This window comes from Sminthopsis crassicaudata, chromosome 1, assembly GCF_048593235.1.
Source record: "Sminthopsis crassicaudata isolate SCR6 chromosome 1, ASM4859323v1, whole genome shotgun sequence".
Taxonomy (NCBI): Eukaryota; Metazoa; Chordata; class Mammalia; order Dasyuromorphia; family Dasyuridae; genus Sminthopsis; species Sminthopsis crassicaudata.
Window position 1 is genome coordinate 332589867 of NC_133617.1, and position 72089 is coordinate 332661955.

Below are 72089 nucleotides of genomic sequence, written 5' to 3' on the forward strand. Positions count from 1 at the left end.
TTTCACCATAAAAAGTCTATGGTCAGGATTCTTTCTGCTTTTTTACTTTATTTTTTTTAAGTTGAGATCTACTTTTAGGGCAAGGAATATTATCCAAGCTTCCTCTACAAACAGCAATGGCTATTCTGGATCAGTGCTTACTGACTTCTGATAATGGGTGTGCATGACCAGATATCTTGAAATTCTGGCATTTCAGGGATTACTATTTATCTTTCATGTTTGGGTTGGAGGTTTTATAACTCTTTCATCCAAGAGGACAACATACCAAAATGTGTGGGATGCTTCAAAAGAAGTAATAAGGGTAAATTTTATATCTCTAAATGTTTAATTGAATAAAATAGAGAAAAAATGTTGACCATTTCACCTCCTGAGAGTAGTTACAAAACAGTGTTCATTCATACATTGATGTAGGAAATTGGCGAATGTGTAGATAATATCCCAGTCACTAATACAGGTAGACAATGTATGACTTATTAACCAGGAGAAGTAGTAGCATTAGATTTACTGATACACATTCCTAATAGACTATCTGTGATAGATGCCAAATCCTAACTCCCAACAGCAGAATCCAGGAATATTCTAGACTGTTACAGCTGACTGTCCTAGGCTTACTATCTATGTAAATTACATGCCATTAGAAGGATTGGTAGACACAGGTGCAGATAATACAATAATTAGAGGTGCCAGCTGGCACAGTCACTGGCCAAAGGTTAAGGCAGACACCTATATGTTTGGTGTAAGAGGATCAATAGCAGCGGAAGTTAGTGCTACTCCTTTGAGATGGACATTTGAAGGTGAAAGAGGAGTTTTTACTCCTTTTATAGTTGAAAAATCCCCATCAATCTATAGGGAAGAGACATCTTACAATAGTTATGGTTATAAATGGGTATTTCAGTGTTTTAGGCCAGGCTGCTGGTGAAGGCCTGCCTGCACTCTCACCTTCTCCCATTCAATGGAAAACTGATACACCAGTGTAGGTAGAACAGGAGCTCTTAGGTAGTGATAAAATTCAGGCCTTATTAGATATAGTACAGGAGCAACTTGACCTAGTAACACCCTTCCCCTGTATTTGTGCAAAAAACAAATCTGGAAAATGGAGCATGTTGACTGATTTAAGAAGAAAAATAAATGAACAGATGGAAATTATGGGAACTCTTCAGCCTAGACTTCCATCTCCTACTCAATTGCCTAGAGAATGGCCTCTTTGGATTATGCATTATATATATATTTACATATATATATATATATATATATATATATGTTATAGGACTGTTTATATTTTATTTTTTGCTTTACCAACTTCAAGAGCAAAGTGAAAAAGAATCCAGGAAAGGTTTATATCTTGCATGTCCACTCTCATAGTGGACTTCCAGATCCTATTTTTTTTATAGAAATTCAAAGGCAGGTAGCCTTCTAACCATGTTAGCCAATACACCTTTATTTCAGGCAGTCCAAGAATCTTATTCTAAATGTCATCAAGATGCTCGAACTTTACATTTGCAATTTGGGATAACAAAAGCAGAATCTAGGAGCATAGTAAAAGCCAGTACTGCTTGCCTTCCTTTCTATGCTCCTAAGAGCCCTCCATGGAAAAAAACCATCATGAGACCCAGTGAAATTTGGCAAATGGATGTGACTCATTATAAATCTTTTGGTCATCTGTCTTTTATCCATGTATACATCTTTTCAGGATTTACTTTTGCAATGCCAGCAGCAAAAGAGACAGCCCGAATGGTCACTGAATTACTTAAACAAGCTTTTGCAATTATGGGTGTGCAACAAGCAATAAAAATATATAACAAACCTGCATATTCTAAACATTTCGTACACTTTTATGCACAATATCAGATTTTACACACCACTGGCATACCTTTTAATCCTCAAGGACAGACAATAATAGAGAGAGAAATGGAGACATTAAGATGTTCCTCCAAAAACAAAAGAAAAGGGGAAACCATAGGTAACCCTAGAGAACTTTTAAATTTTGCTCTTTAGACTATTAATTTTTTGATTTTTGACTAAGATGCACTGGCACCAGCAGACAGGATTTATAACCCACCAGAAGGACAGTGTGCAGTACAAGCGGCTCCAGTATCGTTAGATAATCACCAGGTAATGTGGAGAGATACAGAAAGTGGTGAATGGAAGGGACCAAATAGGTTACCTGATTGGGGGAGAGGGCTTGCTTGTGTCTCTACAGATGGAGAAGGAATCAGATGGGTTTCAATGAGGTGTACTCTCCTTATGCATCAGAGAGACAGAGCAGATCCTTGAGATGAAGGAGAAGACCTAAGAAACATCCAGTAGTTCCATCACTGACTGTGCCCACCACTGAAAGAGCATGGCAATTATGGCAACTGAAATCAATAATTGTTGATCAGACTGATGCAGGACTTCAAAACCAGTAAGAATCATTGGATTCCCTGACACATGAATAATGGACAATAGATTGGTTTTGGACTATCTCTTGACTGCTCAAGGAGGTATATGTGTGATTGTTATGTATATACTTTCCTTCTAGGACTTATTGACTTGTATATTCATATTGTTTGTTATATCATTATGTTGATTCATGTTATTTGTTTCATCACTACTAGCCTTTGTTATATTACTATGTGCTGTTGTAATACCTCCCATGCTGATGAATTTGTGTATAAATGTTTCAATTTCAGTCTAGAGGAAACCTGCTAACAATATCTGGTTTGACTCCCCATTTCCCCTTGGTGTTTTCATCTCCCTTCCTGAGAATTCAGGAAGGGGGTGATCATTTCCTTTTTGGTGTTCTCACTTCCATTCCTGAGAAGCCAGGGAGGGTGTGATCACCTCCCTTTGTGGGTTCCCTTTCCAGTGAAGTCAGGGAGCACATGATCAACTGTGTTCTAAAAACAAAAGAAAATTGGAGATGTAGAGGGCCAGAACTCTGAAAAGGTATACTTTAATCAAGGAGAGCAGAGTACTTATAGTTAAGCACATACTCAGTGTAATTGATTCTCTAGTTATGCATATACTTAGTGTAATATGGTGATATATTGGCATAGTGTTCTGCAGTGATGTAATCATACTGAGGTATTTAGGGGAGTCTCAGCCATAGAAGGTGCTCTCAGGTACAGAGACAGAGAAGACTTCAGGCTCCAGATTCCAGAATCCAAATTCCATCTTTGACCAGCCACATGGTAGCTCTCCTGTCTCTTTCACTTCTTCACCTAAAGAACATGGCCCATCCTAGGACCCTCCAGAGAGCTAGTCCAGACATTACAATGTTGGATTTTATCAAATGTATTTCTGCATCTATTGAGATAATCATTTGGTTTTTGTTAATTTGCTTATTGATATAATCAATTATGTTAATAATTTTCCTAATATTAAACCAACCCTGAATTTCTATTATAACTCCTGCTTGGTCTTGGTGTATTATCCTGGGGATAACTTTCTGTAATCTCTTTGCTAATTTTTTTATTTAAGATTTTTGCATCAATAATCATTAGGGAAATTGGTCTATAATTTTATTTCTTTGTTTTCATCCTACCTGGTTTAGGTAACAGTACCATGTCTGTGTCATAAAAGGAATTTGGTAAGAGTCCTTCATTCCTTATTTTTTCAAATATTTTATAGAGAATTGGACTTAATTATCCTTTAAATGTTTGGTAGACTTCACATGTAAATCCATCTGGTCCTGGAGATTTTTTCTTAGGGAGTTGATTAATAGCTTTTTCTATTTCTTTTTCTAAAATGGGACTATTTAAGTAATTTATTTTCCTGTCTGTTAATCTGGACAATCTATATTTTGTAGGTATTCCTCCATTTCAGTTAGGTTATAAAATTTATTGGCTCAAATTTGGGCAAAGTAACTCCTAATTACTGCTCTAATTTCCTCTTCATTGGTGGAAATTTCTTCCTTTTTATTTTTGAGACTAACAATTTGATTTTCCTCTTTCCTTTTTCTAATCAAATTTACTGGAGATTTATGTATTTTGTTGGTTTTTTCATAAAAAAACAACTCAGTTTCATTTATTAATTCAATATATATATATATATATATATATATATATATATATATATATATATATATATATATATATATATATATATATATATATTTACTTTCAATTTTATTAACCTCTCCTTTTACTTTTAGAATTTCAAGTTTGCTATTTGATTGGGGTTTTTTAATTTGGTCTTTTTCTAGCTTCTTGCAAACACAATTCATTGATCTTATTTTTCTCTATTTTATTCAAGTAAACATTTAGAGATATAAAATTTACCCTTATTACTTCTTTGGCAGCATCCCACACATTTTGATATGTTGTCCTCTTGGATGAAATTATTAATTGTGTCTATAATTTGCTGTTTCACCCGTTCATTTTTTAGGATGGGATTATTTAATTTCCCATTATTTTTAGTCTATTTACCCCTGGCCTTTTACTGAATGTAATTTTAGTGCATTGTGATCTGAAAAAAGTGCATTTACTATTTCTCCCTTTCTGCATTTGATTTTGAGGTGTTTAGATTCTAATATATATCAATTTTTGTAAAGGTTCCATGAACTTTCAAGAACATTCAATTTTGGGGGTTTTAATTTACTTTACTCATTTAATTAAATAAATTTAAATAATAATAAATAATTTAAATAAATTAATTTAATTTACTCTTTTTCTAGCTTTTTTTTTTAATTGCAAGCCTAATTCATTGATTTTCTCTTTGTCTATTTAATTCAAGTAGGTCTCTAGAGATATAAAATTTCCCCTTATTACCACTTTGGCTGCATCCCACACATTTTGATATGTTGTCTCATTGTTGTGATTCTCTTGAGTGACATTATTGATTGTGTGTATCATTTGCTGTTTCATTCAATCATTCTTTAGGATAAGATTATTTAGTTTTCAATGACTTTTTGGTCTATTTTCCCCTGGATTTTTATAGAATGTAATTTTTATTGTATTGTTATCTGAAAAGGATGCATTTAATATTTCTGCCTTTCTGCATTTGAATTAGAAGTCTTTATGTCCTAATATATGGTCAGATTTTGTATAGGTTCCATGAACTGCCAAGAAGAAAGTGTACTCCTTTCTAGCTCCATTTAGTTTTCTCCAAAGATCTATCATACCTAACATTTCTACTGTTCTATTTATCTCTTTAACTTCTTTCTTATTTATTTTGTGGTTTGATTTATCTAATTCTGAGAGTGCAACATTGAGATCTTCCACTATTATAGTTTTGCTAACTATTTTTATTTGCAGCTCTCTTAAATTCTCCTTCAGTAATTTAGATGTTATGCACTTGGTGCATATATGTTTAGTACTGATATTGCTTCATTATCTACGCTACCCTTTAACAATATATTTTGCCCTTCCTTATCTCTTTTAATTAGATCAATTTTTACTTTTGCTTGATCTGAGATCAGAATGTCTACCCCTGTTTTATTTTTTGTTTTTTTTGTTTTTGTTTTTGTTTTTTAACTTCACCTGAAGCATAGTAGATTCTGCTGGAGCCTTTTATGTTTACTCTTTATGTATTGTCCTGCTTCAAGTGTGTTTGCTATACACAACATATTGTAGGATTCTGGCTTTTAATCCAGTCTGCTATCCTACCCTGGTTTATGGGGGAGTTTGCCCCATTTATATTTATGGTTAAAATGACTAATTCTGTATTTCCTGCCATCTTGTTAATGCCATATTATGCTTTTCTCTTTCCTTTCCCCCTTACTTCCTTCCCTAGTATTAAACTTATGAGCAACACTTCCCTCATGTAGCCCTCACTCCTTAGGATCCCTCACCCTTTACGAATCCCTCCCCTTTTTAAAAACCTTTCCCTTACAATTTCTGTATTCCCTTCTATTTACCCTATTCCTTCCCTTTTGGCTTTCCCCCTCCCACTTTTCAATGAGGTGGGAAAACATGTAAAGCAAATATGTCTAATATTTTCTGTTTGAGGCAATTCTGATGAGAATAAAATTCACACTATCTTCATCACCATCCCTTCTTTCCCTCAGATATAATAGGTTTCCTTTGCCTCTTTGTGAGATGTAGTACCTCCACTTTTCCTTTTTTCTGGTACAATTTCTTTTCCACCTCTAGATCCTTTTTTTATATTATAACAGTAAAACCAAATTATACATATATTCTTTATATATACTTATAACAGAAATACAGGTCTGAAGAGTTATTTTTGCCTTTTTATGCTTCTGTTGAGTCCCATATTTGAAGATAAAACTTTTTGTTTAGCTCTGTTTTTTTTTTCCCCAGAAATAAATGGAATTCACTTATTTCATTGAATGTCCATCTTCTTCCCTGGAAGAAAATGTTCAGTGTGGAAGCATAAGTTATTCTTGGCTGCATACCAAGCCCCTTTGCCTTTCAGAATATCAGATTCCAGATCCTTTGATCCTTTAATGTGGACACTGCTAGATCCTGAGTAATCCTTATTTTGTTTCCTCTGTATTTGAATTTTTTTCTGGCTCTTTGTAGTATTTTTTCCATGGTCTAATAGTTCTGGAATTTAGACACAATATTTCTTTGAGTTTTGATTTGGGGTTCTCTTTCAGTGGGTAATCAATGAATTCTTTCAATGTCTATTTTACCTTCTGTTTCTATAACATCTGGGCAGTTATATTTGATGATTTCTTGTAAAATAGTGTCTAGGCTCTTTTTTTCATCATGATTTTCAGGGAATCCAATAATCCTTAGATTATTTCTCCTAAATTTATTTATATGTCTGTTGTTTTTCCAAGTAGGTATTTAACTTTTTTTTTCTATTTTTTTATTCTTTTCTTTTGGTTTAGCTTTTTTTCTTGGTTTCTCTCTGACTCATTCATTTTCATTTGTTCAAATTCTGATTTTTAATGAATTATTTTCTTTATTTACTTTTTTATTCCTTTCTGTAATTGCCCAATTGAGTTTTTAAATGAGTTATTTTGTTCTATGGATTTTTTTTTCCATTTCACCAATTTTATTTTTTAAGGAATTATTTTCTTTATCCAATTCATTAATCCTATTTTTCAGGGAGTTGTTTTCTTTTTTGACTCTATCTTTTAATGAGTTACTTGTATTAGCCAGACTTTTTTCTTTCCCCATTTTCTTCTAGCTCTCTCTTAAAAGTTTTTAAAATTTCTTCTATGAGAGCCTTATGTGGTGGGGATCAGATCAAATACAACTTTGGATCTAGAGACATACTGTTGTTAGTGTCCTCAGGGTTTCAAATCTGCTCTCTTTCAGTATAGGAGCTATCTATAATTAGAGTCCACTTTACCTTTATATTCATTTAAAAAAAACAAAAAACAAAAAACCTTGCAGTCTGCTTTTGGGACAATGTGGTATTATCCAGCTTCTGCAACAGGCAACAGGAAGTAGCAATAAAGCAATAATGAGACACTAATGGCCACACTGGGAGGGATTAGCAGCTGCACTAGGGTCAGCAGTTACATGATGAGATTATGCTGAGTGCCTCCTGGTGATGGGTGAGTGTGGCCAGGTCCTGAGAGACTGTAGCATTTTGGGGTTATAGTCTTTATCTCCTGTGTTTATAGCTTCTCTGAGGATCTATTAGCTTGCTGCCAGAGCAGAGTACCTGACACTGTGGTAAAGTTGTCCCTGCCAATTTTCAGCCTGTAAAGACCATTCCACACCCCTATTTGGTCTGCTCAGAATGAGCTATTTTCTGTGCTCTCACTGATCATCTGCCTGAGTCTGTACCTGGCCTAGCCCTGTTCCATCTCCACATTTGAGCAAAAACAAACCTTTTCTGGCAAATTTTGAGATTATCTTCTGTTGGTAATGTGTTGTACTCCCAATATTCATGGGTTTTCACAGTCAATATTATTTCTGAGGCTGACTTTTGTAAAAATAGTTTGACGGTAAAGAAGAGCTCAGAAAGATGCATGTGTACTCTCCACCATCTTGCTATGCCAAATATTTAAAGAAAAATTAACTCTAATACTAAATAAACTATTTGAAAAAATAACGAGGATTCCTATCAAATTCCTTTTATGACAAGATATGGTGCTGATAGCTAAACAGGTAGGATGAAAACAGAGAAAGAAAATTATAGACCGATTTCCTTAATGAACATTGATGCAAAAATTGTAAGTAAAATATTAGCAATGAGATTGCAGAAAATATTCCCAAGATAATACATTATGACCAAGCAAGGTTAATTCCATGAATGCAGGCATAGTCCAATATTAGGAAAAGTATTAGCATAATCGACCACATCAATAACAAAACTAACAAAAATCATATGATTATCTCAATAAATGCAGAAAAAGCATTTGATAAAATCCAACACCTATTCCTATTAAAACACTAGAGAGTATAGGAATAAATAGACTTTTCCTTAAAATGATCAGTAACATCAATTTAAAACCCTCAGCCAGCATCATATGTAATAGAGGCAAAGTAAAAACAACTCCAACAAGATCAGGAGTGAAACAAGATTGCCCATTATCACAGTTACTATTAAATATTGTATTAAACATGGTAGCCTTGGCAATAAGGGAAGAAAAAGAGATTAAAGAATCAGAGTAGATAATGAGGAAACCCCAAGTTATGCCTCTTTGCAGATGATAGGATGGTAGACTTAGAGAACTCTAGAGAATCAACTAAAAAGTTGCTAGAAACAATTCACAATTTTAGCAAAATTGCAGGATACAAAATAATTCCACATAAATCCTTAGAATTTTTATATTTCCAATAGCAAGAGATATAAAATAAATTCCATCCAAAATAATTTTCAATAATATAAATATTTGGGAATCTATCTGCAAAGGGAAAGTAAAGAACTATATGAATACTTAACACACTAACACACTAATAAACTGCTATCTACTCAGTTAGAAAAATATCAGGTGCTCATGGGAGAACCAAGCAATTATAATAAAATTGGCAATACTGCCTAAATTAATCTATTTATTTAGTGCCATACCAATCAAACTCCCAAGAAATTATTTTATAGACTTAGAAAAATAATAACAAGTTTCATCTGGAAGAAAAAAAAAGTTCAAGAATTTCAAGGGACTTAATGAAAAAATGTCAATGAAGGCGGTCTATCTGTGGCAGACCTATAACTATTATGAAGCAGTGATCATCAAAACTATTTGGTACTGATCTAGAAATAGAGCAGTCAATCAATGAAATAGGTTAGGATCGCAGGACAACATAGTCAATGACTAAAGTAATCTAGTCTTTTACCAACCCAAAGACCCCAGCTTTGGAGATAAGAACTCACTATTTGCCAAAAATCTGCTGGGAAATTTGAAAATTTATACAGAATTTAACAGAAACTAGGCATTAACCCACATCAAACACCACATACCAAGAAAAGGTCAAAATGGGATCATGATTTAGAAATAAAGAGTGATATAATAAGCAAATTAAAAGAACATAGGATAGTTTATTTCTCAGATGTGTGGAGAAAGAAGGAAATTATGTCCAAAGAAGAATTGGAACTCAATTTAAAACCAAAAAGATAATTTTGATTATATTAATTAAAAAGTTTTTATACAAATAAAACTAATGTACACATTATTAGAAAGAAAACAATAAATTGGGAAATGTTTTTATATTTAAGAGTTCTGATAAAGATCTCATTTTTCAAATATATAGAGAATTGACTCAATTTTGTAAGAATTCAAGCCATTATTTAAAGATGTAAAGAGACAATTTTCAGATGAAGAAATTAAAATAATTTCTAATCATATGAAAAGATGCTATAAATCACTATTGATCAGATAAATGCAAATTAAGATAATTCTGAGACACCACTACATAGCTCTGAGACTGGATAAGATGACAAGAAAAAATAATAATGAACATTGGAGGAGATGTGGAAAAACTAGAGCACTAACACATTGTTGTTGGAACTATGAATGGATTCCGTCATTCTGGAGTGCAAAATGGAACCATGCTCAAAAAGTTATCACACTGTACATACCCTTTCACCCACCAGTATTTCTATGGGGCTTGTATGCCAAAGAAATCTTAAATGATGGAAAGGGACCCTCATGTGCAAATATGTTTGTAGCAGTGCGAATTTGTAGCAGACCTTTTTGCAGTGGCAAGAAACTAGAAACTGAATGGATGCCCATCCTTTGAAGAATGGCTAAATAAATTATGGTATATGAATGTTATGGAATATTATTGTTCTATAAGAAATGCCCAGCAGGATGATTTCAGAGAAGGCTGGAAAGACTTATATGAACTGATGCTATGCTAATTAAAATGAGCAGAATCAAGAGGTCATTATGCATGGCAATGACTATATGATAATTAATTCTGATGAATGTGACTCCAACAATGAGATGATTGATTCCAGTTCCAATGATCTTGTGATGAAGAGAGCCATCTACACCGAGAGAGAGGACTGTGTATCACAATATAATCTTTTTCACTCTTTTTGATGTTGTTTGCTTGCATTTTGTTTTCTTCTTTATTTGCTTTCTTTTTTTAATCTGATTTTTCTTGTGCAACAAGAGAATTGTATAAATATGTTTACACATATTGGATTTTACATATATTTTAAAATGCATAACATATCTTGGAATTTTTGCCATCTAGGGAAGTATAAGGAAGGAAGAAGGAGAAAATCTGAAACAAACAAACAAACAAAAAAAACTATGCAAGTGTCAATGTTGAAAAATTATGCATGCATGTGTTTTAAAAATAAAAAGCATTAAAAAAGATCAAAAATAAAATAAAATAATGTGAAAGTAGTAAGGATAGTTTTTGGGGAAAGGTATTAGGTTCTGTCCATCCTTTCCAGGTACAATTGAATTTTGTCCCACCTCTGGAAAAGTAAATTTCTTTAATAAGAGATTTTTTTTGCATTAATATCTAAGTTATTTGATTTAGACCATACTTTTTTTTTCCCTCTGAGGAAATAGTGGGGATCTTGAATCTGCCATGCTATGTTCTAGCTATATTAACCAATCTAATCGTCTTCAAGTAAGTATGAAAGAATTTTAGAGATTTTATTTTGACACTATAATCAAGTGCATGAACAATTAAACTAAATAAGCAATTAGTACAAAGTAATCTTAATGGCCAACTAGGTGCTGCAGTGGATAGAGTACCAGCCCTAATGTCAGGAGGACTTGACTTAAAATCTGGTCTCAGACACTTAACACTTCCTAGCTGTGTGACCCTGAGCAAGGCATTTAATACCTATTTCCTCAGGAAAAAAAATATTAAAAGAAAAGGACAAGAATGTTGGATACCCAGGTCTGCTATCTAAAATGAGAATATTTTAAAATAATAAATTGTAAAGATGGGAACATAATTAATTTATTGATATTTTAATCTGCAATTTTTATGTATTCTATCACTGTAACAAACATGTCAAAGCTAGATTCTTTCCCATTCTTATATTTAATTACATATTGGTTGCCAAGAATTATTAGAAGGTAAATTCATTAAAGGAACAACTATCAACAGAGTAAACTAGAATATAGTTGAAGCACTGCAGGTATTATAAGATGTTTTACATTCTTTTGTTGCTTGATTATTTTTATGTAAACAAAAAACCTGGTAATTATAATTTCTAATGTTATTTTCCCTCAAATCATCAATGTACTTTACAAACAATTATGCATAGTTAAATGTGAGCAAAACAACATTGACTCTCGGGGCAGAACTGATAATTGATCAAGAAGCATATTTTTGAAAATTACATTTAAAGTTATTAAATATGCCACTAAAACAGAGGCTTAAAAAGCTAAAATTATAATGAAGGCCTGAAAAACAGAAGTCTTCTCTTTTAAAAAAAGTACATCTTCATATATAATGATGCCCTCCAAATTTTTCTAGAAAAGTTAGTCCTGTGATGCACCAGCATGTGATGGTCATATATCAATTACGGGTATTCTTTTAAAGCAACCATAAGATACATTGCAGAAAATAAATTTAGAAATTGGGGGGGGTTGGTTATTGATTCATTACAAAAGAACTTTAAAATTACTATATTATAAAACATATCCTATCCAATGCAACTCTTGTCTAAAATTCCTAATAATTTACAAGAATATGTCTATTTCATATATTTAAAATGTTCCATAATATCTCTCAGTATTTTGGAATTACTTGTGCAGTATTCTGACTATCTGTTATCTATCATTCTTTTATAATGACTTATCCTTTTTGTTACACAATTACTTGATCTTCTTCAGAGTATCTAATTGATAACATACTACTGTGTGGTTCCAAGGACAGAATATGGCCTTAAACATTGTGATATCTTTGGCTTATCATTTCATTTCCCTAGCCCTCAATTTTCTAATCTGTAAAATAAGAGGGTTCAACTCAGGGGCCTCTGGAGTCTCTTATCGAGTCTCTACCGATTTATTATTTTGGGCATTTTGTGTATTATAATGATTCTAAGTATTTAGTTCATATACATTTTCCAATGTTGCTCTGAATTTCTTATGCTTCTTCCTTCACAACCATAACTAACTACATTTATATATTTCAGGGTTTCTCTACCCAGTATCCAATTACTGGTATTAATTTTCTTTCTTCTTTAATAAAATAAAAAAGTAAATTTAAGCCAAATTTTTAATGTCAGAGGATTTTATTTTTATTTTTGAGCTCCTTAGGGTATTCTAATAGTGGAATTTCTCAGTTAAGTTGTAAAAGCAATTTAGTTACTTTATTTTTATAAATCCAAATTATATCTCAGAATGATCAAATAAATTCATAGAAGCAATGACAATAAGCTTGACTTCCCATATGCCCTCCAAACTGCCTGCCTCATTATTTGTCCTCTTCACAAAATAATAAAAATATGAGATAAAACTTCAGATGCTAATGTTTTTAAGCATGTGGAAGAATTTAGTCTATTCCCAGTTACTTAGTAGTAGGCTAGAAAGAATTAAATATAAGATACAGAGAAGGAAAAATTGATGGAATATTTTTTAAAGTATATAACACTAGAAGGTGAAGGTGATCCATATTTGGAAATTAACAAAGTATGAACAACAGAACAAAGGGAGGATTCCAAGACAGAGAAGGAAGAGGAAAATAAGAGTATTTGCTAAATGCCAAGCAATATGGGTATGCATTTAATAATTGCTACCTCATTTGATATTCACAAAAATCCAGGAGGAAGTGCTATTATAATCTTCATTTTATCAATGAGGAAATGAGATAATCAGAGATTAAATTACTTTCCCAGTACCTATGTCCACGTCTTCCTAACTGTAGCCCAAACATTCTATGCCCTGAGTCACCTAATATAATGAAAAAGTTAGCCACAAGGAAAAAGCAGTAGAGGAAAAAGAAAAACAAAACAAGGGATTAAATAAATTATTGATAGTTGAATTGTTGACCAAAAGCAGGATAACAAAATTGAAATAAGGAAAGAAATAGAATGTTAGGAAATTATTATCAGAAAGAGAAATTTTAGAGCTCAAGTTCTCAGGGGCAGAAAAGTGTTAGTTCAGACAAAGACTGGGCCAAATGCCAAATTCATTGAAAAAGGAAATCAACTCATGATAATGATCTGATATAATGATATAAGTATATGAAGTGAGGAATCCCTTCTGAGTGATTGGTAACTGTTTAGTTTGGCAGGAACTCTATAGAAGGAATTGAGTATAAAGACCATTGATCTAAATACAGAGAATTCAGCTTCAAATATCTCTCCTTCCCCTTTCCCCAACAATGACTAACTGTGTGATCTTCAGGAAGTCTTTTGATGACCTAAATTGTCTAATTCATAAAAGGAGGGAGTAGGATGATATAGTCTCTGAGGTTCCTTTCAGCTTTATTTCTATGTCTGTGATGACTTCCTTACATTAAAAAAATCAGTCAGCACTGAAGAATGCTTTGAAGGTTATTATCATACTAATCAGATAATTCGTAGTTGGACAGCTCAAAATATAATCTTTTAAAATTTTACTAATTGCATTTTTACATAACCACAATGTTGACCTTTGTCCTCCTTTCCTTCCACTCTCAAAAAGATATTTCACATAACAACAATAATTTTGAAAAATAAAAAAGAGGAAAAAATTAATCTAGCTTATCCATACATTAAAAAGATTGAAAAAATATAATCAATAAAATACACTTTGATCTTTCTATTGCAAAGTGTAAAGGTCCTGTCATCTCTTCAAGTATAATCCTTCTCTGGGAGGAGATCTCGTTTCTGTAAAATCTTTTCCTCTGTGAGTAGGCTTCTTAGGAAGCTTATGGAGCATCCAGCCAGACTCTCCTTCCAGACCACTGTCTAAACTCAATCTCCTAGTCAGACTATTCTCCAGGCTCAATGTTGCCTCTTTTATCCTCGTAGAGAATGGGCGTGTGAGAACTCAGGGGCTTGTGGGAAAATTATTTCAACCAATGAACTTGCTCCTTTTAAAGGTTGTGTAAATTCCTTTTCAGAACTCCTTTCAAAAGTATAATCTCCTTTAAATATGTAAACTCCTCCTCAGAAGTTCAAAGGTGTAAACTCCCCTTAAAGGCCCAAATCAAAGGTGTGAACTAGAGAATTGTTAAGTATTGACTTAGCACTTAGTAAGAACCTAACATCTCCCCCTTTCTTTTGATTTAGAACATAGGGTGGTCATGACCTTGAAACATAAATCCATCAATATGGGAGGTATTACACATAATTACATAAATTACATAAATATATAGTTACATAACACATGCTAGAAGTGATGTAACAAATAACATGATCATAAATTGAGAATTTATAAATGCCCATAATTCCATTGTCCATTAGTCTCATCTTGTGTTAGAAAATCCAATGATTCCTGCTGGTTTTAAAGTTCTTTAACAGTCTTCTTATTTAGCCATGCTCTTTCAGTGTCAGATGTTTCTTAGATTTTCTCCTTTGTTTTGAGGTCTTTCTCTTTTTCTGTCTCTCTCTGATGGACAAGGCGAATACAACTTGTTGGCACCCATTTGATTCCTTCTCCATCTGAAGAAAGACAAGCAAACTCTCTCTCCCAGACAGTTAACCTATCTAATTTCCTCCTATTTACTACTTTCTAAATCTCTTCTCATCATCTGGCAATTACATTAGAGCTGTTTTCACTGGACACTGCCCTGTTGGTTTAAAAGGCATGTAATTCTTTCCAAGTGTAATCCATTTCTGCTATCTGATTGCTTTTTGGCTGATTTATCAGATAATCCCTTTCTGCCATGTGATTGCTCTTCTGCTGGTTGATCAAATCAGAGTCCTGACCTTCTAAAGGCTCTTTGGGTGTAACCTCAGCTGCCATCATGCCCCACCTATTTTTTGATTGATATCTTGGAGCTGGGCTTCGCCTCTCATTTCCCTGGAACAATCTACATTCGAAGGCCCAGTGGAAACTCTTGTGACATTTTGGACATGGGGTTTTCGGTCTTCTCTCATCCTGTCTTCTCACTCTATCTCCATATCTACACTGAGCTCTTAGATGTCCAATTTTTCTACATTGAAAACATTGCCGAGTTTCTCTAGAAGTCCTTTGCCAGGAGGGACCTTGTCTTTCCAGCAGCCCTGCCTGGGTGTAAAAAACATTTTTTCCTACTGTAGCACAGCATCTTATGATCTCCTCTAAAGAAGTATCTTTAAAGCTAGGAAATGAAGGGAAATAGTCATCTTGAGAGGGAATGCTTGAGAAAATGGATTACTTAGGAATGGAACTGAAGTTTCTTCAGACTTGGAACTTGAGATTGGGCTGTACAGAAAATGAACTAATTCGAGACACAAGCCCTTTTCTCTATGCAGAACTGTGTGTGGATATAGAGGAGAGTGGAGTGTAGTAGATGTGAGTGAGATAGATAGTAGTAGTAGTATATATATATATATATAATATATATATATATATATTATATATATATATATAATATATATATATATATTATATATATAATATATATATATATATATATATGCGTGTGTGTGTGTGTGTACATAATATATATTATATAATTGACTTATAATAATTATATAATTAGAGAGTAAATATTCCTCACTAAGAAGACCAAGGTCCATATGAAGGTCCCTCAGAAAGCTAATAGGGCTCCAGGTGAAGGAGACAGATTTCGAAGGAAATAATAGACTTTAGACTTTATTCCTGACAATTCTTGTGGTGATTATTCTGCTGAATCCAAAGCCCATTCGAGGGACTTCTAGAGAGCTAGCCCAGACATTACAATTCTCTTTATGGATGTAGATGTCATTTTCTATCCAAAATTTATTGGAATTATCTGCAATCATTGAGAAGAACTAAATGTTTCATAGTTAATCATCTTACAATCTTACTGTTATTGTGTACAATATATTTCTTGTTCTGCTTTTTTCACTCAGCATTAGATCATGTAAATCTTTCCAGCTCTTTCTAGAATCAACTTGCTCATCATTTTTGAACAATAATATCCCTTTATCTTCATACACCACAACTTATTCAGTCATTCCATAATAAATGGGTATTTGCCTAATCAATAGTGATTTAGAGCATTTTTAATATAATTAGATATTCCTTTAATTTCTTCATCTAATAATTATCTGTTCAAATCCTTTGGCCATTTTTCTATTGGGGAATGACTTGTATTATTATTGATTTGACATAATTTTTTATATATTTTATAAATAGGACCTTTATCAGAAACACTGTCTATAAAATTTTTCCCAGCTTTAATTTCCTTTTGATTTTGTTTCTGTTGTTTTTGTGTTATGCAAAACCTTTTTAATTGAATTTAATAAAGTTGTCTATTTTTCCTTCATAATTTTCTCTCATTCTTTGACCATAAATTCTTCCCTTCTCTGAAGAATCTTATACATAAATTATCCCTTGTCTCTCTTAAATTGCTTATGATATTACCCTGTTATGCCCAAATCATGTTTTGACCTTTTATTGGTATGGGTTATGAGATGTAGGTCTATGAAAAGATTCTGTATGATTATATTTCAGTTTTCCTAGCACTTCTTTTCAAGTAGTGAATTCTTATTCCAAAAGCTAGAGTTCAGTGGTTTATCAAATACTAGATAAGCATTGACTATAGAATTATGTGTATCTAACCTATTCCACTGGTCCACCATTCTATTTCTTAGTCAGTACCAAATTTTGTTTCCATTAATTTTCTCAATATTCTTGAACTTTCTTCTTCCAAGTGAATTTTATTATTATTTTTTCTAGCCCTATAAAATAGCTTTTAACAGTTTGATTAGGATGGCACTGAATAAGTTGATCAATTTAGGTAGAATTGTCATTTTTATTATATTATCTTGGCCTACTCATGGGCAAATATTTAAAAATTATATTCATATAATTCCTGGGTTTGTATTAGCAGATCGATGCCCAAATATTGTATTTTGCCTATAGTCATTATAAATGGAATTTCTTTCTAGCTCTTGCTAATACACTCTTTCACTAATATATAGAAATGCTAATGATTTGTGTGATTATTATATCCTACAACTTTGATAAAGGTGTGAATTGGTTCCAGTAGGTTTTTGGATGATTTTCTAGGATTCTCTAAGTATATTATTGTAACATCTGCAAAGAGAAATAGTTTATTGCCTACCTCAGCCTATTCTAATTCCTTTATTTTTTTTTCTTTTCTTATTGCTAAAGCTAACATTTCTAGCACAATGTTGAATAACAGTGTTGATAATGGACATCATTGTTTTACCCTTATTGGGAATGTGTCTTACTTCTTTCCATTACAATAATTTTTATTGGTGCTTTTATATAAATACAGCTCATTATTTTAAGGAAGACTCCCTTTATCTCTATGCATTGTCCTGGCTTTTTGTCTTAATCTTCACTGATTATTGTTAGCTTCTCTGTTTTGTAGTTTCTTCACTTTACCAGTCTATTTCTTGCCTTTTAAGTTTATTTTAAAGTTGGGCGCTGCTTCGGGGTTAAAGGGGGCACTTTCCTCAGCTTCAGGTTTTTTAATTGTTATTTTAAGAGCTAGCTCTGGGGGTGTATAGGTTTTCAGTGCATTCTATGTAATGTGTTCTAGGGAAAGGTGTGGTAAGTGCTCTCCTGTACTTTGATCTAATCTTTACTCCATAAGGGACCTGTTTTTTTGTGGTCACATGGGCTAGCACTCTTCCTGTCACTGGCACTATGATCAAGTTTATTGCATCCACAATTGCAAGTGCTTTCTTCTGTCTTGACACTGAAACTAGGTACCTTCTCCCTGGTGTGTGACCACAAGTATTCATCTCTGCCATGGAACTATGACCAAATTCCCTGGTGTCTTGTTGCCACATATGCTTTTGTCTTTTTGGGCCTTGAGACTGTTACCCACAAAATCATATGGGCAAAGGTACAGGCTCCTGAACCTGGTACTAAGAAAAGTTCCCTTGAAATTTCCTTTACATTAGGAAATTTGTGGAGTGAGACCTACTAAAGCTGCTTTTGTTGTCACCTATGTAGCCATCTCCAAAGTTTATAAGACAAGAGTACTCTGTCCTGCCCTTCAGGCCCCCACAGACCTTTCCTTTCTACCTCCTAGGTTTGAAAAAATGATTTACCCAGTTTTGTTGTTTCTGCTATCCCAGTATTTAATTTGAGGTATAATGTAAGAATTATTTGAGGAGAGTTTGGTTGAGCTCAATTAGCTCTTTTCAGCCATTTTAGTTCTGCCTTTCTCCATTCTTTTCTCTGGTCCACATATAAATGCATGTGTAAAATAATGAGGTTAGAATATATGACCTCCTAAGTTCTTTCATGTATAACATTATTTTTTCTTTTGAACAGAGAAGAAAAGAGAGAGTTATGTCATTCTTTCAATTAACCATTTTATAGGCAAATACAATTTCTGAGACATTTATACAAGACATAGGTACTCTCTTTAACAAGAGCTGATCTCCCAGGACATTAGTGTTAGGTTCTTACTAAGTGATAATGAGATAATGAGATATTAGGTTCTTACTAAGTGCTAAGTCGGTACTTAACAATTCTCTAGTTCTGGCCTTTACTGGGAGTTTTACTTGTGAACTCCTAGGGAGGAACAAGTTCATTGGTTGAAGTAATTTTTCCCAGAAGCCCTTGTGTTATCCCACGCCCATTCTCTGGGAGGATAAAAGAGGGCGGCACTTGAGAGATGGAGAAGAGTCTCTATCCTAGGTCAGAGTTAGAGCGGCTCTCTGGAGGAGAGTCTCTGGTCTGGGTCAGACTTGAGGCGGCTCTCCTGGAGGAAGAAGTCACTACTCTGGAGCAGAGTTGGTGGCAACTGTCTGGAGACAAGGGCTCTCTACAGGAAGAAGAATCTATCAGAGAGATTTGAGTTGACACAGCAGATCTTCTTCCAGAGAACAATCGGCAGCTTCTGGAGATAACAGAACTTTACAAATTGGTGTCCACAACGTGGGTCAAGGACTTTTGCTTATCCTGGCAAGGACTTATTTTGAGCCCTTCAGAGGAGCTAGCCCAGACCATCACAAGTAAGTATACCTCCTTTTGGTTTTTTTGTTGTTTTTTAAATTGGGAAGTCATGTTCTTTCAGCTAGTTCATATAAACTGAATGAATGAATTAGTGACTGTATACATAGCATAGAAAAACTGAGGAGATAAGATTCTTGATCCTCCTACAATGTGGCAGAACTTAAATTAGGGGAATTCCTCTGTGACTATAATATATTTCAGATTTCTGAAATGAAAATTTCTAAATAAAAAATATACAGACAATTTGAGCTGACAAATGAAGACTATAAAAAAAAAATCATATTTTTTTCCACTTAGTTTTATTACTTTCAAAAATGTCCTCACTGATAGTGCTAGAATTAGAGTTAGGATGATCTGGGTGTGAATTTTACCTCTTCTTATTACTATCTCAGTGACTGTGGATAAATTACTTAATGTCTTTGAGTAGAAGACTTATTATTATGTAGATCAATCAGAACTTGGTGATTGGAGGATAGAGCTATACAAATGAAATGACAGATTAATTAATTATTGACCTTGTCACATAGACATTTGTACAAGTTTAATATTCTCTTCACCATGCTAACTCACAGGTCATTCACATTGGCTTATTATAAAAATATTGGGATAAGGTTTATATTACCTTAATCATGCTAATTGATCAGAATTCCTCAACAAAATACCAAAAAAAATGATGGAAAGTACTACTTAAATTGCTAATTTTGCAGGTTTATTTTGTCACCTAAATTTTTACGATACAATAATTATTCATATTTAATAACTCACAGAGAATACAAGAAATTAAAAAAACAAAAATGACCTATGTGCCTAGATCCTAAAGAAAATTCAAGATAGATATATTGAAAAATGAGCACATACTCATTTAATTTTCAAAAAAAATTGTAAAGAATGAATAATAAGGGAGCCCTGAACAATTTTTCCATTGAGAGAACCTTTGTTTTTCTAGGCCTACTGAATTTGGAAACAGGAGGAAGAAATGGCTTTGAAGAAAAGACTTAGTATTGACAAATTATTATGGATGGCCCATAGGAGAAATTAGAATATCATCTCTTTTGAATGCTAGATACATTATCATGGATTGATCATTTAATTGTTTTAGGCCTCAGTTTCCCAACTTACAAAGTATGGATATTATCTTAACTAGGTTATCTTAACAGTATTTCTCTATTCTAAATGCTATGGAATGCTAACACCTATAATTTCTAATAAGTGTATTATTTATAATTTTTAGGTAACTAGACTTTTTTCATAGTTTCGCTTTAAGGATCTAAAGAAAACATTAACAATATTCATGTGATTTTTAAAACATAAATTCACTATTATTTTGAAAGTTCTCTGACTATGCAGTTACTATGGTTACATTATTCTCTAGAAAGCTTGATTTTTAACAATCAAAAACTTTTTAACCAATCATACACTTCTATAATACATTATCAAAGATAATTAAACTCAAGGAAACATCACACTGAGATGAGGTGATATGATTTTGCTAGAATACTTATGAAATAATTTGCATTTTTATTAACCTTTTGCAGAAATTTCCATTGATTGTGTTGTCAAATCTGAAACAAGGAGATAAATAAATATTGAGTCAGAAAGTTTCACTCATTACCTCATTGGTTGATTTTTTAAAGGCCAAGTTAAAACCCAACTATAAAAAAAGCCTAAAATGTGGTTATGTATTTTCCTAAGTCTTTTATTACTGAATCAAAAACCTTTGGAGATGAGAAATAACTATGAAAATTTTTATATTGTTAGTTGTCAATATTAAAAGCTAGATTGTACAGTAGATAGAGTGCCAGACCTGAGTCAGTTTTCTGAATTCAAATCTGGCAAGACATTTATTAACTATATGATCTTGGGTGAGTCACTTCATTCTTTTTGATTCAGTTTCTTCATCTGTAAAATGTGCTTCAGAAGGTAATGGCAAACCACTTTATTACCTTAGCCAAGATGGGGTCATAAAAATTCAGACACAACTGAAAAAAATGTCTGAATAGCAATAAATTGCATAAGGGAGGCAAAGGAGCACAAGAATGCATGTTTTCATGGTAGATCTATGAGTATACATTTCTATTTGTATCTTTAATATTTCACACAGTGCTTTGTTTATTGTAAGTGTATCATTATGTTTTGATAATTTATTTGTAGCTGGCCCTTTCTTTCTCTCTCATAAATGATCACATAAATGCTATGATATGTTCCTTTCCCCATTTTTCTTCTAACTCTCTTTTAAGATTTTTAATAGTTTCTTCTAGGAGAGCCTTTTGTGTTGGGGAACAATTGTCTGGAGACTGTCTGCTATTAGTCTCCTCGTGGTTCAAAACCTGCTCTCTTTCTGTATAGAAGCTATCAATCGTCCTTTTAATTATTTTTTACTCATTTTTTAAAGCCTGCAAGGTCTGCCTTCAGGGCCAGAACGTTACCAGTTTCCTCTGCAGAACAGGAATAGGTGTATGGATGGCCTTTCAACAGGCTTCAAAGAATAGCCAGGTACAGGAGTGTTCTGGGAAATAGATCCCCAATGGAAGTGACTCAGGTTTGCACAGCATGGTTGTGGGGGATGCCCTGCTAAAAACCCCACTGTGTGGATTAAGGACTGCCCTGAGGCAAGAGTCTGAGCAGTGAAAGTGTCACTACCTTAATCCAAAGCCAGATGTGGGGCTGTGGGTATTAGCAGCTGACTAGATGAATAGCCCTGCTTGGACTGTCCCAAAATCCGCCTCTAAACAACTTAATGTAATGCCTCAAATTGTATTCTAGAGGAACAGAACAAAAAATGTCAGGGAGACACTATTTTTTTCAGCTCAAGACAAAATAATAGGTAATAAGACAGGTCTTTAATATCTATATAGCAGCTGGACTAGAACACATGCAAAAAAAAAAATAGCAGGACTGGGTCTTAGATGTGATTGGGACAATGGTAGAAGCAGCCGATTTTGGGAAGCTTTTAGAACAGAAATATTAAAGGGGTTTGGACAAGTGTTCTTTATAGGGAATCCTATGCCAATATAAAGTCCAGAACAGAGCACTGTTTGAAAGTTCTTTGTCCCATAAGAAATTCTGGGTTGAAGCTCCAAGATAAAGAGGAGAATTTGTGATCAATTGCAAGAAAAGAGGGGTGCTGGTTGCAATTCCAGATCCCTGTACTATGCTAGCTCTTATATATGCAGGGGAACAGGATCTTACCTGTTTACAGATCAAAGGGCAGGACAGGAGAGCAACGACCACACTTCTCTAGATAACATATTATTTTGAAAGCAATGAAAACTGGCAGACAACCAAAATTGGTAAAGACAGAAAGGAATACATATTTTTTCTTGACAGTACATACCATCTACACAAACCATTTATTATGACATAAAAATTTCACAATCAAATGTGGAGAGGCAGAAATCCTTTTCAGACCACGTTGCAATAAACATTATATTTAATAAAGGACCAGGGAAAGATAAGCAAAAAAAAATTGGAAATTAAATAATCTAATTTTAAAGAATGAGTGAGGGGGGCAGAGCCAAGATGGCAGAGAAGATACACGCAACTCTGGGAGCGCCTTTCTTCCCTCACTACCAATTAGATAAATCAGCCTCAAAAATAGCACTGGACTGATAGAAACCACAAGGACTGGAAGCACGACTTACCAGCTGAAGAGAATCTGGAGTTTCAACAGAAAAGGTTAGTTCTCAGGGGAGGAAAAAAAAAAAAGAGGCCAGCACAGACCGTTGGGTGGTGGCACACTTCACCTATTGCGCTGAGGAGGGTTCTGGGATCAGAGAAGCCACTAAGATAGAAGAATCTGGCACAGGCTGTTAGCTCTTCTCTGCTTATAAAACAGAAGTTCAGAAGAGAAATCAAGCCACTTTAAAATTTAAAACCAGATACTAGATCTTCCCCAATCCTGGGGGTGACTCAACAGATCTCGGCACTGTGGGTGTGGCCGACTTAGGCTGTCCGGGATTTCACCTGGGGGTAGTTAAGAGATTGAAAAGCAGGAGGTAACTCATAGTGCCTGGCTTGGCTGGAGGCTGTGGAACTCAGCCTGGGAAGTCCCCAGAGAAGCGGAACCTTTGAACTAGGGACCACGGTTTCAGGGCAGACACTTCCAGTTTGAGCACAGGGGCTTTTCACATCACCTGCTGCTGACATCCATGCCCCACTGGAACGCATGGGCTGGGCTTTGTGTCGCCTTTAGTGTTCAGGCTCAAACCTCAGGAAAGTCACTAGGACACACAGTACTGCCCTCAAAGCACTGCTGTGCTAATCACCTCTGAGGTGCTTCCAGGGAGGGGGAGGGGAACTCTCTCCCAGAGCACTCTCTTAGCTCAGGCACAGGAGCCACTGCATAGATCCGGTCTGGGAGGAAGCTGGTAAAGAAATAAATAAATAATTTCCTACCCCAGGGACAGACCCCAAAAGATTTTTTAAATATGAGAAAAAAACAAAAAAGAACCATTGATTCCTTCTACACAGAGAAAGAGCGGGTATCCAACCCCAAGGAAGTTAACAGCAGAGAGTCAACAGATAACAACCTAAAGGGGAACGATACCTGTCCCCCATCACATAACTCTCTCCTTGAAGAGACTATTAAAAAGTTAAGAGAGTTTGAAGAAAAATGGGGAAAGGAAAGAGAAGCTATGATAGAGAATAACAACGTTCTGAAATTGGAGTTGGAAAAAATAAAGAGTTCACAGGAGATGCAGGGAAACAAAATTTGTGAATTAGAAAAGGTTAAAAAACCCCAGGAAAGTAGGATTTCTGAATTGGAAAAGATAAAAAAGTCTCAAGAAAATAGGATTTCTGAATTGGAAAAAGAAAATAATTCTCAAAAAAATTAGGGAAATGGAAAAAAATTCAATAGAGAAAAATAATTCATTTAAAAACGAAATTGGGCATTTACAAAAAGAACTAAAAACTGTGAAAGAAGAAAATAATTACTTAAAATTCAGGATGGAATAAATAGAAATGAATGATTCATTGAGAAGCCAAGAATCAGTCAAACAAAACAAAAAAAAAAATGAAAAGCTGGAGAATAACGTCAAATACTTACTGGGAAAGTCTATAGGCCTGGAAAATAGATCTAGGAGAGATAATCTGCCCATCATTGGACTTCCCGAAAACTATGACCAAAAAAAGAGCCTAGATTCTATTTTACAGGAAATTATCAAAGAGAACTGTCCAAAGATAATAGAAACAGAAGGGAAAGTAGATGTCGAAAGAATTCATCGAATTCCTTCTGAAATAGACCCTAAAAAAAGAACACCATGGAATATTGTGGCTAAGCTGCACAATTACCACACTAAGGAGAAAACCTTGCAAGCAGCTAGAAAAAAACAATTTAAATACCAAGGTGCCACAATAAGGGTCACTCAAGATCTTGCTGCCTCCACATTAAAAGATAGAAGGGCCTGGAACCTGATATTTCTTAAGGCAAAAGATCAAGGACTGCAACCAAGAATGAACTACCCAGCTAAGTTTAGCATCTTTTTCCATGGAAGAAGATGGTCATTCAATGAAATAGAGGAATTCTATATGTTTCTAAGAAAAAAACCAGACAAACAAAAAATTTGATCTACATCCACAAGACTGAAGAGAAACAGAAAAAGGTATACAGAACCCTTGACAACTGTAACTCTGTTGGGGGTATATAAAAAGTACTCATGGATAATTTGATTTTACTGATATAAAAGAAAAAAAGGGGGTGTAGTAAAGGGAAAGAGGTCGTCTCAGAAAAAAGGGGAAGGAGTGATAAAAAGAGGGAAACTACATCCCAGGAAGAGGCATAGAAAATACACCATATCTGAGGGAATTTAGTGAGGGGGAGAATCATTGTGTGAATTTTACTCTCATCAGAAGAGGCTCAAAGAGTAAATAATTGACATATTTGTTTTTCAGAGAATTTTCTCTCACCTCATTAAAAGGGGGGAGAGGAAAAGGGAAAAGGAAAAGAAGAATAAGGGAAGGGACTTGGAGGGAGGAGGGAGGGATACTAAAAAAAGGGAGGGCTGCACGTCACAAGGGGGTCTGTAAATTAAATATCGGGGAGGGGGATCAGGGGGGTCAAGGGAAAAATCATAATCTGGGGATAATATGATGGCAGGAAATACAGAATTAGTAATTTTAACTGTAAATGTGAATGGGATGAATGCTCCCATCAAACGGAGACGGATAGCAGATTGGATCAAAAATCAGAACCCTACAATATGTTGTCTGTAGGAAACAAACTTAAAGCAGGGAGATACATACAGAGTAAAGGTAAAAGGTTGGAACAGAGCCTATTATGCTTCAGGTAAATCCAAAAAAGCAGGGGTAGTTATCCTTATCTCAGATCAAGCAAAAGCAGAAGTTGATCTAGTTAAAAAAGATAAAGAAGGAAACTATATCCTGCTGAAAGGTAGCATAAATAATGAAGCCATATCAATACTAAACATATATGCACCAAGTGGTATAGCATCTAACTTTCTAAAGGAAAAGTTAAGAGAATTGCAAGAAGAAATAGACAGTAAAATTATAATAGTGGGAGATCTCAACCTTGCACTCTCAGATTTAGAAAAATCAAACCACCAAACAAATAAGAAAGAAATTAAAAAAGTAAATAGAACATTAGAAAAACTAGGTATGATAGACCTTTGGAGAAAACTGAATGGCAATAGAAAGGAATATACTTTCTTCTCAGCAGTTCATGGATCCTATACAAAAATAGACCATATATTAGGACATAAAGATCTCAAAATTAAATGTAGGAAGGCAGAAATAATAAATGCCTTCTTCTCAGATCACAATGCAATAAAAGCTACATTCAGTAAAAAGTTGGGGTAAATAGACCAAAAAGTAATTGGAAAATGAACAATCTCATCTTAAAGAATGACTGGGTGAAACAGCAAATTATAGAAACAATTAACAATTTCACCCAAGATAATGACAATGATGAGACATCATACCAAAATCTGTGGGATGCAGCTAAAGCAGTAATAAGGGGAAATTTTATATCTTTAGAGGCTTATTTGAAGAAAATAGAGAAAGAGAAAATTAACTAATTGGGCTTGCAACTTAAAAAGCTAGAAAAAGACCAAATTAAAAACCCCCAACCAAAAATTAAACTTGAAATACAAAAATTAAAAGGAGAAATCAATAATATTGAAAGTAAAAAAAACTATTGAATTAATAAATAAAACCAAGAGTTGGTTTTATGAAAAAGCCAATAAAATAGATAAACCTTTGGTAAATCTGATCAGAAAAAAGAAAGAGGAAAATCAAATTGTTAGTCTTACAAATGAAAAGGGGGATCTTTCCACCAATGAAGAGGAAATTAGAGAAATAATAAGGAGTTACTTTGCCCAACTTTATGCCAATAAATTTGACAACTTAAGTGAAATGGAAGACTTCCTCCAAAAATATAGGCTTCCTAGATTAACAGAGGAGGAAATAAATTGCTTAAATAGTCCCATTTCAGAAAAAGAAATAGAACAAGCTATTAATCAACTCCCCAGGAAAAAATCCCCAGGACCAGATGGATTCACATGTGAATTCTACCAAACATTTAAAGAACAATTAGCCCCAATGTTATATAAATTATTTGAAAAAATAGGGGATGAAGGAGTCCTACCAAACTCCTTTTATGACACAGACATGGTACTGATACCTAAACCAGGTCGATCGAAAACTGAGAAAGAAAATTATAGACCAATTTCCTTAATGAATATTGATGCTAAAATCTTAAGTAAGATATTACCAAAAAAGATTTCAGAAAATCATCCCCAGGATAATACACTATGATCAAGTAGGATTTATACCAGGAATGCAGGGCTGGTTTAATATTAGGAAAACTATTAGTATAATTGACCATATTAATAATCAAATCAATAAAAACCATATGATTATCTCAATAGATGCAGAGAAAGCATTTGATAAAATCCAACATCCATTCCTACTAAAAACTCTTGAAAATATAGGAATAAATGGACTATTCCTTAGAATAATCAGGAGCATATATTTAAGACCGTCAGTAAGCCTAATATGCAATAGAAATAAACTGCAACCTTTCCCAGTAAGATCAGGAGTGAAACAAGGTTGCCCACTATCACCATTACTATTCAATATAGTACTAAAAACGCTAGCCTCGGCAATAAGAGCCGAGAAAGAGATTCAAGGAATTAGAGTAGGAAATGAGAAAATCAAACTATCACTCTTTGCAGATGACATGATGGTATACTTAGAGAACCCCAAAGACTCTGCTAAAAAGCTATTAGAAATAATTCAGAATTTTCGCAAAGTGGCAGGATACAAAATAAATCCACATAAATCCTCAGCATTTTTATATATCACCAACAAATTACAACAGCAAGAGATACAAAGAGAAATTCCATTCCAAACAAATGTTGAGAGTATAAAGTATTTGGGAATCCATCTACTAAAGAATAATCAGGAATTATATGAGAAAAGTTAAAAAACACTTGCCACAAAAATAAAGTCAGATTTAAATAATTGGAAAGACATTCAGTGCTCTTGGATAGGCCGAGCGAATATAATTAAGATGACAATACTCCCTAAACTAATTTATTTATTTAGTGCTATACCAATCAGACTCCCAAGAAACTATTTTAATGACCTAGAAAAAATAACAACAAAATTCATATGGAAGAATAAAAGGCCAGAATTGCAATGGAACTAATGAAAAAAAAAGTCAGAGGAAGGTGGTCTAAGTGTACCTGATCTAAAGCTATATTATATAGCAGCAGTTACCAAAACCATTTGTTATTGGCTAAGAAATAGACCGGTAGATCAGTGGAACAGATTAGATACAAAGGACAAAAAAAGGGTACATCTATAACAATCTAATCTTTGACAAACCCAAAGATACCAACATTAGGGATAAAAATTCATTATTTGGACAAAACTGTTGGGAAAACTGGAAATTAGTATGGCAGAAATTAGATATGGATCCACACTTAACACCATATACCAAGATAAGATCAAAATGGGTCCATGACCTAGGCATAAAGAATGAGATAATAAATAGATTAGAGAAATAGAAAATAGTCTACCTCTCAGACCTGTGGAGGAGGAAGGAATTTATGACAAGAGGAGAACTAGAGATCATTATTGATCACAAAATAGAAGATTTTGATTACATCAAACTAGTTTCTGTACAAACAATACTAATGCAAACAAGAAGAGAAGGGAAGTAAGAAATTGGGAAAATATTTTTAAAGTTAAAGGTTCTGACAAAGGTCTCATATCCAAAATATGTAGAGAACTGACCCTAATTTATAAGAAATCAAACTATTCTCCAATTGATAAATGGTCAAAGGATATGAACAGACAATTCTCAGATGATGAAATTGAAACTATATCCACTCATATGAAAGAGTGTTCCAAATCACTACTGATCAGAGAAATGCAAATTAAGACAACTCTGAGATACCACTACACACCTGTAAGATTGGCTAAGATGACAGGAACAAATAATGATGAATGTTGGAAGGGATGTGGGAAAACTGGGACACTAATACATTGCTGGTGGAGTTGTGAAAGAATCCAGCCATTCTGGAGAACAATTTGGAACTATGCCCAAAAAGTTATCAAACTGTGTATACCCTTTGACCCAGCATTGCTGCTATTGGGATTATATCCCAAAGAAATACTAAAGAGCGGAAAGGGACCTGTATATGCCAAAATGTTTGTGGCAGCTGTTTTTATTGTAGCTAGAAACTGGAAGATAAATGGGTGCCCATCAATTGGAGAATGGTTTGGTAAATTATGGTATATGAAGGTTATGGAAAATTATTGCTCTGTAAGAAATGACCAGCAGGCGGAATACAGAGAGGCTTGGAGAAACTTACATCAACTGATGCTGAGTGAAATGAATAGAACCAGAAGATCGCTGTACACTTCAATGCTGTATGAAGATGTATTCTGATGGAAGTGGATATCTTCAACATAAAGAAGATCCAACTCACTTCCAGTTGATCAATGATGGACAGAAATAACAGAAGGAACACTGGGAAGTGAATGCAAATTTTTAGCACTACTGTCTATCTACCCAGTTTACATGTACCTTCGGAATCTAATGCTTATTGTGCAACAAGAAAATGGTATTTACACACATGTATTGTATCTAGGTTATATTGTAACACACGTAAAATGTATGGGATTGCCTGTCATCGGGGGGAAGGAATGGAGGGAGGGGGGGATAATTTGGAAAAATGAATAAAAGGGATAATATTATAAAAAAATTACTCATGCATATATACTGTGGGAAAAAATTCTAAAAAAAAAAAAAGCAATGAGTGAGTCAAACAGCAAACTACAGAAATAATTCATAATTTTTTCCAAAGGAATGACAGTAATAAGTTAACATACCAAAACATATGGGATGCACTCAATGTAATTCTTAGAAGAAATTTTATATCTCTAAATGGCTACATGAATAAAATAGAAAAAGAGGCAATCAATGAATTGGGCATGCAACCAAAAATTTTAGAAAAAGAACAAATTACAAACACCTAATTGAATACCAAATTGGAAATTCAGAAACTCAAAAGAGAAATTAATAAAATTGAAACTAAGAAAACTATTAAACTAATTAATAAAACTAAGACTGGGATTTATGAGAAAAAAAAAACAAAATAGACAAACCTTTATTTATATTGATTAGAAAAGTAAAGGAAAAAAAAACAAATCACTGCTATCAAAAACGAAAAGTAAACTTACAGCCAGTGAAAAAGAAATTAAATCAAAAATTAGCTTTTTTTGTCCAATTTCATGCCAGCCAATCTGACAATCTAATAAAAAGGATGGATATTTATAAAAAAATATACATTGTCCAGATTAACAGTAGAAGAATAAATTTGTCACATTAAAAAAAAAAGAAATTGAACATACCATTAATGAATTCCATAAGAAAAAACCTCCAGGGCCATATAGATTAATATTAGAATTCTACTAAACATTGAAAGAAAAATTAATTCTTATAGGATGTAAACTATTTGAAAACATAAATAAAGAAGGAGTACTTGCAAATTCTACGGCACAAAAATTACATAAATACAAAAATATACTGATAACTAAGCCAGAAAGAGATCAAAGAAAGAAAATTACATACCAATCTCCCAAAATGAATATTGATGCAAACATTTAAAATAAAATATTAGCAAAAAAATCAAAGAAATTAGAATTGGCAATAAAAAGATAAAACTATCACTCTTTACAGATAGTATGATGATACACTTAGAAAATCCCAGAAAATCATGCAAAAACCTATGTGAAACAATTAAGAGAATCAGAAATTATTTTATTTTATTCCATCCAAATTTCATATTCTCCCATATTGTGTTTAGGGTTTGACATCTTCAGGGATCACAGAACAAATTCTATTGTTTTGCAAGGTGATTCAAGGTACCAATTGAATCTTAGGGTAACTTACAGAATATGACAGTTAATTTAAAATTTAAAACAAATTTCAAATATGTTAACAATCATACATCTACTACCAGTTTCATTCTCCTGAAGGTGCAACATTTGATATGTTTTTGGCTTGTTTTAAGAATAATTTAATTCCTCGGAAAATTAAGGAAGTGGTGAAATGACTCTTCCTCTGACAAAGTAAAAGCATGGGAAACTTGAAGAATGCCTGAATGTCATTATAGAATTGATATATGTCAAGAAATACATTGAGTACAATTACCTTGCATAAGTTTTAATAAAGCAGATTTTATAATGTTCTAGTAACAGTTGATATGAGAGCATGATTAAAGATGGTAAAAGTAAAATTTAGGCCCAAAAGGAGAAAATACATCACATAGCCAGATAAAGATTCCAAAATAACGGAATTTTTTTATTATCTACCTGAAATTAATCCTCTTCTTAGCTACTTTGATCAACACAAAGATCCAAGGCAATTCCAAAAGACTCATGAAAAAACTGTTCTCTACTTCCAAGAAAACAAAACAAAACAAAAAAAATGATGAACTTTAAGTTCAAAACAAAACATATTTTTAAAAATATATGTTTTCTTTATAATATAACTAAGAAGTAAATGTATTTGGTATGACTTCATGTGTAGAATATTTATTATATAATTTGCCTTCTCAATGAGTGGAGTAAGGGAAAGAATTTGGAACTCTTTCTTAAATGGATGTTAAAACAAATAGATAAAAGTAAATATGCTCTCTGTCTTTCTTTGTATCAGAATTACAGAATCTGAGGGATGGAGTGTCTCTCAGAATGCAAGTTATTCCTCAATGAGGATGATATATGGTATGCCTTATTATGCTTAAAGGCAAAATACTTCTATCACCTTTCCTCACAAGGCATTGTCCAAGTAGATAATGACATATATACACACATAAAAACAAAATCAAAGTACATGTTTAGAGATATAAAAGAAAGAAAAATATATTGAAGATACAGACAATAATAACCATTTTTTTACCTTGCTAGGTCTAATACATTCACAAACATACCTTAAAAAAAAACTCTATAAAACATTACCCCTTATTAGAACATGAACTACAATAGAATTTTCTTCTTTCATTGCCCTCTAGTGAGAGTTTGATAGGTTTGACTAAATGCTTTCTAATTTTAGAGTTCCGTGATTATACCATCATATACTAATAAGTATATGAAATAAAGAAAACCAAGCAAATATAAAATTTTACAGCACTCCATTGTGTGCTTCTTCAGTACTCAGTATCATTCCACATAAAATCTCATCCTTCAATTTTTAAGCTATTGTTCAATTTAGAAGGTAGTGCTAACTTGCTAGCCAAATGAAAACATTTTAATTGCTCTTCAAAGGGTAAGATTATACAACTGAATTGCCTAGAGCATTTAGATTGAACATAATAGGTAGGTGGGCCAATACTATCTACATGATTAGTTAATGGTTTTAAAGTGTCCCGAATATTTAAAACTTTACACAAATTCTGTTATTATCCAGCTTTAAATGGAATAGCAAACATATACTTTTCTATATTGTTATTGTTGCTTGTCCTTCATTCTAGAAGAGGACCATGACATTGGAAAGATGATGCCATGATATTCAAGTGAATTGGATTTAAGTGAAGAAGGGCTATTCAAGATCACCTGTCTCCCTCCAGAACCATTTGGGTCCAGTGGCCACATATAGATCACAATTACTAGAGATGACCCTGGATGAAATGGGAGACCTTGGACTTTTTAAACTACAATTTTCAACAGGTCTGTTTGATTGAAGCTATACCCATTTGGTGTTTAAGGTTAGTTAGCAACTGAAGCAAATAAATATTGAATAATTAATTGATGCTTGGATGATTGACTAGTTTCTCTGTATGATGATCAGATTTTAAATAGTGGGAATTATATAAGCAAAAATAATAATATAAAATAAGAGAAAAATGGGAGAATAATCAGAAAAAATAGTCAACTTAAATAAATTTAGAGGAGGAAAATTTTCCAATTAAAATGCTTAAGGAGATAGTAGAATAAATAAGATGAGACAGTTTCTATGAAATTAAAGAACAAGAGATTTTTTTTCAATTAGAGAAAAATCACCATTGTCTAGATATGGATTATTTTCTATTTTTAATCCAGTATTAAGACAATGTGTAGGAGGCTGAGACTCTGAATCAGACAAGACACCACTAAGGCTACCTATTTGATGTGAGACAATGGCTCTATTAGTATATATTTGAATGATGGCTCCCTCACCATTTTGGTGCTTGCTGAATGTTTGGTAGTAAGATAATTGTAGGCAAGGATTGGAGGACAGAAGAAGAGATGTCAGAGTCATTTGGTTGCAGGACAAGGAGGACTCCAGAATCCAGGATACATCTTTGGTAAGGTGAGTGACAGCTTGCCTGCCTTCTTCACTTCTCCCCCCAAAGATCAAGAACTTTGATTTATCCTGATTCTAGATGATGCTGAGGCCCTTCAGGGAGCTAGCCCTTACTTTACAACAATGTGGTATGAATATTGTCATTTCTCTTTAGGTATTTGATTAAATCGCTATAAATAATGCATAAGATATACCAACAAAGAAAATGTGCACAGACACGCAGGTGCATGCACGCACACAATCAGAAATGTTGTATCTGTGAAAGTTTTCCTTCTTTCCCTATAGATATGTTGGTATGAAAGAGACAGTTATTAATAATCATACTTTTAGATACATGTGTAATCTAACTAGTCAGCTCTCAATTATCCTTATTAGTCACTATCCCAAGGATTTTGACCTGCTTAGAATAGATCCCAACTCTCTTCTGATTTCCAAAGACATAAGAAACCAAGAAGACTTCAACAGAGATTTGTACTTTCATGCTGGGCATATGCAATGAGATATTTCATTTCATGGAAAAGGATCTAACTAGTGTTCCAAAAATTCCATGAAAGAATGGTTGTGATTATTGGCATTCTTGCCTTATAAATAATCTTATGGGAAAGGCCTTTAGTTTATCTCTATTTTATACAATACTGACTGTACTTTCATGATATTAAGGAAATATTCATGTATTCATGTTTATTTTTGGAGTTTTAAAAAAGAAAAGGGTATCTCATTTTGTAAAAACAAACAAACAAACAAAAACAAACCTAGACAGGTCAGCTAGATGATGCAGGGGATAACACTGAAACAGTAACCACAGACAAAGATAGTGTTTGTAAAAATAGATTTGTTTTTCTCCATTTTCTCCAAGAATTTCAACCAGCATTCCTCCCTCATCTTCTCCCAGACAGAGATTTTAGATTAAAAGTGAGTGTCATAAAAAGAATGAAAGGGGAAAAGTCAGCAAAACTTAGTAACACATCATACACACACACTCCCTCTTATATCTTCAAATAAGCATGATAAGTCTTCTTATATCTCTTCATTGAGAATGTGCTTTTCTGTATAATTTTGCCACATTCACTATTATTGTTTTGAGGTCCTCTTAAAACTTGCCTCAAAAAAGGGAGAGGGTAAGCAGGTGCAGTGAGATTGGCCTCCCTAGTGTCAAGACAGTGCCCAGCTAGCCACTTAAGAAAAAAAAAAGAAAAAGAGGAGAAAATTTGAAGAAAACCCCAGAAGTCAATGTGAAAATTGTTGTCACCACTGAACTCCTTGACAGCATCACTGCAAATCACTGGCAGGCTCTACAGGTTTTCCACTCCCTTCAACCACCTTTGTCATAGTTGTCTTCTAACTTACTCTGCAGGATGTGAAGATGGAAGTCATCAGTGTCTATTTTTTGTTTCTGGAGGATGACCATGAAAGAGAAAAATGGAACATGGAGCATGGATTATGTCAGGAGAGGATACACGGCAAATGGTCTCAACAAGTGAACAAAATTATGTAGGGAAAACCATATTTGAAAATGAGGAAAATGTCAATATCAATACTTTGGAATTATTTCTAATTTAATCCTTTTGATGCTTCCTATAAGAGTCACTCTCCCACTCATTACAGGAGTAGATTCCCAACATTTTGAGCCTTCCTGAAGTCCTTCTCAGAAAAAAAATATTTTCTGCGTCACTGTGACAGCTTCTGTATCCGAACTTCTATGAGAATCTCTCTCTTTCTCATAGTCAAAAGCTTGCCCATAGTGTGCTTGTTGCCATAGTGTAAAATGTTCATCTAATTATTATACCATTATAATAATAATAATAATAATTTATGCTGAAATATTCTATATATCTCCTAATAGTTCCTATTGTAGTCTTTTATTATTAGATTTATAAAATATTTAGTTGATACTTTCAATTGATTTTTTTTCTTACCAACTCCATTCCACTGATATAATTTTCTATTTTTTCTGCAGTACAAAATAGTTTTTCTAACTACTTTTTATAATAAACTTTGATGTCTAATTGATAGTTGCAGTCTTGGATAGTTTATATATATTTTATGATTATTTTGAATAAAATTCCCCATATTATCAGAATAATTTCCATATTAACAGAAATTGTGTTAGGTAATGTATAAAATGCTAGTATCTTATGGGATTATTTTGAATTCCTGATATTTTACTGAATGTTAATTATTTCAAATGGCTATTCAAGGATTTTCTAAGAATACAACCATATCATATCTATAAACAGACAGAATTTTATCTGTATGATCTATCACTTTAACCAATAAATTTATAATTTTGCCATGATGTCTCTGTGACAAGTTGCATCTAGCATTTGATTTATTCAATAGTTTCCAGACATTCTCCTCAACTTTTATCTTGCTGGGAATGTTAAAGAGAGCTACTGATGCAAGTAACAAATAGAATAAAAACAAAAGTCTGTCTCCATGCTGTACTTAATAAGCACTTCTTTCCTCCACAAATCATCTACCAACACATTCAATGTTCCCTCTATATCTTTTTTTTCAATGTCATGCATCATAAGTACATGCAAAAAAAATCTTAGAATAGAATTTCATTTCAATGTGATATTCCATATCAATGATACAAAGATTCAATGTCATACTAATTATAATACTTCCCAAAGTGCTATCCAACTAAAAAATATTTAAGTACACAATACTCCCTATGAATTCAAGTGTTATCTATTCTCTCCCCCCCCTTCTGTGTGTGTGTATATGTGTATGTGATGATCTCTGCTTTTCTGCCCTGTGAATCTATATTTCTTTATCTGTCTTAGTCATCTTTCTTATACACACACCTAACTCCTTCTTTACTAAGATAAGATTCCTAAAACTTCTTACCTCTACTCTCCTTTATCTGGATATGCAGTTTAAAAATTGCTTATTACACCCCCAAAAGGCACATTAGTTACCTTATACTTTTATTATAGCAAGATTATTTTACTTCTTTATAATAAATTCTCTATTTCTCTCTACATATCAGCTAATCCAAAGAATTTTTTCTCTCTTCACTTCTCCCCTGCACATCTCTCTTCCCCCATCATCTCATTAGAAGGCTTTACCTGGTAAATTATTGAAAAAGTAAGAATTATTATCACTAACCTCCCTCTTCCCTCCATACTGTATTTTGAAATCTTTTGACATCATCTCCATTCATTCTGCCTTCTTTCAATTTTCAGATGAAGAGATGGTTTTTGCTATAAAGCCAATCCCAGCTTTTGTATTATTGATCTCACTCAATCCCATATTTTCTGTATATTCTACAATCTCCCCTTCCTCAAATTTTAATTTCTTTCAATTTATTTGTCAATTCCCCACTTATAACAAACATATCAAGAAACTCCTTCTTTAAACGTTTAACTTGACCCTACAATTACTTTATCTCTACTACTTTTCACATCCAAACTCTTATGAAAAACTATCTACTTTTTTGTTCCCATTACTTTTCTTCTCATGAATATTTCATTTCCTTACAATAGATCATTCCATGAAATAATTCAACTTAAATTCCTTTCTCTAAGCTCATCAATATTTAAATCCATATTTTTGCCATTGATCCTTTACACTGGATATCCCACATACCTAGAACATTTTTCCTCTACCTTTTAATGCCTCTCCTTAATTTAGCCTGTATATATTTGTATATGCTAATTTTTGTATGTTATATATGTTGTTTTCTCAAATGGAATGCAAGCCTCCTTAAGAACAAAAGTTACTTCATTTTTGGTTTTGTATCCCTAGGGTATGGTACAAAGCCTAAAATACAGGCAGTGATGGGACCTGTGATTTATATTGTATAGGGAAATATCTAGAAAGAAAATTCCCTCTCCTTATGAAAGTCATAATCTTTTCTGAAATTTAGTCTTAAGGAACTTACCCATATTTCCATAGTGTATGTGGGTCAAAGATGGGACTCAGACTTGAGTCTGAGTCAAATTCTCTTTCTGATACATTTTCTGTAGTTGTTCAATTGTGTTTAGAATATTCAATTCTCTGCAACACCATTTTGGAGTTGAAGATACAAGAATAATTTGCCACTTTGTTTCCAGCTCATTTTACAGATGAGAAACTGAGGTAAAAAGAGTTAAGTGACTTATCCAAAGTCACATAAGTATTGTGTGTCTGATGCCAGATTTAAACTCATAAAGATAAGACTTTCTAATTCTAAGTTCATTGCTCTATTGGGGTCATGTAGGTATGCCATTTGGTATGTAGTGGGCACCTTAAAAGTGTTTATACATTGGTTAATTGCTTATGGATAAACAATGGATAAACAAATAATTTCAAGAAGGTTTCTTCTAAGATTTCCTGGAATGTGTCTTGCAAGCTCAAATAACTCTACCATCTCCATGTTCCTGCCATGGAATATATTTACCTATTGATCCCCTGCAACTTTTAAGTATATAAACTAGAAATAAGTAAATGCTAGCCTTTTAAAATTATTGCTCTTTATGTATATTTCAAGGAATGAGAGTTGAAAATCTACAAATTCGCTAATTTCTTGATTTCCATTTCCAGGCAGATACCATTAAACATTTCCAGTCAGCAAAATGTTTCTTGTGTTTTCTTATTTTGTTTTAGCAAAAAAAAAAAATTGAGTCTTTCTTCATTGTGACCTTTTTTATGGGCTATCTCCAGGACACTGGGAAATTATTTTTGGCTAGCAGAAGACAGCTTATTTCATTCCATGCTTGACATTAACATAGAGAGGTATCATTAAATAAACTGCTTCCATTCTTCAACTAATGAAAAAATCAGCCACTTGACCTCCTTATCAAGCAGGAAGATTCAAATCATTTATTGTCATAGGAAAATTGATGTGTTGTAGAACATCATAAAAGAACTAAACTAAAAGAATTGGAAGCAAAATCATGTTTACACATAATTTGATATGAGATTGGCCTAAGCCATAACAACATACCCAAAGAGCTCACAACAACAACAACAACAAAAACTTTGTTAGTATGTCTATGATGATTCATTTTCATCATAAATAGAATCCTCATAATTAGAAAATTCTTCTTTCAGTCCTATCAAGATTATATATGGACATTAGTATGACATTTCAAAAGTCAGGAAAAAGGACTAGTTAAGAGCAAATGTAAACAAAAGAAATCCATGTTGGGGTTGAAGTGAACATCAAAGCATTAAGGGGAAGTTGATTTCAGATCTTCAACTAAAATTACTTTGTTTCAAATTTACAATGCTCTTTTTACTATCATCTGATAAAAAGCTTTCCTCTGATGTCATTTTATTGTATTGACTTATCTATAGTTTTTAAATTAATGGCTACCTCCTCCTCCTCCTTTATGTGGTTCCTTTGGCTTGTCTGATGTGATCCTCTCTTTTTTCTTGGATTTCTTCTTAGCTCTCTAACCATTCCTTAGTTTCCATTAGAAAATCATCTTAGGTCTCAAACATATTAAATGTAAATATTCTATAAAGTTGGACTTTAGAACATTTTCTCCATGCTATGGATAGCTATAGATAAAGCAAGAACATCCCAAATACGTGGTATGTGTCAGTCATTATATTAAGCATTGGGTGTACAAATATAAAGAAAAGTAAAGGTAGTCTTCTCTTTAAGGAGCTTACTTTCTAGTGAAGGAAGGTGACATGGAAGGAAAATGAAAAGTAGCAGAGATGTTAAGGTACTCACATAGGTATGAGATAAAGCAATATTTGATGCAATGGCGTCATGGGCTACAATAGCTTTGAAGAAAGTATTACTGAAATAATGATTCCTCAACCAGAAATTCACTATGTTCTAATCAATTCAAATAGGTACAATAGTTTATGTCTATACTGGTGACTTCCAGAGATGAGATATAGGCTACATCCATAAGACAAATATTTATTGGATTTCACCAACACCTATATTATTAATGAGTTATTCAGTGTTGAATATCACCACAATATAGAAGTAGCATTGAAATCACAAAATCAGTTTTTCCAAAAAAGAACTCATTATATTCCCACCTATACAATAAATCTACCCTTTCTCAAAACTATCTTATTTCTGTGGACAGTATTACCATATTTCTGGTTAGCCCATTGTATATGATTTACATTATCTAGATTATTATCTCTACCTTATATTATATATACAAATATTTCATTTTCAAAAATTATGTGCATATATATATGTATATATATATATATATATGTATGTATATTCTTAATGTAAACATGAAAAATAATACTTTGATACACATAGTAAAAACACAAGTATAGGATTGTATTCTTCTGCATCATGAACTATGTAATATACTTCATTATATCATCTAGTGACAAGGTGTTTCATTGGATGAATTAAATTTCTTACATTTTTCCAAGTTATTTTTCTTTGCATTGCTGTTTCCCTCATTTTTTTTAAAGTGCTTTCCACCTGGAAAGATTGCTAAATGAAGCAAGATGAATCAAGCAAGCAACTCAGCAACAAGATTATGTGATAGTCAACTATTATAAACTTGATTCCTCTCAATAATTCAGTGATCCGATAAACTTTTGATGGAAAATGCCATCCATATCCCAGAGGGATACCCATGGGAATTTGGGGAGTGGATAAAATGGCAGAGTAAAACAACGAAGTTGCTCAAGTTCTCCCAGTTTCCCTCATATGAAATCAAGCCTCTGACCAGAGCATGGCAAAATGAAACCTCTCTCTCCAGTACAAGATAAAGTGAAACAATTTCAAGAAAGGTCAGTCTCCCTTGGTTGAAAAAGGGATTTAGCTCAGGTCAGATAGACTCTGGAAAGCCAGTGAGAGAGTCTTAATCATAGTAAATCACCAACTAAAACCCTCATCCTGGCTCAGTAGAGGATCAAATCAGAGGGTAGCTTCCAAGGCAAACTCTAGGAAACCAGGCCATAACTTGAACGGATCAGGCAGAGCTATTCCCTACGTAAAAAAGGGGCCCCTATTCTTAAAGCAAATCTCAAATCTACATAGGAAGTTTGCAAAAGAGCCCAGGAGCAGAGCTCCAACTTTAAAGTAAAAAAAGAGGAAATACCAAAAGAGAAGGGAAAAAAATGTACAAGATACAGAAAAGAAACTTGACCATAGAAAGTTACTATGGTGACAAGGCAGATCAAAACAAACTATTTTACTCTCCCAATCTGACTCATATGGAATATGTAGAACAAATGAATGTACATATGTAAAATTTAAATTAAATATTAAAAATCACTAAAATATATACTTTCTTTTTATCTGTATCATTTCAGAGTTCCCAGGACACCCTGAAATTGCTTTTTATTACTTTTTAATGCACAGTAACATTCCTTCATATCCAGTCTATCCATAAGTAATCAAAAACTTATAATATTCTAATTTCTTTCCTTTATTAATTTAAATCTCATTTTCAGCATCAGTATCAGGAATTTCTTTTGTTCCATTTCCTCCTATTATGTTCTCTTTTATCTTCTTCCCACCTCTGTTGATTTCACTGTTGACCATTATCTCTGCATATATATCTATATATGTATGTGTATATATACATAAATGTATTTGTATTTGCTCACTACTATTATCCTTTCCTCTTTCTTTTTAAACTCTTTTAACATTCCTCTTATGGTAAATAGCAAATTCCAGTCTCTTGTTCCTCCTTTCTTTACTAGAATATTTATTTTTCCCTACATTCTCTTTTCCCTGTTAAACCTTTTTAGAAGAAAAGCAGTTCACATTTGAACCACTATTTTTCTTGTTCAACTCTCCCTTTTTAAAAAAATACATTCTTTTAAATGCAAATTTCTTTATGAATCTTGTTATGAGAGAAAAATCAGTTCAAAAGGGAAAAACCACAGGAGAGATTAAAAAAATGAAAAAAAGAAGTGAACAGAGTATGAGAGTATGTGTTGATTTACATTTAATCTTTTTCTGGAAACAAATGGCATTTTCTATCCAAAATCTATTAGGATTGCTTTGGCATTAAATCACAGTGAAGGATCAAGTCTTTCATAGATGATCATCACACATTCTTATTATTAAGTTTTACACTGTATTCTTGATTATGTTTGTTTCATTCAGCATCAGTTCATGTAAATCTTCCCAAGCCTTTCTACAATTAACTTGATTGTCATTTTTATTGACAATATACCATTATCTTCATATATTTCAACCTATTCAACCACTCCCCAATTGATGGGCATCTACTCATTTTCCAATTATTTGCTACCACAAAAAGAGCTGCTAAAAATAGTTTTGCACAGCTCTTTTACCCTTCTTTATGATTTCCTTGAGATACAGACCTAGTAATGGCACTGCTGAGTCAAAGTGTATGCACACCCTTTGGGTGTTATGATTCCTACAAGGTACTAAGACAGTGGCATTGATAAAGACAATAATTATCTAATTTAGTATGGTTCAGTATGATTGATCTGATCCTACATGGAGATTTTATGGGCCAGAACTTGAAACAAGGTACTAAGTGGAATTGAGGGGATAATGGTTAAATCTAATTTAGCATTGATTTAATCCTACAACAAATAATGGTTTCCTAGTGATGTAATGATTGGAGTACACTCAGTGTACAGAATATAAGCAAGAAACTCTCAGGGCCAGACCAACAAGCTCACTCTCAGAGTCAGAGTCAGATTCATTCCATATTCCACCTTTTTGCTGGCTGGAGATTCGGAGGGAGCTAGAGGCTGAAACTGGCAAAGGAAAATGACTAGCGACAGGAACCAAGGAGAGAGACAGGCCTCTAAGAAAGCTAACTGGGCCCAAGGAAGGAGATAAGACTTGAAAGGAAACAATAAAGGATCTAAAGTTTTAGCTCTTGGCTACACTTGGGGTGATTATTGAACTGAACAGAAAGGAAGGCTGCTCCCAGAAGCCCTCCAAGAAACCTGCTCCCAGAGAACATTATATTTTAGAGAACAACATTACATTTTGGCACCCTAACATGAGACAGACACAATCCTGATTTCAGTGGAAAAGTCTCCTCAACCCAGAAATTAGGGTGAGTACAATAAGGAAACTTTGTTAAAATGCTAAAATAGTGTTTCAGCTGAAATGGGACAGATGTTTAGAAAACAGTCTTCTTTTCCCCTTCAAGGAAAATGTGTAGAGAACAGTGTCAGACTTATGAAAAGCCAAGGTTTGATTATAATTTAGGAGCAGATCACTGAACTTTTAGAAACTGTACAGTATATTGCACAGGGGGTAGGGGAGTGGGATGGTATTACCAAGCTTTCTCTATAGATTGCAGGGGGCAGCAGCGAGGTACTAGCAGAACAGCAATGGCTGTGCTGTGTATGAGCTCTGAGACTCTAAGACTCTCAGAGCATGCTGAGACACTCCGGGTGGGTGTGGCCAGGTCCTGAGAGACCCTAGCTTTTCGGGATTATAGTCTTTACCCCCTGTGTTTTTAGCTTCTTTGCTTGTCTACTGGCTTGCTGCCAGGGCAAAGTAGCCAATACTGTAGTAAAAGTCTCCCTACAGAAATGACTGGGATCACACTCCACCCCTCTCTGTTCTGCTCAGCTGTGAGCTGCCTGCCTTACTCTCACTGTCTGCTGTGCTGCCACTGCCTGCTTTCAGTTTATGCCCAATCTAACTGTCCCCATCCACAAACAAAAACAAATCTTTTTTGTGAATTTTGAGGATATCTTCTCTTGGTAATTTTTTTTGTTTTGTTTTTGTTTTTGTTTTTTTTTTTTCAGTCAAGCACTAATTCCAAGGCTTGTCATGAAATAAAGTATTTTGAGAGAATTCTGAGCTTAAGTAGGTGTGTGTCCTCTCCACCAGCTTGGCTGGAAGTCCACTATTTTTTAACTTTTCAATTAATTTTATTTTTATTTCCAATTTTTCATCTCTTATCACCATGGAAAGCAATAAAAAGAAAATGCACTACAAATATGTGGTTGTACAAGATAAATTACTAAAATTGGTCACTTTTTTAAAGATTGAAAAAATATGCTTCAATTTGCACTCTGAGTTAACAAATTCTCTATCTAGAAGTGGACAGCAGTTTTGTATCATGAGAATTTTGAAATTATAATAGTATTTAGTAGAATTGAATCTTTCACAGATGATCATCTTTACAATATTACTTTTTCTGCATATGTTTTTAATTTCCATTCTGTTCACTTATTTTGCATCAGTTTATGAAACCTTTCAATATTGTCTAAAACTATTACCTTTATTTTCTTTTACATAGTAAGAATATTCCATAGCATTCATAAATCATAATTTGTTTATTCATTTCCCAATTTTATGGACATTTCCTCCATTTACAATCATTTGTCACCACAAAAATAACTGTCCCTTTTTTAATATTGATCCTTTCCCCTCTTTCTTTAAAATCTTTAATTAAAGATTTCTTCCTAGTTATAATATTCCTGAATGAAAAGTTATGTACTTTTTAATTTTTTTGGGGGGGAATATATAAAATTTATTTTCCAAAATGATTAGAATAACGTATAGCTCTACATTATCTACATTACTATACCTATTTTCCCATATCTTCACTTTGCATTCTCATAAATCTAATCTGGTCATAATGTATGATCTTTGTAATATATTATTGTAATCTTCTTGCTGGTATTTTGTTTCAAATGTTTGGGCAAATATTCATTAAGGAAATTTGTCTCTAGTTTTCCTGGTTCTATTTTGGCTCTCTCTAGTTTAGCTGTGAACACCATGTTTATGTCAAAGAAAAATTTTGATAGCACTCTCTTTTTTTAATCAATTTTTTTTCAAATAGTTATATAGTATTAGAATAAATTGTTCTTAAAATGTTTGACAGAATGTATTTGCAAATCCTTCTCACCCTGGAGTTAGATGGTTCTGTAGGTTCAAAGTTACTGAATTACTGCTTCTCCTTAGTTTTTGGTCTCCTCTCCATTTTGTTCCATTCTAGGTTTATTTGCTATCATACTGTCCATATACTTTGTTCCAGTAGTGACTCTACTAGGCCTATATCTCAAAGAGACCATACAAAAGGGAAAAAGACCCACATGTGCAAAAATATTTATAGAAGCTCTTCTTTTTTAGTGGCAAGGAACTGGAAACTGAGTGTATGCCCATCAATTGGAGAATAGATAAATAAGTGATGGTATATGAATGTAATGGAATATTATTGTTCTGTATGAAATAATCAGTGGGATGAGTTCAGGAAGGCTTGGAGAGCTTACATGAACTGATGCTAAATAAAATAGAATTAGGAGAAAAATTTACACAGCAACAGCATTCAGATAGATGTGGTTCTTTTCAACAGCGAGGTGATTCAGGCCAGTTCCAATAGACTTGTAATGGAAAGAGTCATCTGCACTCAGAGAGAAGACTGGGGGAATTAGTGTGCACCACAATATGGTATTTTCACTTTTTTGTTGTTGTTTGCTTGCATTTTTTCCTTTCTTTTTTTTTTTTTTTTTTTTCATTTTTGATCTGATTTTTCTTGTATAGCTTGATAGTTGTGGAGATGTCTATAGAAGAATTGCACGTGTTTAACATATATTGGAATACTTGTAGTCTAGAGGAGGGAATAAGCAGAAGGGAGGGGGAAATTTGAACACAAAATTTTACAAGGGCGAATTTAGAAAATTATCTATGAATATGTTTTGAATATAAAGGTATTTATAAAAATATTTTTCCATTCCACTATTATGCTTATAGCCATACAACTATATTTCTGGAACTTGTTCCTTGTTCTTTATATACATAGGAGGCTTGCTCTCTCATGATCACTCCTCTTTGCCTTGGAACTGTGAAGTGGGCCTGGATAATTGGCACAGAAATGCTAGATGCACTGATCCTGCTCCCTGTACAAGTGTAGGGTTCTACTGTGATCTCTTTTTGCGCATGTGCTTCCTTTCTTAGTCTTACTTTTCCTATGGTCCAATGGTCTTCACCGCTATACCATTCCTACAGACCATTGCCATGCCCACTACCACTTACTAGACTCTGTTGCATTCCTGATCAGCTCCTGTCCCAATGTTTGAAGAACTCTCTCTCTGTTACTTTTTCATGGCTTTCCCAAATTATTTTAGAATAGTTTCTAGTTTATTGGGAGATAAATTGCGCATGTAAAAAGGCTGTCAGCTTAACTACCTTACAGCTAATCTTCTTTCTTTTGTAAACTTTTATTCTCCTTTGTGTCCTTCCTCCATAACCTTTTCTTAATACTATGCTTAATTTGTGCATAATTTGTTTGATATTCATATAATCATTCTGCGAAATCAATTTTCTTTCCTTTGAATCACTAGTGGCTATTGTAATGATGTTTTAAGATACATCTCTTCAGGAATTTCTACATCTAGTTTTTAAAATATTATTCAGTATTTTACTTGATTTTCTCCTTTAATCAATTTTAGTTCCTGAATTGGGCTTTGTGACAGTGCCAAGCTGTCTATTTTACTTTGGTTATAGTGTAGATATTTATTTGCCTGCTCCTTCATTATCTTGTTATTGTGAACCACAATTCCAAATTAAGATCAAAATCTAAGAACAAAGTTAAACAAAATTTGTGAAAATATTCCTAAATACTTATTTTATATAATTATGTCTTAATAATATTTAAAATAAAGGTAAATGATACCTTTCTATTTAGTATATTTAAAAGGAAATACATATTTATAAATGTGTCTATTAAACTAGTATAAATGCTTTTAAGGACAAAAAAGGATTTGTAGAACATCTTAATGTAAAATAAAATAATAAAAACATGTACATATGTACATATGCAAATGTTTAGAAAATGTACAATTTTACAAGAATGATGTTAGAATTGTTATATGCATATTTTAAACTTGGAAAATTAATCATTTAAGGTCCTTTTTAATTTTCTTGTTCTCTCTGGAGAAGCAAATTATTTTGTTTAAAAAAATGTCCTCTAAGTAGTTATTTTCACACAAAAGAGATGTAAGAAGATAAATATCTAGGATATGTCTTTTCAAGTAATGTTTTGCATGGTTAAATTTTAACTATACTTAAGCAGTTTAAAAAACATCCTTATTATGTATTGCTAGCAGAATCTTAATGTTCTTGCAGCATATAAAGAGGCCTCAGTATATCTCATAAGTTTCTACAAGACATAAATACAACTGTTAGTCTCATCCTATTGCTGTACAATTCATGGAAGAATGATATGATGGCATCATTAATTTTTTAAAATGCTGTTCTTTTAATTACTGAATGGTGTTTTTGATTCATAGAGTAAAAAAATGAAGTTTTTTTTTGTTTTGTTTTGTTTTTTTGTAGAGTACTTTTCATTCAAGAGATATCTAGAAATGATTATACATCATTAGAAATGTGATTAACCAAAGCTTATTGCTTGCATTTAACATGGGCTGGATTTATTTGGAATCTATAATATTCAGGGGTTAATAAGGGACAGTTATATAAAAACTTATTTGCAATTGTGATTATGGGGACTTCTGTGATAGTATATAAAGATTTCATTAGTCCTGTGAATAAAGTGTCAATCTTGAATTGACTAAGACCCACCTTCAAGTATAGCCTCTGTCACTTATTCACATGAAAATTAGCTACCCTGGGCAAGTATTAATCAATAAACAAATATTTATTAAATGACTATTATGTGTCAGGAATTTACTAAGTGTGAGGGATACAAGAACAAAAAAGTCATTGTATGGGACACATACATACATACATACATATACCAAATATAATATTGTTTTAGAGGGTAGTCTATGAGGGAAGAAGCTTGGATCTGGGGGGCTTCATGAATAAAATGTTGTTTATGATGAGATTTGAAGGAAACTAAGGATTTCAGTAAGTGCTAAGGATAAAGGACGTTCAATCCAGTGAAGATAGCCAACACAAAAGCAAAGAAAGAATATGAAGATCCCCAAGGAGGAGAATAGCAATAAAGTCAATTTGGATGGAGGATAATGTGATTTAAAAGGTGGGATTTATAATAAGCCTTGAAAGGTGAATAGTACCAGATTGCAAAGGTCTTTAAATATAAAATAATCTTTATGTGCCTCAAGTAATTCCCTAGGCCTTATCTGACTTGTCAATGAGGCCTCATCTGTATTAGTAGTGAGATTTAATACTAAAGTTCTTTACATTAATGAACTCACGTATCCTACCCTTCAAAAATATATTTTAATATACCAGTCATCTGATATATAAAAATAAAGTAATATTAATAATTGCTCCTGTTACTTGATTTATGGTGAATTCATTCTGTTTTAGGTCAAAGTAATTCTGGAGAAAACAAGGTATACCATTGCTATCTACATTGGCAGGGAATCCTATTTAAAGATTCTTTTAAATGCATTTTTATTGCTTTCTGGGTATAGTCCTTAAGTGAATGAGTAGCATCTATATAAATCAAGAGTTTCTTTGTTATAGCTAAGAAGCAGAAATCAATTTTTTGAAAATAAGGAAAGTAGGGCCTCTGTTAGCCTTCTGCAACTTATACTGCTTCAGTGATTACATGTTAATTGATCTTCTCTCCTCTATGAAAAGTCAGTCTAAATCCACAGTTTTCTCTAAGGATGGTATAATGAGAAATGTTTTTTTCTATTTGAAAGTACATATTTTAAGAGGATTTTCTGAAAAAGACTTAAAAGTAACAGACTCCATGATTTCAAGTGTGAAGTTAATTTTCTCAATCATTTTATTCAAATCAGAAGCTGTGGAGGTGGGAGATGTGTTATTCACCAGCTTTAAAACTAAAGCTTTTCCAAGGGAAGAAGGGGGGGAAAACCTTCTCTTCACAAGAAGGGAACACTTCTTGAAGTTCTGTTTGATAAAAGAGAATGAAATACAGATGGTCTGGTGGAGTGTTCTTTTAAAGGGGAAACTAGTTCTTACACCTATGAGCAATGGCAATAGAAGGAAAACTATCCAAAAAACAAACAAACAAACAAAAACCCTTACAAGTTTCATGTGAAAGAATTTAATTTAAGTACCTGATTGCATCAGGTCTGCAAGTGTCCGACATTCTTGCCTCAGGACTATTCTCAAGCAATTTTCCTTTTACCTGTCAATTGAATTTGAAATCCAGCTGAATCTGTTTCTTTATTGAGGAAGGGCTAGTATTAAATGAAGAACTTTGCCCACCTGAATTGTCAAAATGAAAATGTCTGACTTCCTTGACTCAAAATTATCACAATTTATACCATAAAAGTTATGCTCCCATTAAGTTCTGCACCATTCTGGTGTGTAATAACATTTCATTATATTATGAATAAATCCAACTAAAATAAGTCTGTTTTGTCTGTTTCCTCATTTGTAACATAACATTTGTAATAACCTCAAGGCAGCATGAGAGAAAATACCAGATTCCTTGCTGTGTCTAATAAGATGTGTATTTGTAGACAAACATATTGGATGTTTCTCTTTTATAACATCCTTTGCTGTTCTGTCCATCAATAAGAGTCTACCTAATTCTCTCTTGCAATATCACTTTATCTACTGTTTCTATGGAAGTAAGTAATAATATTGGGATATTCAGAAATCGACTTATATTTTGTAATATATATATATATATACATATATATATATATACGCTTTCCCATAAACATGTATATACACACACATGTATATGTGCATATGAATAACTATCTGTGTATATTAATTTTATTAGAATTTAATGGTATAACATCAATAATTTGAAGAAAATGCATCTGAAATCCATTGTTATGTAAATATTATAATAAAAATGATAGTATTGTGATAGAATCTATTAAGCAGAAGTAATAAATGCTTATATGATCAATCATATCTAAATACATTAATGAATTTACATGCTTACTTTGTATCCTTATGGAATATACATCTTTTTTATTATAGCTTTTTATTTACAAGATATATGCACAGATAATTTTTCAGCATTGACAATTGCAAAACCTTTTGTTACAACTTTTCTCCTCCTTCCTCCCACCCCTTCCGCCAGATGGCAGGTTGACCAATACATGTTAAATATGTTAAAGTATAAGTTAAATATAATATATGCATACATGTCCAAACAGTTATTTTGCTGTACAAAAAGAATCAGACTTTGAAATAATGTACAACTACACTGTGAAGGAAATAAAAAATGCAGGTGGACAAAAATAGAGGGATTGGGAATTCTATGTAGTGGTTCATAGTCATCTCCCATAGTTCTTTCTGGGTGTAGCTGGTTTAGTTCATTATTGCTCTATTGGAACTGATTTGGGTCATCTCATTATTGAAGAGACCCACATCCATCAGAATTGATCATCATATAGTATTGTTTTTGAAGTATATAATGATCTCCTGATCCTGCTCATTTCACTCAGCATCATCTCATGTAATTCTTTCCAGGCCTTTCTGAAATCAAACTACTGGTCATTTCTAACACAACAATAATATTCCATAATATTCATATACCACAATTTATTCAATCTTTCTCCAATTGATGGGTCCTAAAGAAGCTCATATTCTCATAGGATATATAATACAAAGAACATTCCAACAACTAGTCACAGGAAAAAGGTTTCATGGATCTTAAGAGTGGCAAAACAGCTTATTCTGCATCATCTTTAAAAAAATTCTATTAATAAGAATCTTATCAAAGTTTTTTTGTTTTGTTTTTAATGTTGAACCATCGGAAATTACCCAAGATTTTCATGGCAAGATTTAATTAGGTATTTTAGAGTGAGATTGTGCTGTGACTCCAAGGCCACTGAAGGTACCTACCTGTTGATGCTCAACAGCAATTGCTTTTGGTAGTGGCAAGGAGATTAGACCCTTTCTTCATTGTGAATGCTTCCTTCAGTGATGGCTTTGAGGTCCAGTCCAGAAGTAGGGTTAGTGGACTGGAATGTTTGCCTATTTCTATTTTCTATTGAAGTGGTACTTTTCATGACATCATTCTTTTAAATTTATGGAATTCTGAGAATAGGACTCAAAAGTCCTGTTTCCCATCTCACTACTGCCAAGTATAATTTGAATTACTATGAAAGCTAATACATTAATGATAATATTCAACATATATTATCTTCATAATGGATGCAGATATTATCTAGCATAGAGCATATAAAATATTTCAAAAGATTTTGAAAAAATCTGTTCCTCGTAAGAAGTCTGACATGAAGGAGCAACAAGTTTCTAATTTTAAGGCTAAAAAAAGAAAGAACAGAATAAATTATATGACAGTCACACAGCAATTAAGGTCTTAAGTAAGGAATCTAAATGACCAAATAGTTGTTTTGTCTCCACAATGCAAATCATCTAATTTCTTTTTTCTTATCCTAAATTAAGTGATATTTTCATCAACTGCACATCATACTAACTGTATTTCATTTTTCTTTTTTCTTCTATTTTTTTAATTAAAGCTTTTATTTACAAAACATATGCATGGGTAATTTTTCAACATTGACACTTGCAAAGCCTTCTGTTCCAAATTATCTCCTCCTGCTTCTCACCCCCTCCCCTAGATGGCAGGTAGTCTAATACATGTCAAATATGTTAAAATATATGTTAAATCCAATATATGTATATATATTTATACAGTCACCTTGCTGCACACGGAAAATCAGATCAAGAAGGGGGGAAAAATGAGAAAGAAAACAAAACGCAAGCAAACAACAACAGAAAGAGTGAGAATGCATACATAATACTACAATCAATTCCCACAATCTTCTTTCTAGGAATAGATGGCTCTCTTCATCACTAAACCAAGGAAATTGGTTTGAATCATTTCATTGTTGAAGAGAGCCATGTCCATTAGAATAGATTGCCATATAGCCTTGTTGCCATGTATAATGGTCTACTGGTTCTGATCATTTCACTTAGCATCAGTTCATGTAAGTATCTCCAGGCCTTTCTGGAATCATCCTGCTGGTCATTTCTTACAAAACAATAATATTCCATAACATTCATATACTATAATTTATTCAGCAATTCTCCAATTGATGGGCATCCACTCAGTTTCCAGTTTCTTGCCACTACAAGGAGGGCTGCCACAAACATTTTTGAACATGTGGGTCCCTTTCCCTCCTTTAAAATTTTTTTTAGGATATAAGCCCAGTAGTAACACTGTTGATAACTTTTAAACATAGTTCCAAATTGTTCTCCAGAAATGTTGGATCCATTCACAGTTCCACCCAACAATGTATTAGTGTCCTAGTCTTCCCACATGCTCTCCAAAATTCATCATTATCTTTTCCTGTCATCTTAGCCAATCTGAGAGGTGTGTAGTGGTCTGTATTTCATTTTTCATCCTGATTTTTCTTCCAAGCTTGAACTCCAACACTGGATCTCTTAGCTTGATAAATGAGGCTTATATTTTCTCATATCAGTGCCCTCTTGTCTAATCATCAAACCAGTCACACCCCAATCTTTCTAGCACCTTCTCTGATTAGAGAAGACAATTTATTTTCCTTGAGGAAAATATTCTTGCTTGTATTTGTATCCGTGGCATTTAGCACAGTGTCTAATATACAGTAAGTGCTTATTAAGTGCTCTATTTATCCAGTGGTATGACTGTTTTTAGTATAGCAGTAAGACAGTAAAATAACATTTGAGCAGCCCAAGTGCTACACTGATAGCCCAGGAAAATTAAAAGAAATCAGAGGAATATTTCCAATCAAATAGGGAGATCCTCTGTGAAACATTTTCAGAAAAATATTCAGAGGAAATAAGATCTGTACAATATGAAACAACATACACAATTGTAACAGTAAAATGATTATCAGAGATTTAGAAAGTATTTTTAAGATATTTAAATATTCATAAAATCCAAAACCCTGCACTCCTAAGGAGGCTATAAAATGACAAAGTTTTCTCATCAAAAAAAAAAAAAAAAAAAAAAAAATCAGAAGAGTGGTAAAGTGGTAAATGTTCTCATAACATCTAAATAGATTAAAATCTTAGAGCAATGCTTTAGAAATAGTAAATACTTTTTCACTTAGCAATAATAAAAGCTGAGAGTAGATAGACTCTTTGGGGTTTGTTGAATGCAACTAAAATTAGTTTATCTCAGCCTATAAAATGGCTGTCAAGAGTAGATTCAAAATGCTCATCATGGGCATCTTATGCATGATTTCTCCCCAAAATAGTAAATAAAAAAATCTTGATTTGACGTGTAACAATTTCTATCAAATCTCATAAAAATATATGAACAAAATTATCAATAACTGATAGAATATAATTACTTAAGTGTAACAAGTTATTTTTACATGAAAATGTCCTCTTTTACCCTTATAAGGTTTATAGATTTTGACTCGACTTCACAATTCCCAAAAATATTTCCTAGCTTCCTTATGTTTACACTATTCCCCCCTTTTCTCCACCCTATCGGTAAGTCATCGAGCATTTGACTTCCCTGATATTCCTCTTTGGCCCTTTGACTGACTCCAATGCAAAATACATTCATTCTAATCTTTATCTCCTGACTTCCTTCAAATCTTAGTGAAAATTTCACCTTCTATAGGATACTTTTCCTGATCCCCTTTAAATCTACTGCCTTCTCTACATTTATTTTCTCCAGTTTAAGACATATGTAGTTTGTTTTTACAAAAAAGTTGAATGTTATTTCTTCCATTAAACTGTGAGAGCTTGGGGGAAAAATGTTTTTATTTTGCCTTTCTTTGTATCACCAGCACTTAACACACAGTGCCTGGAAAATTGTAGACTCTTAATAAATTCTGACTGAGCAGAAGTGAATAGCCATAAATTTCAACAAGTGTTGAGAAATTTTTATCTCAACCTGGATTTATAATCAGAAAAGACAGCAGCCCTTTCTCTTGTTTCTGTCAAATAATGTTACTATACACAAAACCTCTGGAAGATGTGTATAGGTATGTCAAATGTCCCTGTATGTCAAATGAAGAAATTTAAGTTCAGAAAATTAAATTAATTAATTATGTTGACACAATTAATTAATGACAAAAATAGGATGTCTCCCTTGAGTCACAGTCTGCTGTTCTTTTTATGATACCATCTTGAGAAGCTAGGGATGAGGTAATATTTGTAGAATTCATTGCAGTATTAAAGCATTTTAATAATTCAATCTTCATTGCAGTGTCCATCAAGTTTCAGTATCTTGTGATATTATTAGATCACCACTTCACTGGACACATAAAACTATAATACATATCTTTGAAATGCAAATAATAATGTTAATTATGACCATTCTAATGACTTCCAGAAAAGCACTAATGTAATAAATTCATGAAAATATTATTGTGTGTTTGGTGTATATGTGTGTGTGTCTGTGTGTGTGTGTGTGTAGTTGCCCAATAACAAAACACCAGGTAAGCTGACATCTAAAAATAATAATTAAAAATCAGCAGAGGACTTTAGTGAAGAGGTAGCCCCTGCCTCTTCTCCTGACACAGTTGTTTGTTCTCAAGAAAAAGTCATCCAAGAAGCTGTTCCTTTGCCATAGCATTCAAAGACACCAGCAAGACACTTATGGAGAGCAAAGTGGTCATTTACTGGATCTCTGACATCCTCACCAGCAGCAATGTGAAATCACTCAAGAGAGTATGTGTTGGTTTAATTAGAGGAACCACAGAAAACAATTTAAAATAAAGGAACCTGTTTTAATGTCCACTAAGACTTTTCTAATCATGCTAGAAAAACTCTTTTCTTTGAAGGTTCAAAGACTTGGGGTCTGTTTCAGATGAGAATCCACAAATGCCTTATTGATTTGCATAGTCCTTCTGAAATTGTTAAAAACAGATCACTTCTATCAGGATTGAATCAGGAGTAGAAGTGCAAATCACCATTGCAGATGTCTAATCAGTCATCTCTTTTAATAAATTGATTGCAACTATTTTTTTATAAATCAGCAGAGAATCATATTTAGACAATTTGATAAAAGATATCCTCTATATGTTACTCCTAAAGGAATGGAACATATTTACAGCAATTAAATAACACTCTAGTTTATCATATGTAAGGATGGAGGAGTAGAACATAAATCTATTTCAACAATCAGTTGCAATTAGTGGTACCTTATCTCAGTTTCTTTTTGATAATTCCCATGTGATATTAGACTCCTTGCCCAGAAGTACCAGATGCTTCAGTTTTAGAGCAGTAATTATGATGTAATGAAAAATAGTAACAATAATATATATAATATAAAGCATATAAAATGCATTTTGTCTCAAGATTTTTTATTTGTAGAATAAGATTATCCTATAAATTCAATACATATATTATAAGTACACACATAAATATATATTTATACACACATACATATATGACAGTGGCTCATTTTAGAAATATAGTTGCATCATTTTTATGATTGAAATGGAAATTATAATAGCCATTATAATAAATTAATGGCCATTCCTTAAAATGATTTCTTGGCCCCCTATTATGTATATGTGTGTATATAGATAGATAGATACATATATATATATATATATATATATATATATATATATATATATATATATATATATATATATATATATATATATGTATGTAACCTGAAACCTTATTTTCAAAACATAACTTAAAATCTTTGGTTTAAAATAATAAAGAAAGAAAATTTTGATAGGATCAGAAGACTTATGTTGTCATTGTTATTGCTCAGTTATTTTCAGTTGTGTCTGACTCTTTAGGACTCTTTGCGGGGGGGGGGGGAGGTTGTTCAAAAATATATTAGAATGGTTTGCCACTTCTTTCTCCAGTTCATTTTATAGATAAGGAAATTAAGACAAAGTTACTAGACTTTGCCTATGGTCACACGGTTAATAAGTGTCTGAAAATATATTTGAGTTCAGATATTACTGAGTTCCAGATCTAGAACTCTGCCCCCTATGCCACCTACTTGTTCTATTAATATTGGTATACTATAATTTTTATAGGAAAAAAGATAAAGAGATTATTTTTAATTCGCTGAATGGATGACCTATTCATGGTATCCAAATAAAGTGTGTCATCTTATGTAGGTAAAAAAAAAAAAAATCAGAAAGAATACCTTAAACTAATTCTCGCTTAGGAATAAATGAATAGACATTTAAGTACTTATAAGGTACAATCACTATGTTAAGCACTGGAGATACAAAAAAAGCCTCTCTCCGTGGCCACCTAAGATAGATAGACAGATAGATATACATATATATGTAATAGGAAATAATTAGCAGAAGGAAGGCACTAAAATTAAGAAGGGTTAGAAGAGATTTCCAGTAAGAAATATTTTAGTTGAAAATTAAAGAAGTCAGGGAGCTTAGCAGGCAAAACTGAAGAGGGAGAGCATTTTAGGATTAGGAGATCATTAGAGTAGATACCTGGAGCTTGGAGACGAGACCCTTTTCCTAGAACTGCCAAGAGATCAGCATCAGAATATCTCAATATGTGTAGGTGAATAAGTTCAGGAAAAGTAGAATGGGCTAGGATTATGGAAAGATTTGAACGCTAAACAGTACCTTTTGTATTTGATACTAGAAATAATAGGAAGCCACTACAGTTTATTGAGTTTGGGGGTGACCTTCAGCTTGAACTTTATCAAAATCACTTAATGAATATACATTTAAGTACTAATCAATGGATCAATGGAGGTTGATTTGGGGAGTGCTCAATAATAGTTCTCAATACAAAGAGGTATGGAAAGTCCCCCAGCAGTTAGCCACAAAGCTTAACCAAAAAGCTAACCAATGAGTAGATCTTGCTTCATTGGTAAACAGAATGTTACTGTGAAGTGCTTAAGCATGACTTATGACTATGAAAATACACAAAATCTTTGTTTTTTTTGTGCAACAGGAGGCAGTAAAAGAATTAGACAAATGCATCTCTGAGCTTGTGTCATCCCAGAGATGATAGTCTTCCTTGTGTAAATAGAACTTTTGAGGAAAACAACAGAGGGAGGAAAATAAAATAGGGAAAAGAGGATTTAAGGGGACTGAATAGAGTTGTATACTTTATCAGGAGACTGAAGAGTAAAACGTTGCATCTGAAAAGAAAGAAAACAGCTAGTGTGCATTTGATAATACATAGATAGATAAATAGATAGATATAGATATACAGATTTTTGTTTAGGCAGAAATTGTATCATCTCAAAGCAAGTATGTTCCTCTTTATGGACATAACTTTCATATCCACATATCCAACCTTTATCTTTCTCCTTTACTTTACTCCCATATAACCTTTATGTGCCATATGTATCTCAAACTTGACATGTATCAAATAAGATTCATTGTGTTGTGTTTTTTTTTTTCCCCATGCTCTTCCTTCCGTCAAAGGTGCCACCAAACTTCTAGTTATCCACAATTCCATCCTCTTCTTAACTGTTCATCCTGCCTTCTATCAGTTTCTAAGTCTTGATTATTTACCCTGAATAACCTCCCTTGTATTTCTCTCCTCTACACTCATAGCCACAACTTTAGTTCAAGGTATTATCATTAGAACATTAACTATTTACTTAACTAAATACTTTACTATTATAATAGGCTCCTAATATTTATTTCTACTTTTAAATGTTTTTCTCTCAACTTACATTTTACAGCCTCTGCAAAAAATTATTTCCTTAATTATAGATCTCATTTTACTTAGCCAAAATTCCTCTAGGGGAAAAAATACAAATCTTTTGATTAACAATTAAAATCTTTGGGACTTCCGGCCAAGATGGCGGCATGGAGGCAGACAGCTGCTTGAGCTCTGTGTTTTCTCTCAGGATTTACTTCATGACAAGCCTCAGAATTAATGCTTGACCAGAAAAGAAACCCACAAATAATCACCAAGAGATGACATCCTTGAAATTCACCAGAGAAGGTCTGTGTTTGCTCGGGGGAGGGTTAAACAGACATTGCAGATGGAGTCCAGGCAAGCCAGAGAAAGACAGGCAGCTCACACAGCACAGACCACAGGTAGAAGGGGTGCAATCTCTGCCGTTTCTGCAAAAAGACTTTTACCCCAGTGTGGATATTCTGTCTTGGCATCAAGCCAGGAGCAGCAGAGAGGGTGTAAACACTGGAGGTGAAGATTAAAACCACGGAAAGCTAGCATCTTTCGGAACCTGGCCACCTCCAACCCCCACCTGGAGTGACTCAGTGCATTCTCAGAGCCTCAGAGCCCAGACTCAGGGCAGCCTGTTAGTGGCTTGCTCCTGCCCTCCCCCCCAGTCTGTAGAGGAAGCCCATTAACACCATCCAGCCCTATATCCCCCAAAACAGACCAATTGTTTCTCTTGTCAATTTGTTTCCTTCAATTCACCTCTTGACAAAATGAACAAAAAATTCAAAAGGGCTCTAATCATTGACAACTTCTGTATGGAGAAAGAGCAGACTTCAAATACTGAGGAGACTAAAAACAAACTGTACCCAGTGGAATCCCCTAAGGGGGATATGATCTGCTCCTCAATACAATACTAAAGAATCTCAGATGAAATCAAAAAGGTTCTCACAAGAGAGAAAGAAGAGAAATGGGAAAAGGAAAGGGAAGCTTGGAAAGAGAACCTGGAGAAGTTATCCAAAGTGGATAAAGAGATCAAATCATTGAGAAACAAAATTAGTGAATTGGAAAAGGTAAACAACTACAAGGAAAACAGTATTAGTGAGCTGGATAAAGAAATCAGCTCTCCAAAAAATAAAAAGGAAAAAAAATTCCATAGAAGAAAAAAACTCACTTAAAAACACAATTGGACAATTACAAAAAGATATTTAAAAAGTGAGTGAAGAAAATACATCATTGAAAATTAGACTCAAAGAAGGAGAAATGAATGACTCTAGAAGAAACCAAGAAATAGTCAAGCAAAACCAGAGAAATGAAACAATTGAAAAGAATGCCAAGTACCTTATTAGAAAGACAACAGATCTGGAAAACAGATCCAGGAGAGACAATTTGAGAATAATCGGACTTCCTGAAAAATGTGAGGAAAAAAAGAGCTTGGACACTATTTTCTAGGAAATTATCAAAGAGAACTGCCCAGACGTTTTGGAAACAGAGGGTAAAATAGATATTGAAAAAATTCATTGATCACCTAATGAAAGGGACCCTAAAATCAAAACGCCAAGAAATATAGTGGCCAAGTTCAAGAACCATCAGACAAAGGAAAAGATATTGGAAGCTGCTAGAAAAAAGCAAATCAGATATGGAGGAGCCACAATAAGGATAACCCAGGATCTAGCAGTATCCACATTAAAAGAATGAAGGGCCTGGAACATGATATTCCAAAAGGCTAAGGAACTTGGTATGCAGCCAAGAATAACTTACCCAGCAAAAATGAGCATCATTTTCCAGGGAAGAAGGTGGACATTTAACGAAATAAATGAATTCCATCTATTCTTGATGAAAAAAACAGACCTACATAAAATGTTTGATCTTCAAATACAGAACTCAAGAGATTTCTAAAAAGGTAAAAAGAAATCTTGAGAACTATACTTCTGCCATAAAAATATGTAAAGAACAAATGTATAATTTGTCCTAGAAACTAGAGGTGGAAAGGAAATTATATCATAAAAAAATGTAAATTGGTGGCACTATAATCTCCTGAAGAGGCAAAGGTAACCTATTATATCTGAGAGAAAGAAAGGAGGGAGATGAACATAGTGTGTATTAATAGACATATTCGATTTATGGTGAAACTTCTTCCACTTCATTGAAAAGTGAGAGGGAAGGAGTAAGCTAAGGGGAAGGGAATACAGAAATTGTGAGGAACAGGGGTCAAATAAAGGGAGGAACTTTAAGGTGTGAGAGGGATACTAAAAAGGGAGGGCTATGAAAAGCAAGTGGTGTTCACAAGTTTAATACTGGGTAGGGGGGTAAGAGGGAAGGAAAGGAGAAAAGCATGAGCAGTGGTTAAAAGGATGGCAAGCAATATAGAATTAGTCATTCTAACCATAAATGTGAATGGGGCAAACTGCCTCATAAAGAGGAAGCAGTTAGCAGACTGGATTAAAAGTCAGAATCCAACTATATGTTGTTTACAGAAAACACATCTGAAACAGGGTAATACATTCAAACTAAAAGCAAAAGGGTGGAGCAGAATCTACTATGCTTCAGGCAAAGCCAAAAAAGCAGGGATAGCCATCCTCATCTCAGATCAAGCAAAAACAAAAACTGATCTAATTAAAAGAGATAAGGAAGGGCATTATATCCTACTAAAGGTTAGCATCAATAATGAAGCAGTATCTATATTAAACATATATGTACCAAGTGGTGCAGCATCTAAATTCTTAAAAGAGAAATTAAGAGAGCTGCAAGAAGAAATAGAAAGCAAAACTATAATACTGGGAGATCTCAACCTTGCACTCTCAGAATTATATAAATCAAACCACAAAATAAATCAGAAAGAAGTTCAAGAAGTAAATAGAATACTAGAAAAGTTTGATATGATAGATCTTTGGTGAAAGCTAAATGGAGACAGACAGGAGTATACTTTCTTCTCAGCAGTTTATGGAACCTATACAAAAATTGATCATGTACTAGGGCATAAAAACCTCAAAATCAAATGCAGTAAGGCAGAAATAGTAAATGGATCCTTTTCAGAGCACAATGCAATTAATATTACATTTAATAAAAAGGCAGGGGAAAATAGGTCAAAAAATAATTGGAAACTAAATAATCTTATACTAAAGAATGATTGGGTAAAACAGCAAATCATAGACATAATTAATAACTTCACCCAAGAAAATGACAATAATGAGACATCATACCAAAATGTGTGGGATACAGCCAAAGCAGTAATAAGGGTAAGTTTTATATCTCTACAGGCCTACTTGCATAAAATAGAGAAAGAGAGGGCCAACAAAGTGGGCTTACAACTAAAATTGCTAGAAAAGGAACAAATTTAAAAACCCCAAACAAACACATAACTTGAAATTCAAAAAATAAAAGGTGAGATTAATAAAATTAAAAGTAAAAAAATTATTTAACTAATTAATAAGACTAAGAGTTGGTTCTCTGAAAAAATCAACAAAATAGACAAACCCTTAGTAAACCTGATTAAAAAAAGGAAATAGAAAAAGCAAATTGCTAGTCTTGAAAATGAAAAGGGAGAACTCACCACTAATGAAGAGGAAATTAGAACAATAGTTAGGAGCTACTTTGCTCAACTTTATGCCAATAAATTTGATAACTTAAATGAAATGGAAGAATACCTTCAAAAATATAGCTTGCCCAGATTAACAGAGGAAGAAGTAAGTAATCTAAATAGTCCCATCTCAGAAAAAAAAAAAATAGAACAAGCTATTAACCAACTTCCTAAGAAAAAATGCCCAGGACCAGATGGATTTACATGTGAATTCTACCAAACATTTAAAGAACAACTAACTCCAATGCTATATAAACTATTTGAAAAAATAGGGATTGAAGGAGTCCTACCAAATTCCTTTTATGACACAGACATGGTACTGATACCTAAACTAGGTAGATTGAAAACTGAGAAAGAAAACTATAGACCAATCTCCTTAATGAATATTGATGCTAAAATCTTAAATAAGATATTAGCAAAAAGACTTCAGAAAATCATCCCCAGGACAATACACTATGACCAAGTAGGATTTATACCAGGAATGCAGGGCTGGTTTAATATTAGGAAAACTATTAGTATAATTGACCAAATTAATAATCAAATTAATAAAAACCATATGATCATCTCAATAGATGCAGAAAAAGCATTTGATAAAATCCAACATCCATTCCTACTAAAAAAGCTTGAGAGTATAGGGATAAATGGACTATTCCTTAAAATAATAACGAGCACATATTTAAAAGCTTCAGGAAACATTATATGTAATGGCGATAAACTAGAACCTTTCCCTGTAAGATCAGGAGTGAAACAAGGTTGCCCACTATCACCATTACTATTCAATATAGTACTAGAAATTCTAGCCTTGGCAATAAGAGCCAAGAAAGAGATTCTAGGAATTAGAGTAGGAAATGAGGAAATAAAATTATTACTCTTTGCAGGTGACATGATGGTATAATTAGAGAACCCCAAAGATTCTGCTTAAAAAGCTATTAGAAATAATTCAGAATTTTAGCAAAGTTGCAGGATACAAAATAAATCCACATAAATCCTCAGCATTTTTATACATTACCAACACAATCCAAGAGCAGGAGATACAAAAAGAAATTCCATTCAAAATAACGGTCGATAGTATAAAATATTTGAGAATATATCTACCAAAGGAAAGTCAGGAATTATATGAGCGAAATTATGAAACACTTGCCACAAAAATAATGTCAGAGTTAAATAATTGGAAAGACATTCAGTGCTCTTGGATAGGCCGAGCGAATATAATTAAGATGACAATAGTCCCTAAACTAATCTATTTATTTAGTGCTATACCAATCAGACTCCCAAGAAGCTATTTTAATGACCTAGAAAAAATAACAACAGAATTCATATGGAATAACAAAAAGTCAAGAATTATAAGGGAAGTAATGAAAAAAAATTAAATGAAGGTGGTCTAGCTGTACCTGATCTAGAACTATAATATAAAGCAACAGTTACCAAAACCATTTGGTATTGGCTAAGAAATAGACTAGTTGATCAGTGGCATAGGCTAGGTTCACAGGGCAAGATAGTGAATAAAAATAGCAATCTAGTGTACGACAAACCCAAAGATCCAAATTTAGGGAAAAAAATTCATTATTTGACAAAAACTGCTGGGAAAACTGAAAATTAGTATGGCAGAAAGTAGACATGGATCCACATTTAACACCACATACTAAGATAAGATCAAAATGGGTCCAAGATTTAGGCATAAAGAACGAAATCATAACTAAATTGGAGGAACATGGGATGATTTACCTCTCAGACTTGTGGAGGAGGAAGGAGTTTGTGTCCAAGGGAGAACTAGAGACCATTATTGATCACAAAATAGAAAATTTTGATTACACCAAACTAAAAAGTTTCTGCACAAACAAAACTAATGAAACAAGATTAGAAGGGAAGTAAGAAATTGGGAAAACATTTTTACAGTTAAATGTTCTGATAAAGGCCTCATCTCCAAAATATAGAGAGAATTGACTTTAATTTATAAGAAATCAAGCCATTCTCCAATTGATAAATGGTCAAAGGATATGACCAGACAATTTTCAGATGATGAAATTAAAACTATTTCCACTCATATGAAAGAGTGTTCCAAATCACTATTGATCAGAGAAATGCAAATTAAGACAACTCTGAGACACCACTACACACCTGTCAGATTGGCTAAGATGACAGGAAACAATTATGATGAATGTTGGAGGGGAAGTGGGAAAATGGAGCACTGATGCATTGTTGGTGGAGTTGTGAAAGAAACCAGCCATTCTGGAGAGCAATTTGGAACTATGCCCAAAAAGTTATCAAAATGTGCATACCCTTTCACCCAGCTGTACTACTACTGGGCTTATATCCCAAGGAAATACTAAAGAAGGGAAAGGGACCTGTATGTGCCAAAATGTTTGTGGCAGCCCTTTCCATAGTAGCTAGAAACTGGAAAATGAATGGATATCCATCAATTGGAGAATAGTTCGGTAAATTATGCTATATGAATATTATGCAATATTATTGTTCTGTAAGAATTGACCAACAGGAGGAATACAGAGAGGCTTGGAGAAACTTACATCAACTGATGCTGAGTGAAACGAGCAGAACTAGGGGATCATTATACACTTCAACAATGATATTGTATGAGGATGTATTCTGATGGAAGTGGATATCTTCAGAATAGAGAAGAACTAATCCAATTCCAATTGATCAATGATGGACAGAATCAGCTACATCCAGAAAAGGAACACTGGGAAATGAGTGTAACCTATGAGCTTTTAGTTTTGTTTTGTTTTGTTTCTCTTCCCAAATTATTTTTACCTTGCGAATACAATCCTTCCTTTGCAACAACAACAATAAAATTTGGTTCTGCACATATATATTGTACCTAAGATATACTATATTTAATATGTGTGGGAATGCCTGCCATCTAGGGGAGGGGGGTGGAGGGAAGGAGGGGAAAAACTCGGAACAGAAGGGAGAACAAGGGATAATGTTGTAAAAAAAAAAAAAAATTACCTATGCATGTCATACCTGTCAAAGAAAATGTTATAATTATGAAAATTAATAAAAAATTTACAAAAAATTAAAATCTTTAATAATCTATCTCTACATTCAGGGATGTTGCTGGGAATCAACTTGAATCAACTCTCCAGAGCGAATTATTAGATTTTTAGTACGTATATTTATATCTCACAAATATGGAAATGCTACAAAATAGAGGTTTTATTGGTTGTTTCATAAACATATGAAAGAAAATGAGAAAATGCAATTTAAACATAAAGGTGCATTGTATATATATGTTATGCCAGTTGTTAAACATTTTACAGGATAACCCTATCTCTCATCTACCTTATAAGACATATTTCACATTATTCCCCTTCATGTACTTTTATGTTCTATCCCAAAATCTATCTACTGTTCTCTATATATGACATTCATTTCTGGCCTTTCTGTCTTTGCACATATTCCACTCCAATTATAGTAGCTCACCTGCACCTCTCAGAATTTCTAGTCTTCATCTAGACCCAACTAAGGGTTTCATTGTCTAAATTATGCCTTTCCAGATCACCCCATTTATTAGTGTCTCCTTAAATTCACTTTGATTTACTTTGGATATACTTGTTCCTACATATCTACATATAACTATTATTAACATAATAAAACATAATTTTTGAGGATTTTATTTTGTTTCGAGTGTGAAATGATTCTACTGAAAAATGAAAAAAGGACTCCAGGCATTTGGAGTTGACCAGCAGTAGTGAGGAGACAAATCTTGTGAAGAAAGTGGAATGAAGTAATTTCTATTTTGTCTTTGCCTCCCTAGTTCCTAGAAGAGTGTCAAGAATAGCATTATGTATTTCCTTCTACATTTGGGGAAATCATATTTAAAAATATTCTGAAAATAAAGATAAAAACCAAAGGCTGGTCTTTGAGGGAGTAGAAGTAGCTAAGCATGAAATTCTAAGGGAAAAAAAAAGTTTATTCAAATGAGAAAAAAGAAATATCTAAAAATTCTGATGTGTCTGCACAAAGAACTCATCCACCAAATCTCATTTTTTAATGTTTTAAATAAATTTTGGTTATTTTTTAATTTGGCATACATGATCATTTCCAGAGACAGAGAGACAAGAAAGGGAGAGAAAAAGAGAAAAAGAGAAGGAGAAAGTAAAAGAGAAAGAGAGGAGAGAGACAGAGACAGAGTCAGAAGACTGCTCTCGAAATTATGAATAACCTTTAAACATTTGTATTTATTTTCAAGATAACATGATAGATTCCACATATGTTTCAAAATTGTCTTCTTTGTTTCCTTATTAACCTCTTCCTGTTTTTTGGTTCTGTTTTTGTTTTTTGTTTTTAATACACTTGATAGGATGTGAAATTGTGTTCCTTTTAATCTGTAAACTTAACACCCTAAAATTGTGTACCCTTTGATCTATAGAGAAGGGAGATTCAAGTCTCAGGCCCTCCTGAGAAGCATATCTCCCCTGACAAGTGAAATGGAGTCATCTGACTGGGTCATTTCTAGGGCAAGCCAGATCTCTATTCAAATGCAGACTAAAAAAGCCTTCAAAGCAATTTCATTTGGGAGCCCCTGTATAATCAGCTCAAACTGTCCTAGCCCTCCCCGCCCTCCACCAAGATCTGCTCATATAATAGGTTTCTTTTACTCATTTCTTTGCAGAATGTCCAAAGCAGGACTATGCCTTGTCCCTTGGTATAGCTGCCAGGACCCTGCCTGCTAAGAAAATATTATCTTCTCAGTGCCAGCCTCCATTTCCCTAATAGGACTTTGCCAATAAAGAAGTCAGGCTCTTAGCAAAGCTGACTTCTCATCCAGCAATAAACTTTCATTTTTCTCACCTAAAACTCTTCAGCTTTGTGAATTCTTTCATGAAGAACCTGAATCTCTGACTAAAAAGGGGGTTTCCACAACTCTCTGACTGCCACTAGAACCTTATCACAAAGACATTTATTTGTTTTTTCGGTATATCATTATCACTATTCACCTTCACTTAACCAATCCCTCCCATATAAACACCCTCTCCCCACACACACATACCCACATAAACACTTTTTAAAGAAATAAGTATAGCCAAGGAAAATAATCATCCCATTGGCCATGACCAAAAATATATGTCTCAATCTCAAACCTGAATACCACCCTTCATTATCAGGTGGTGAGTGACATGTTTTGTTATCAACACTCTCATCATAATTGGTTAGCATTACCCAAAGTTTTTAAATCTTACATTTCTTTTGTTTTATAATGCTAAATTTGTAATTATTTTCTGATGGTGTTCACCTTGTTCTTCAGTAGTAGTTTATGTTATCCCAAATTTCTCTGAATCTGTCCATTTTGCCATTATATGATTCCAATAATATTGCAATAAATTTAATTAAAGTTGCTTAGTCATTATCCATTTGGAGAATGGAGAATTGGGCAATAAATTTGTTTCCAGTCTTTGCTAGATGTAAAACTATCTTCAAAATATTTTTACATGTATATGTTTTTATTGTCTTTGATTTCTTTGGAATTTAAGCCTTATAAGTAATATGCAGTATTGATAGGACAAAATATGTCAAAAGTTTAGTGAAAATTTGGACACAGATCTAAATTTGCTTTCTAGAATACCTAAACTAATTCACAGGTTGGCAAAAGCATGAATTATTTTTCTCCATGTGTTGCCTTCCAGAATTGCCATTTTAAAAGTCTATTTGTTGGTTTGGTCATGTGTCTCCAGGACATGTAATGTTCTGTTGTCTCCAGAAACTGCTGATCACTCTCTGGGAGGAGATCTGCTGTCACAACTCAATCCCAGACTAGACTCTTCTTCCTCCAGACAGCCATCCAAACTCTGTCCTAGAGTAGACTCACTCCTTGGTCAATGTTGTCTTCTTTTATCCTCCCAGAGAATGGGTGTGTGAGAACTCAAGGGGTTGTGGGAAAATTACTTCAACCAATGAATTTACTCCTTTTAAAGGTTGTATATTCTCATTTTCACATGTAAACTCCTCCTCAGAAGTTCAAAGGGGCAAACTCTCCTTAAAGGCAGGAACAAAAGGTGTGAACTAGAGAATTGTTAAGTACCAACTTAGCACTTAGTAAGAACCTAACATCTCCCCTGTTCTTTTGATTTAGAACATAGGGTAGTCATGACCTTGAAACATAAACCCATCAATATGGGAGTACTACACATAATTGCATAAATTACATAAAAACAGAGTAACATAGTAACATAATACATACTAGAAGTATGTAACAAATAACATGATCAAATAATCATAAATTGAGAATTTATAAATGTCCATAAGTCCATTGCACATTAGTCTCATCTTGTGTTAGGAAATCCAATGATTCCTGCTGGTTTTAAAGTTCTTTAACAATCTCCTTATTAGCCACGGTCTTTCAGTGTCAGATATTTCTTCGATTTTCTCCTTTGTTTTGAGGTTTTTCTTTTTTTTCTGTCTCTCTCCAGGTGCTTGTTGCCACCTATCTGTTTCCTTCTTCATCTGTTTCCTTCTGTCTGTTAAAATACAAACAAATCCTCTCTCCCAGGCAGTTAACCCATCTATTTTCTTTCTATTTACCACTTTCTAAATCTCTTCTCATCATCTGATAATTACATTGGAGTTGTTTGCACTGGACACAGCCCTGTTGGATTAAAAGGCCTGTATTCTCCCCAAGTGTAATCAATTTTTCAATCTGATTGTCTTTTGGCTGACTGATCAGGTAATCCCTTTCTTCCATGTGACTGCTTTTCTGCTGATAGATCACATTAGAGTCCTGACATTCTAAAGGCTCTTTGGGTGTAACCTCAGTTGCAATCATGCCCCACCAATCATTTGATTGATATCTTGGAGCTGGGCCCCACTTCTCATTTCCCTGGGTCAATCTGCATTCTGAGGCCCAGTGAAAGCCTTTGTGACATTTTGGACATGGAGTTTTAGGTCTTCTTTCACCCTTTCTTCTCACTCTATCTCCATATCTACATTGAGCTCTTAGATGTCCAATTTTTCCACATTGGAAACATCGATGAATTTCTGTTGCCAGGAGGGACCCTTTCTTTCCATATTCATCATAGAACGGGTGTAAAAAGCATTTGTTCCCACTGTAGCACATCGTTTTATGATCTCCTCTAAAGGAGCATCTTTGTCTAATCCCCATATAATTCTTTGCAAATCTCATTGGCATTTTCCTTAGCCAGATGTCTGGTCATTATTTCTGTAGCTGTATGTTCTCCAATAGTTGTTTTGACAGCAGTTTGCAGACATCCCACAAAATCCGCAAAAGGTTCATGGGGACCTTGCTCTATTTTAGTGAAAGCCTCTCCCCAATCTTTCTATCCAGGAACCCCAAGCTTTTATTGGAGCCTAAGTAATTTGCTTATACACTGTCATGGGGTAATTAATCTGTTCTAAATTCTCTACAAACTGACCTTCACCAGCTAATTACTCAAAAGTGAATTGTGTGTTAACTCCTATTTCCAAATTGCATCTGACTTGGATCTTACATAATGCATGAAACTCCACAAGCCACAACAGATTTTGTCCAGGTTCTAAACATGTCCTTGCTATGGATTTCCAGTCATTCGGGGTAAGGACTTCATAAGACAAACCATCTAGTAACATTTTAGCATAAGCTGATATAACCCCATAAAGGGTACAACCTTTTTTCAAATCTTTAATTTTATTCAAATCTAAAGGTGTATATTTTCTCCTGTTTTGACCTACAGAGTCAATCCCTTCAATCACAGGATATGCATGTATAAAATCACTTATATCCTGTCCTTCTCTCTTAGCCTTAATCAATGCCTTTTCTAATCTTCTCATAGGCTGCTTTACAGGCAATTCTGTTTATGTTTCTGCCTCTTCCCCTTCTCCATCTTCCTCCACCCCTGAAGGTGGAGTTGATGTGGGACTGTCAATAATCTACTCTCTAGGTAGAGTTGAAGCTTCTTCAAGAGAATCAGAGTCATCACACCCTAATTCCTCATTTAAATCCCCTTGCCCTTGGGCAAGATCGTTATTTTTCTTTTTTTCCTCACACTTCCTCCTCTGTTCATGTTTAAAACTTTTCCTTCTCCTACAACTTGCTTGATAGTTTAAGGCTAATTGAACTACATTGTAGATATAAAATACCTCTGCAGAATTGAATGATGGGGTGGAGCCAAGACGGCAGAGAAGATACATGCAATTTTATGAGTTCCCTTCTTCCCTCAATACCAATTAGTTAAATTAGCTTCAAAAATAATGCTGGACTGATAGAAACCACAAGGACTGGAAGCATGACTTACCAGCTGAAGAGAATCTGGAGTCCCAACAGAAAGAGTCTGTTCCCAGGGGAGGAAAAAAGAAAAGGCCAGCACAGACAGGGTTAGGTGATAGCACACTGCACAGATTGAGCTGGGGAAAACTCTGGGATCAGAGAAGCCACTGAGATAGAGGAATCTGGCACAGGCTGTTAGCTCTTATCTGCTTATAAAACAGTAGTCCAGAAGAGAAATCAAGCTACTTAAAATATAAAGCCAGATACTAGAACCACCCCAATCTGGGAGTGACCTAACAGATCTCAGCATGGTTGTGAAGCCTCCATCTGCTGTTCTGGGCTTCACCTGGTGGTAGTTAAGAGCTTGAAAAGTAGGGACACAAGCTAAGGCAATATCTAATTAACATAGTGCCGGGCTTGGCTGTAGAACTCAGCCACAGAAGCCCCAGAGAAGCAGAACCTTTGAAATAGGGACTGTGGTTTCTGGTCAGACACTTCCAGTTTGAGCACAGGGTTTTTTCACATCAGCTGCTAATATCCATGCCCCACTGGATGCATTGGCTGGGTTTTGTGTTGCCTTTACTGTTCAGTCTTAAACCTCAGGGAAGTCTCTAGGACACACAGTAGGGTCCTTCACTGGGCAACCCTCACAGCGTAGCCAAAGCCATACTAATTACCTCTGAGGCACTTCCAGGGAGGGGGAGGGGAACTCTCTCCCAGAGCTCTCTCTTAGCTCAGGAACAGGAGCCACTGCATCCATTTGGTCTGGGAGAAAGTGGTAAAGAAATAAATAAATAATTTCTTACCCCAAGAACTGACCCCAAAAGAGTTTTTAAATATGAGTAAAAAGCTAAAGAGAACCCATTGATTCCTTCTACACAGAGAAAGAGTGGGTATCCAACCCCAAGGAAGTTAATAGCAGAGAGTCAGCAGATAACAGCCTAAAGGGGAATGATACCTGCCCCCCATCACATAACTCTCTCCTAAAAGAGACTATTAAAAAGTTAAGAGAGTTTGAAGAAAAATGGGGAAAGGAAAGAGAAGCTATAATAGAGAATAACAAGGTTCTGAAATTTGAGTTGGAAAAAATGAAAAGGGGGGTCTTTCCACCAATGAAGAGGAAATTAGAGAAATAATGAGTTACTTTGCACAACTTTATGCCAATAAATTTGATAACTTAAGTGAAATGGATGACTTTCTCCAAAAATATAGGCTTCCTAGATTAATAGAGGAAGAGACAAATTACTTAAATAGTCACATTTCAGAAAAAGAAATAGAACAAGCTATTAATCAACTCCACAGGAAAAAATCCTCAGGACCAGATGCATTTACATGTGAATTCTACCAAACATTTAAAGAATAATTAGCCCCAATGTTATATAAACTTCTCTGGGACTTCTGCCTCTGAATTCCACAGCCTTCAGCTGAGCCAGGCACTATGTGTTGCCTTGGGCTGTGTCCTCGCTTTTCAATATCTTAACTACCCCCAGGTGAGGCCCAGGATAGCTGAAGTCGGCCACACCCACAGTGGCGAGATCTTTTAGGTCACTTCCAGATTGGGGTGATTCTAGTATCTGGCTTTATATTTTAAAGTGGCTTGATTTCTCTTCTGAACTGCTGTTTTATAAACAGAGAAGAGCTAACAGCCTGTGTCAGATTCTTCTATCTCAGTGGCTTCTCTGATCCCAGAGCCCTCCCCAGCCCAATCTTCGCAGTGTGCTAGCACCCAACCATCTGCACTGGCCTATTTTCTTCCTCCCCTGGGAACCTACCTTTTCTGTCGAAAATCCAGATTCTCTTCAGCTGGTAAGTCGTGCTTCCAGACCTTGTGGTTTCTATCATTCCAGCATTATTTTTGAAGCTGATTTAACTAATTGGTATTGAGGGAAGAAGGGAGCTCACAAAATCATGTGTATATTCTCCGCCATCTTGGCTCTGCCCCCCCAGATTATTTTTTTTTTAAATTCTGAAAAGCAATCATTTGATGGTTTGACATAGGATATTGTTAACTAGTTTAGGTGGAATTTTCATTTTTATTTACAATGTCTCTGAACCAAAAACCCACAATTAATATTGGAAAGACAAAAACACTTCATACAGGTAGAAAAAAATATAGATGAGTTGAAATTTGAAATCTATACCATTACAGAAAGTACCCCTATTGAGGAGATCATTGATCCTTTGTAATATTAAAAGAGATATTTGAACTGGGGGAAAAAAGTAGAAAAACAAATGTATCATTACACTGTAAGTTACTTCTTTCCTGGGTATCTGAGCTAGAATAATTTTATTGGATAAGCTTTCTATGTACAGGCAGAAGACCTGAGTTCAAATTCCTATTTTACTGTTTGTTCCTCTTCTGACAGTTATTAAGTAAGTTAATTTCCTATTATGTAAAATGAGGGACTAGACTAGGTACCCTCTAAAGGTCCTTTCTATCACTTTCTGTTATCCCATGTAGCTTATCCTATAAAACATTAAAAGAATTGTCACTGCTGAAAAATTTCCCATGCATATATCTTGTAAATAAAAAAAGTTATAATAAAAAAAAATTAAGGGGAGAAGAGCCCTCCATAATCCAAAGTTCCATAAATCTTATGCTGCTTTGTTTTTACCTCCAACAAAAGTGTTTTTGAGTTCAAAAACTAAATGAAGTAGATTATGTAAATGCTTCCTGGTTATTACATCAATTCAATTATTACCATTTGAATAATTAGTGAAATATGAACCCAGTGGTTAAAAATTCTCCAGGTGTAAAAACAGTATCAGATATCATAGTTTTACACATTTGATTTTTAATCTGGAATATTTCTCTCCAAATATTGATCCAATTGGCTATTAATCTGCCCATTGAGCCAGCATTGTTCAGTTATTATGGCATTATAACAGTGGCTTCCAGAATATTTATATTATTTTTGAGGAATCCAACAGTTTCCTCACTTTCATTTTAATACTAAACTTGGCTAATTTTTTTTTTCAAAGAAATGTAACAAGGTTGTATCAGGTCAAATAATGAGATAGAACATAGATATTTCAACTAATCCCAGAACTTTCAAGGCAACAGTGGTGGTGATGGAAATATTATTTCTTTTTCCTGATTTCAAAAGCCTATTTTATTTCATTGATTTAAAATTATTGTTTTTTTTAATTTATTCCAAAGTATAAAACCAATCCAGTTGTCATAAAATTTATTGTTTTATGAAATTAACTTGAAATTATATTGAAAAATATGCCAGACTCAATAAGCAGTTATTATTAGCATACAACATAGACAGAAGGAAATTTATTTCTCAGTAAGACAAATCTGAACTGTTTTTGAGTCCTTATTCTTTGACACCTGTTTTGTAACTTTGAATTAAATCCTTAGTTCCATAGAGATCAGTTAATAAACATTAAACAAAATATTTCTTCATATTAATTTTAGACATTTGCACAATATCTCAATACTAATAGGTTTAACTTCTCTTTTGATAGATTTAATAAAAGCCATTTCCCAAAAAGAGAAATTTAGAGGTGAATTCCAATTATTTCATCAGATTCCTTCTGATACATGAACAATGTATTATGTTAGTCTAATGTCTGCCATCAATATTATGATGAAGGCTTTTCTAGAATATTATAGCATGTGATCATGTATCATATAGTGAATTGTACACAGTAATTAGAATTACTTCAATGATACACCCATGGTATCCTATTCTTCTTTCAGCCCACAATGCAAGGATGTATTGCAAAACAATT

General features: G+C 33.6%; 1 pseudogene; it reads left to right on the forward strand.

Annotated features, from left to right (window-relative positions):
• Window positions 1-19037: 19037 nt before the first annotated feature.
• Window positions 19038-53892, forward strand: LOC141549905 (small ribosomal subunit protein uS10-like; annotated as a pseudogene).
• The last annotated feature ends 18197 nt before the right edge of the window (window positions 53893-72089 follow it).